This window comes from Vanellus vanellus (assembly GCF_965231255.1).
Source record: "Vanellus vanellus genome assembly, chromosome: 2".
NCBI classification, from domain to species: domain Eukaryota; kingdom Metazoa; phylum Chordata; class Aves; order Charadriiformes; family Charadriidae; genus Vanellus; species Vanellus vanellus.
Window position 1 is genome coordinate 142,328,832 of NC_138906.1, and position 72,089 is coordinate 142,400,920.

At 40.5% G+C, this 72,089-nt stretch overlaps 2 protein-coding genes across 2 annotated transcripts; one reads left to right on the plus strand and one right to left on the minus strand.

The window, feature by feature from the left end:
- The first annotated feature begins 4,575 nt into the window (after nucleotides 1-4,575).
- DECR1 (2,4-dienoyl-CoA reductase 1) lies at nucleotides 4,576-20,827 on the plus strand. Its single transcript, XM_082480042.1, has 10 exons — nucleotides 4,576-4,653; nucleotides 7,867-8,069; nucleotides 8,999-9,056; nucleotides 9,203-9,289; nucleotides 13,909-14,056; nucleotides 16,489-16,588; nucleotides 17,875-17,947; nucleotides 20,026-20,172; nucleotides 20,476-20,538; nucleotides 20,635-20,827. The coding sequence occupies exons 1-10, from the start codon at nucleotides 4,579-4,581 to the stop codon at nucleotides 20,692-20,694; spliced, it is 1,014 nt and encodes a 337-aa protein (XP_082336168.1). The 5' UTR covers nucleotides 4,576-4,578; the 3' UTR covers nucleotides 20,695-20,827.
- Nucleotides 20,828-29,223: 8,396 nt separating this feature from the next.
- CALB1 (calbindin 1) lies at nucleotides 29,224-45,734 on the minus strand (the record flags this gene model as incomplete). The annotated part of the gene is made up of 11 exons (XM_082479148.1): nucleotides 29,224-29,337; nucleotides 29,762-29,833; nucleotides 29,966-30,019; nucleotides 30,112-30,151; nucleotides 30,250-30,305; nucleotides 32,812-32,889; nucleotides 35,506-35,562; nucleotides 35,651-35,734; nucleotides 40,605-40,679; nucleotides 45,283-45,359; nucleotides 45,653-45,734. The coding sequence occupies 11 exons, from the start codon at nucleotides 45,732-45,734 to the stop codon at nucleotides 29,224-29,226; spliced, it is 789 nt and encodes a 262-aa protein (XP_082335274.1).
- Nucleotides 45,735-72,089: the final 26,355 nt, after the last annotated feature.

Genomic DNA, 72,089 nt, shown 5'->3' on the forward strand with positions numbered 1-72,089 from the left:
AACCAAAGAAGAAATAAGCTTACTAGGATTTTAAAAGATGTGTAGGCGTGGCGCCTAAGGACCGGGTTCAGTCGTGGTCTTGGCAGTGTTGGGTTTGCGGTTGGGCTTGATGATCTTTAAGGTCTTTTCCAACCTAAATGATTCTGTGATCCTGGGAGTTTGAAGGCCATTCCACAGGTTACCAAAGACTTGCTACTCTTATTACACTGAATTTTGTGGAAAGGAACAGCAGAGGACAGGTATGGAGAAGCTATATGTGAGTGACCCTGGTCACACACATTGGAGGTATGGCTCAAAATACCCATTTCTCCTTGTGCTACGCAGCTCATGAGGAGCAGGGTGTCAAATTCCTCATTTCATAGACTCATATAATGGTTTAGGTTGGAAGGGACCTTGAAGATCATCGAGTTCCAACCCCCCTGCCACGGGCAGGCACACCTTACAATAGACCAGGTTGGTAAAAGCCCCATCCTGCCTGGCCTTGAACGCTCCCAGGGATGGGCCATCCACAACTTCTCTGGGCAACCTGTTGCAGTGCCTCATCACCCTCAGAGTGAAAAATTTCGTCCTAATATCTAATCTAAATCTCCCCTCTTCCAGTTTGAAGCCATTCCCCCTTGTTCTATGGGGGGAGGATTATGGACAATTTACATAATCGTATCGGCCAGCAGATGGAGAGCAAATTTCTTCCTACTTGGGCAATTGGCTTGCTTCTCAGGTCATGAATATTGGTAATTGTTTGCCATTTATCTTTGCAAAACAGCGAAAGCTTTTGGAGGTATGTCCACAATTAAGAAGTTTAAGCATCAGAAAACCCATGGAGTTGAAATGGAGTGAGAAAACCCAGGATAACACTTTTCTAATCGGAAAAGATTCATTTAAAACATACAGAAATGTAAATACGAGCTGTCAGTCAAGAAATGTTATTTCTGTAGAATCACAATCTGTTTAATCTTCATGTGTTATAACTTTAAGTATCCTTTGTCCTTAAATGTTCACTTAGATACCTTTTTATATTTTCCTTTCTACACTTCTTCTAAGATAAATGATCTCAGTCTCTTTAATCTCTTTTCTTGTGAATTTTCTTCATTTTCATTGCTTGTTTTTTATTCCCTCATAATTTTGCAATTTCAGTCAGTTTTGAGCTAGGATGACCAGAAATATAGAGCGTATCCTAAATAAACTATTGCTCAACTTTATATAACTGTACTTAAATATTCTCTGTAGTCATTATTGTGTGTCTTATTTATCCTATTGGCTTGACTTTTGTGATCACAACCTCATATGACAAATCATCATCATAAGAAACTGTATGAATCCTCTAAACCCCATTATAATAACTTCCAATTTCCTTGCATTTATCCAATTTTATTTTATTTTCTGGTACTGTGTTTTCTCATTCATTTACCTTCTAGACTTCTTGAGTTCTTGCCGTCTCTCTGACCCCGATTCACCTGTCTCTTCTCTAATATTTGTTGGTTTTCTACTTGTTCCTTTTTTCAGTTCATAAGTAAATGATTCAGCAAAGTCTGAAGCTTGGGAGACTAACAGAGCAGAAAGAGGCATTTCAGATATTCATATGGACTGCAGGCTTAACTTGCATATAACTGGTGAAATACTACCACAGGTGCTATAAGTTTCTTTGGACAAGGTGGTCTGAGTGGCAGAAACAGCTTAGGCACTCGAGTTTACAATGAGGACTCCGGTTTCTGCTGAGCTTTACGTTATGCCACTTGGCCAAACCCTTGAAAGTCTAAATTATGCCTGCCAGCATATATTTATTACGTTTTAGACATTTCTGTAAGAGATTATTGAGATACAATTATCTTCACAGAAGACTAGCGCTAGTTAGACACTTTCAGATCGTGCTTTTCTCGGTGTTATGGTTTTTAATTACTTTTTCCCCCACAGGTATTAGATTTACAGCCTTACAATTTCTCATGTTACCCTACAAGATTTTTGAAAAATCGGGTATTTTCTACACTGTAAACTGACTTACTTTAAACCAGAGATTGGATGTTTTAATATTTCAGTTAAGCTATTCTTAAACTCTTCCTAAACTTCTAAATAAGCATCACTCAAAACTGAAGTAGGATTTTATAAAGTGGAGTAATAGCACCTATTAGGCCAATTTATTTTCCTTGTAAAATGCACGCAGTCTGCCTTCAATAATATTTTTAGATCGTGAGACACGAAAGTGTTATTGTAGTTTAAATTTGTCTGCTTCCTAGTCTTGGAGACCACTTTCTTCTTATTACCAAAGAATAACAGGCGTGCTATAGGCCTGTTATTAGGTTATTTTTATTTACTTGTTATGAAAGCTGCTGAAAAACATTTTCTGAAATTTAGTTTGGTCCTATCTTTTTGCTCACTTTTATTATGACAATACAGTGATTCTTCCAGAAGCAGCTGTGTGGCTCATTTGTATCTTCTAATGCATAAAAGGTTTGCTTTTGTAGTTTGTTGCCTCTTACTTGTTAGCTTCATTCCAGTGAAGCTTTCTAAATTCTATAGTATTTGTTCACTTTAAAACATCTCTTGAACTAAATTCAAGAGATACTCCCTTTCTCCAACTTCCTTTTTTTTTTGTTCAGTGATTACCTATCTCTTGAGATTCAGTGTGTTTTGAATTCAACTGATTTGAATGAAATATTACTTACAGTGACTCTTTAACACATTCCAGATATTTGACATATGGCTTCCATGATACTGTGGGAACTTCTGCTTGGTGATGCGGCACTATTGCTTCAGTGACTGCTGGACAGTGTCACACCCCACTCAGAACAGCGGGGGGAAGTGACTCAGATTCACAAATCCACAGTGGTGTGGACTAAGGTGAGACAACTCTCAAGGTCCGTATACAAACATTTATTAGATTCCCACAGTGATTAATACATGTTTTAACTAGGTCCATGATAACTGGTTAGGTATATAACAAATTATGGCAAGCAGTAAGGTATGTCTTGTGTTACTTAACAAGTCTAAGAGAAAAAGGAAGCAGAGGGATAGAGAGAGAGAAAGAGAGAGAGATAAAAAGAGATCACCGGTCCCGGTTCCTGCGTTGGTCCAGCCAACAAGGGGTCTCTGGTTTGTAGGAGCGCTCCTCTGTGGATCCCCCCCAGTGGCACTTATTTTCCCCTTTTATATTCACTGTATCAGTACAACCTGCCCTATGGCTACGGTGGCAGTTTCATCTCAAGCTTCACAAGTTGAGCAGGAAGTCCTGTCTCCACAAGACTTCCCAACCCCAAGCACATCCTGTGCTATTCAGACGAGTTTTCTTCTTCCCTGAGTCATGCAAGAGGTAAGCTAGTGTTAGCCTTAACAGTCCTTTGAGCACAAGGCCTGCATTATCCAGACTCCACATTATCCATCCTGCCACTACAGCTACATTTCAAGGTACTTGCGAGTGTTTGAGACATTCCTCGGAGAGACTCAGAGGGCCTCCGCCCCCTCCCCTTATCTCTCCTCAGGCTGCTTCTCTCAGTCTTTGTTTTAGGGAGTTATAAGTCATCTCTCACAGACAGCATGCAGGACCAATAATTATGTTATTGTTGTTGGCACAGAACTTACTGTGCCAACAAACAAGAGCATCAATATTTTTCTCTAAAATTTGAACATTGAGCTGTTTGACTATTTTTATACAGGATGCTGATGACTAAGCCTAAGGATTTTAGTTTTGATGCCTCTGAACTCCCATAGCAGTGTGTATTCAGTTTTCCCTGAATTCTTAATTCAAAACTACAGACCCACTGATAGGTTTGTTGTCTTTCATGCCGAGTATTGTAACTGTGTAGATTCGTTGGTGTGGTCTCTTCTCCTCAGAATTTGCAGGTTTCTTGAATCCGTAGGTTCTTACAGCTACCGTGCTACCCCCTTTTCTGAACTCAGTGCTGAATTCGAAAAGAGGAATCTCAGGTTTTGTGGTAAGCCTTGTTGGGCAGCGGCGGGCACGGCGCAGGGTGTTGGTGGTGCGGTGGAGCCAGTGTGGAGCCCCTGGGATGTTGTGTCCGAGCCTGGTCTGTACAACCTCACCCCGAACCAGGCTGTGTGTTAACGCACCCCATTTGAGAATCCCAATTAACAGACCGCCCTGCCAGCGCTTTTCTTGTATTTCTTAAACAACCCCTTTCCCCTGAAAATGCTCGCCAAGAACTGGCAAGACCGCTTGAGAGGAGCCATGCTAAGGGCACAGAGGGCAGCTCAATTCCTGGGTTTAGATCCCACACGGCAAAAAAAGATATATTGATATTTATTGTCCTTCAAATAGCACTGAGTAGATGATTTGCGAGGGCCATTTGTCCCTCAGCAGCTGGAAGTTGAAGCCCCGGGGCGGTGGCAAGGGCCGAGCCCCTGAGGCCAGCGGGGTCCCCCCGGTTGTGTGCTGCAGCGACGGCCTGGCTGGTTTCCCGACCTCAGCAGCTCAGGCGGGACTAACAGCGGCCCCCCTCCTACCCGGCGACCGGCGGGACGGCCCGCCGGCCCCACCGCCTCCCGCCCCGGGGCGGACGCTGGCCCCGGCCACGGAGCAGGCGCACAGGTCGGCGTCCGCCCCCACCGGCCCCTCTGCGGGGAAAGATGGCGGCGGCGGTGCGGCTGGGGCGGCGCGGTGTCCGTTGCGGTGCCGCGGCCTGCTTCTCCTGCAGCGGGCGGGTAAGGCGCTCCCTGCTCTGGTGGGGCCGAGGGCGGTCGGTCGGCGCCTCGGTGTTGCTCCGCCACCTGCTCCCTCGCTCCCCCGGGGCTGCCCGGGCGCCCTTGTCCCGTCAGAGGGCACGGCGGCTCTGTGCGGAGGGTGCTGCCCCCCGGACTGACGCCGCTCTTGACACGGGCTCTTCACCCCCCCCCAGCCGCGGGGAAAGCCCTCGCGGTGTCGAGGAGCGGCCCAGGCTTCAGCGGAGCTCCGGCTGCGGGGGCTCGGGGAAACAGCCGAGAAATCCCCACGGGGGTTGGGAGACCACCCCGGTTCTCCTCAGCGCCCGGCGCCACCCGCCCCGGCCCTTACCGACACGGAGCCCTCTCAGAGGTGCGGCCGGTGCTCCCGGGGACGCGGCCCCTGCCCCACCGCAGGGCTGTTCCCGTTTCTCCCCCGTTGCGGCACAGGCAGCGCAGGCGTTGCTGTCGCCTCTTGGGCCCGAATAGCGAAGTTACGCAGTGCGATTTAAGTGGGGTGCTGTGAATGTTGCCGTCCCAGCAGTGCCATGGCTCGTTGGTGTGGGTGTTGCTGGAGGCCATTCCCAGTGGGTTCTGCCCAGGCACAGCGCGTCTGACTGCCTGTGTGCTTCCGAGAGGGCCTTCTGCAGTAATTCCATTACTCGCTTCCACCCACCCGGGTGACAGTTGTTTTTTGGTTGGTTCACCTTTTTTTTTTTTTTTTTTTAAAGTTGTTTCCTGACTTCTTTATATCTCTGGTTACACCTGAGGTTTAATTTAAAACCTCCACCTTAAATAGTGGGATGATTAAATTGAGTGAATCCTGTCACAGAAGCACCTTGTGCAAGCTAGGAAATGAAGCCATAGCGGTCTCATGAAAAGATTGCTGAATTATACTAACTTTACTTAGGTTGCTTGACACCATTACAGTAATTTATTAATTATGGTGCAGTCTTCCTGCCTCCTGTTCCTGCTGTGGTCTGCTTCCTCATATTCCTCCCCCGAGCAGGAGGGAACCTGCTTACATGGTTTCTGTAGTGGTGAGCAAGAGCAGTCGGCTGTGTCCGTCACTAACAGAGCACCTGATCAGGGAGACTCAGTACTGCCTCGGCATTATCTCCGGTTATCTCCTTATACTGGAGGAAGAGGGAGTCCAAGGGCCTTCCTCTCTGCTATGAAGTTCTCCAGAGGGAGCCCTTCTCTGCCTGCATACCTGAAGAGAGATAAGATGAGCAGGGGGACTACTCAGAAAGACCAGAAAGAGAATCTTCACGCTAGTATTCTGGTAGTCTGTGAAAATAAGAAAATTCTGGTTTTGTTGGGAGAATTAAAAAAAAAAAAAAAAACAAAACAAACCATGAGTATTTTAGAGACATTTGGTGGCAGATCTGATCTGTAAAATTTTGTAATTTCAGAAAAATGTGACATTCTTTGAATTTTCCATTTGGTCCATTTTCCATTTGTGAGAAGCTGTTGCACATAGCTGAAGGGTCCATGTTCAGGAAAGAATCCCTAAAGTACACATTTAGTATAAATGCTGTAGGACTCGCTGCACTGTTTTACGATAATTCTAGCTTTAGTTTGAGCTTTTTTAAATTTTTGTTCTACATAATGCCCACAGCTCTTCTTCACTCTTAGTTTTTGTTTCATCATTTCTTTGGAACATGAGTTATATTGAATTGGTAGTGTAATTCCATGATTGTTCTCTCTGTTTTCACCTTTGTTACTCATGGAAATGTATTATCACACAGAAGGATTCACACGCATACTTTCTCAGGGCAGCTTTAAGCTCTGAAACCCCCTATCCCTATGTATTATAGCTAAGGCATGTATAGATTATTCAGCTACCACTAAAAATGTTGTCTCTTGATTTTAGCGTTGAAAATGTGAATTAGTAAATAGAACAATAAGTTGTAACATTTTCACTATTTTAAAATAACCTTTCTTCTTCCTGTCAACCTACTGAACAATTCCATGTTTTTATCAATGCCTCCATACACAAGTAACCACTCAAACCATTCAGTCTTCTTTCCTAAAACTATACTAGACATTTTTGTATTCAAATGAACATTTTAAAGGCTCAAGTACAAATTATTATTAGAGAAAATAAATATAGCTCATATTCTTCTAATTTTTTGCACATCAAAAAAAAAAATATTCCAGTTTTGTCATGCTTGGAAGTTTTTGCAGCTTCAGGTTAAGGTTACTTTTGTATTCTAAATAATTTAGGAATTTCTGAATTATTACTGTAATGCTGCTGTCCCAAAGCATTTAATTCAGTGTTTAGTTAAGGGCTTGAGTTAGTTCAGTGGTTTAGAATGCTAGAAATATCCTCTTGGTTATTTTTGCTGTGTCTTTTTTGGTGACATCACAAATTTCTCATTGCATTAATGGAATGTTTTCTTACTAATGTGGATCACTAGATGTAATATTGAATTTTCTTCTCTTTTCATGCATGTTTTTAAACACATACCAACCATATGTCTTTTTGCAAGGACCAGTTCATCAAGGGCTAATTTGCTGTAAATGGTATTTCAGATGGGACAGAGTGTAATGCTGATAACCTAACTTTGCACACTTTTGTCTGGGAGACGGCATAGGTTTGCTTAACAGCTCCAGTAATGACTGGGACAGGTCTCATGGAGTTTGATTCTGCCCCATTCTCCAGTAATGAAGAACGTTTCATTGACTACAATAGTAAAGGATGAAAGCCTTGAAGTGACTACTGAAGCTTTTGAGTTTCTAAATACATACATATGTTATCTCAAAATCCCATGGGTTTGTTAGGGCTAAACTCCTTATGCATAAAGTACAGCATGTATGTGAATCTGAAACACAAATCCCTCTGGGAGTCTGTAATTAGTTAGTAATGGTTTTCTACGCACTTTAGTAAAAGTGACAGACATTAGAATAACTAACTTTCAAAATACCAAAAATCATGATTGAATTTTTTTTTTTTTTTCAATAGCTCTCTAGTTGGAGTGGAACATCTAAAAATAGCTCTGGTGCTTTCGTAGTCTACTATTAGCATTTATATGAAGGTCTGTGTGTTTCAGTATAATACAACGTAATCATTCTTACATTCAGTTTATAATAAGGCAATTATGGTTCTTACCTCCACTGTTGTAAAAAAATCTAATCTTGCATAACAGTCCTGTATACAGATAGGAGAGAAAAATAACTTTCCTCTTTTCTTTTTTTTTTTTTTTCTTTCAGTTTTTCAGCCGTGGGCCAAATGTGCTGCATCAAGACAGCACTGCACCTCAAGCTGCATTCTTTTCACCTCTTCAAAAAGTGATGTTGCCACCAAATATGTTTCAAGGGAAAGTGGCCTTTATAACTGGTGGAGGTACTGGGATTGGCAAAGGGATGACAACAACTTTGTCCAGTTTAGGTGCCAACTGTGTTATAGCAAGCCGGTAAATATTAATGAAGATGGTTTGGAGCTTTTGTTTAGTGCTGAATGAGTCTGTTGTCTTCTTCATAGTGGATCTTGCTTACTTCTTCATAAACTGAATATATTTCTTCTATATACTAGTATTTCAGTACACTTTTAAATTATAATGGCATATTGTAAATACCAGAAATTTGCAGATAAAGCTACAAATGTCTAACAGTATAACCAGCAGTAGGAAGAAATAAACTAAATTAATTTCCATGAAATGCAGCAGCAAAATAAACAACCCAGAATATTAGACATAAATTTCAGCTAAAACCTAAAAGAGAACAAAAATTTGAAATAACTGTTATTGAACATTTTGAATGTATTATTGCAGGTGTTCTTGATTTGAATTGTAATAAAGAATTAAAGCCATTCCTCTTAATTCTTATGACTTTAGAAACAATCTTGGTTTTCTGTTAATGAAGATGATCTTTCTACAGTTCTCTTAAGTAGCACTACAGTAAAGACTAGAAAAACAATCTAATTTTTAATCAAAATAAGTAAAAGCGTTGTGACATTTGTCCAAACAGTGGTTTAGATATTTAGTTTTAAGTCTGAATATGCATGTCCCCTCTAAAATACTAGTAGAGTAGTAGCTAAAACTAAGTTCGTTATAATTATGTACTCAGAATGAAAATACTTTTTCTTAGCTTAAGGTAGTCTCTTACTGTAGTCACTTCTGGGTTGCTCTGAAGTAGCACTAACCAGAAATTACTTTAAGATTTCTTTCAGAAAGTTAGTGACTAAACATAGTTTTTATCTTAAAGCTCAATTTTCATGAAAATCAGCTATCTGCCTGTGCGCACACACATATTTTAAGTGTAGCTCGTATTTGCTCTGAGAAAAATTATCATTTATTAACCTGAATTGTAATTGCATTTAATTGAAGTGTATACTTATTTCTAGGAAGCTCGATGTTTTGAAAGGAGCAGCAGAAGAAATTTCTTCTAAAACAGGGAATAAGGTAAATTTTTAAAGAATTGTGAATATGTTAGTTGTTATACTTTAAATGGTTATAGGATTTTTGTGCATTTATCTGCGTCTGTGGGCTTCTTTAATATGAGTGATATAGTTCTGAATTCTTACTGCTGCCTTTCCGTTATTATATAGGTTCATGCCATCCAGTGTGATGTGAGAGATCCAGTTTCAGTTAAGAATGCTGTTGCTGAAATAATCCAAGTGGCAGGACATCCTGATGTAAGTGTTCTAGTAAAACAAAAAAATTTCAGTTTCTTCGTTACTGAAAATAATCTGCATAGTAGGTATGAACAAAATTAGTATGATAGAAAGTGAATAGAATCCAAAGAAACACTAGACAAAAAGTGGCAGTACTTCAAGATAAAGCTAACATTCGCAGTTAGACTAGTTACCATATCCTGTGGTTCTTAAAATACTTAGTGGCCAAATAGACAACGTTGTGGTCCTTACTCTAAGGACTAACATTTTCTTTGTAAACCGTGGGGCAATTATGATGGGATTTTTTGAATTAATTAAGTGAACAGAATATTGTCTTTAAATCCTCCTGAAAAGGTGACTTAACCTCTGCTGATACTGAATTAGACCTGTTGATTATTAACAGAATGTCTCACAAATTGGAAATTGAAGTAATAATAAGCATCGTCTTTGGTTATTGCTTAGCTTATTAAACTACACAAAGAAGGTTCCAATTTGAAGACTAAGTTCTCATAAAATCAAGAAAAAAAAATTCATTCAAGCTAAGCTTCTGGTTTTTAATAGTTTGGTGCAAAACATAGCTCTTTACATCAGACTTGCTTTGAGAAGGGTGATCTGGTGGAGTCTGAACAATGATAGGCACCAAATTCTGATTTGATTGTGAGAGAAACAACTCGGATTGTGCTAGCTTATAGGAAGTGTAATGAGCTTGTTACCATTGATGTAAAGGGTAGCCAGTGAGATTTAAAATGGTTTGCTGTAGATTTAACTGTCACGTGTATTACAGACAGTTTGCATTCATTGGTTGCTTCCTATAGACATGGAAGAGAACCTACTGAATTGTAAATGTGGTAAGAAGTGGACAGGCTATTTCTCACAGCTGTATGCTGTAACAGTGCTATAAAATAAGGCAGCTCACTATTCTGATTTGTAGACAAGATACCCTGGATATTATTTTGACTACTAGTTACTGCAGTTTTTGGCCAAAGCACATAATGATCTCTGGGTTTTAAGTGTGTGCAGAGAGGGAGGAAACTTGGGGATGGAATGAACAAAACAAAGCTAGAAGGAATATGATACTGCCATTAACTTCTGTCTTTGAGATCTCACCCACATGCACAGTGGCAGTGATACACAGGCTTGCAGTATTCATAAACAGACGTGTCATGTCTGTCACCAAGAGAAAAACTAGACAAAAAGAACTGAATATTCCATTTACTCTGCAGACTCTTAAACACAGACTATATGAAATTAAAGAGAAAGGAAATGCTTATAAAGAACAGTCCTCTTGTGTCCAGTCAAAATCTCCCCAGGAGTAACGTGTACCCAGTACCTCTTGTCTTTTCCATGTGACTCCATCTTCTTTAACACATCAGTTTCTCTAGGAGGAGGTTGTGGGGGAACCATGTCGAAAGCCATGGAGAAATCCAGGTAAACAAAGTTCACCGCTGGCCCCTTGTCAGCCAAGCAGGTTACTTTGTTGTAGAAGGTGATCAGGTTTTTCAAGTGTGATTTGCCCTTGGTGAATCTGTGCTGGCTTTTCCCAATCACCTGCTTCATTTGTCTTGTGATAGCCCCCTGGAGGATTCATTCCATAACTTTCCCAGAGAATGACATAAGACTGATGGGCCTACAATTTCCTGGGTCCTCCTTTAAGCCCTTCTTGTAGATGGGGGTGACATTAGCCTACTTCCAGTCTTCTGGGATGATCTTCATGACTTCTCAAAGATTATGGAGAGCAGCCTTTCAATGACATCAGCCAGTTCTCTTAACACCCTTGAGTGGATAACATCAGGGCCCATTGATTTGTAGCGGTCAAACTCCTGTAGTAGTTTGCATACCAACTCTTTCTTAACTGGTGGTGGGTCTGTGTTTGCATCAACCTGGATTGTTCTTGGGGCCCAACAGTGCTAGTAGAGACAGAGGTGAAGAAAGTGTTGAGAACCTCTGCCTTTTCAGTGGTGTTCGTGACAAATTCACCTCTCCTGTTTAACAGTGGGCCAGTATTTTCCTCCTGTTTCTGCTTGTTTACGTACCTGAAGAACTCTTTCTCATAGTTTTTGACATCTCTGACCAATTTCAATTTCAATTCAAGCTGAGCTTTTGCTTTTCTAAATGTATCTCTGTACGCCCTGGCAATGCCCTTGTAGTTCTCAGCGGGTATTTGTCTGCTTTTCCATCTCTGGTATGCTTCTCTCTTGGTTTTGAGCAGACTCAGAAGCTCACAGTTAAGCCAAGGGGGTCTCTTGCTCTGCCTGCTTCCCTTACCTTTAAAGGGGATGAACTGGTTTTGTGCTTCCAGGGGAACGTTCTTGAAAAACTCCCAGCACTCTCTAGCTCCTTTATCCTCCATGGAAGCTTCCACAGAATGCCTCTCAGCTGAGCTCTGAGCAAGCTGAAGTTTGCTCTTCTAAAATCTAAACCCTTTGTCTGAGGACTAATCTTCAGCGTGCTCAGCAGAATCCCAAACTCTACAATATTGTGATCACTGCAGCCAAGGCTATGACTAACCGAGATATTACAAAGCAGGTTTTCTTGGTTTGTGAGTAGCAAGTCCAGCAGTGCCTCATTCCTGGTTGGCACATCCAACATTTGTATGAGGAAGCAGTCCTCTACGCATTGCAGGAACTTGATGAATGACATGTGGGCTGCTGTCTTGTTCTTCCAACAAATGTCTGGGTAGTTAAAGTCATGCATAAGAACCAGGTTCTGTTTACCCGAAGCCTGCTTCAGTGACCCAAATATTGCTGCATTGGCCTTTTCATCTTGGTTTGGAGGTCGGTAGCAGATGCATACTGTAAGATTCCCCTTGGAGAGGACCTCTCTGATCTTGACCCAGAGGCATTCAATAGGGCTTCCACAGTCACCATAGTTGACTTCTATATATTCAGGGTTCTTCTATACATTCAAGGTTCTCCTTAACTTAAAGTGTGACTCCTCCTCCTCTTCTTCCCTGCCTGTCTTTGCGAAACAGCTGATAGCTATCCATCACAATACTCCAGTCGTGTGACTTGTCCCGCCATGTTTCAGTTATTCCTGTGATATCATAACTTTCTGACTGGGCACGGAGGTCCGGTTCCTCCTATTTGTTTTCCAGGCTGCATGCATTGTTTTACATACACTTGAGGTGGTTGGTCTTCTGGTTCTCATCTTGAGAGGCAGCTAATGGACATTTGTCACTGCTCTGGCTGGCCTGGCTTACTCTCCAGTTGGTTGTAGTGGTGTGAGCATTGCCACTTTGGACCCTGCCCCCTGAGTCCTTCAGTTTAAAGTGCACCTCACCAAGTTGACCAGCCTGCTGCCGAAGATTCTAGATAGGTGGATCCCATCCCTCCCTAGCAGGCTATAGTCATTGAAGAATGTCCCATTGTCATAAAAGCCAAAACCCTCATGACGGCACCAGCCACGAAGCCAGAGGTTGATTTGCATTATATGTCTATTTCTGGCTGCACCCTTTCCTATAACTGATAAAATGGAAGAAAAGATAACTTGGGCACCAGTACTTTTTGCTTACACCCCCAGGGCTTGTAGTCTTCTTTGATTCTGCCCAGGTTCCGGCTTTCAGTGTCATTCATGCATTCAGGCATTCAAGCAGTCTGTGCTTTTGGCAAGTTCTGTGATTCAGTGATTCAAGTAATCTCCTCAGTATCTTGAGGTGTTTGGATATTTTTTTTTTCCAAACTGTAGGGAGGCCTTAAATTGTATTTTCCATCTGTATGTATCGTTTATGGCTGTTGTATTTTATTTATTTTATATTCATGCAGTATGGGCTGTGCTCTGTTTTGTTACTGACAATTCTAATGTCTTAATTTGACCCAGAAGTTCTTCAGAACAAAGACTTTGTTTTATGTGCAAACCTACATTAATTTGGGTGCCATTCCATAAGTAATACACCATTTTATTGCTTCAACACATTATATTATTGTTAAATACACAAGATGTGGCCACATAATTCTGGGTTAGAAACTGCTTATGTGATACTTAGTCCCCTTAAAAAATATATCTAACTTGCTAGCTTGAAGGGCTAAGCAAATGATATATCAAAAGTATCCTCAGCCTGATTATTGTTTGTAGAAAGGCAACAAGTGATGATTATACATCTATTTGAAAAAAGTTTTGTAGTAGTTGCCTGCAGTTCACTAAATGATAATATTCTCTTTGTCACGACTGACAAAACTTCCTGTTATGCAGCAGTCAGCTAATCCAGACTTTAGTTATCAGATTACCTGAACTTCTTTTGCTTTTATTCCCATGCATCCATTACCTTAAATATGGTGCGTCACCTTGGAATTTGATGGGGACGAACTTTTCTGTTCGGATGCGCTTGAGACACTGTGGAAAGTAGCAACTTAAGTCACCCTCTACATTTACAGTTCCTCAGTACTAGATGAGTTACTACAGCAGTTTAGAAATACAGCTCATTTTCTGTTACTGATATGTATCTGTGCTGCAGATGTTAAAATTTCTGATGGATTGTTTTCCCTCTCTCCTTCTCTTTCTCCCTCCCTGCCCTGCACCTCATTTGATGAGGTTTTTTTACTTGTCTACCTGGAAACACTAAGATGCTCCTTGTAAATTCTTTGCTTTTCTCTCAGGAAAAATTATTTTCAGTTAATTCTCAGGTTTTTCTTCATGTGTTACAGGTTGTGATAAACAATGCAGCTGGGAACTTTATTTCCCCTTCTGAACGACTTTCTGCTAATGCATGGAAAACAATAACTGATATTGTGCTTAATGGTACTGCTTTTGTAACTCTGGAAATCGGAAAGGAGCTCATTAAAGTACAAAAAGGTATCTTAAGTTTAAGATAAATGGTAACTAAGCATGGTGACATAATATTATTACTTGCTTTCATTGCCTTACTATTATTATAGCCAATTTTGAGAGTTTGAAAAGAAATACAATTTTTCAACACTCTACATCTTTTCTAGAAAGAAACTTCATTTTGAGTAAAGCCATACTTATATATCACACAGGAGAACTGGCTAGCAATTACTTCGTTGTAGAATCTGCCCTTAAAATTGGACCCAGAGGCTGTGAAGTTGAATATAAAAATCTGACTGCAGAGTACTAGTTGTAAAACATTCTTAAAATTTAAAAAATAAGGCTTTGTTTAAAACATGTGCTATTATTTTTTTTGACTCTTCTATATCTATGTTGGTTTCATCAAGCAACTGAACATGTGGCATTTATTTAAATGAACAGCAGGTCAGCATATCACTTTGAATTTTTCTTCTACACTTAAATAAGCAAAATTCACAGCTGTAGTATTTGACTACTAGCACTAGACAATATTGCCTTTGAGATAATTTGAAAAAGAAATTCAAAACTGAAATCAGTATTAGGTTTTATTTTCCCAAGTATAATTCTTAATTCTAGACTACCTAGGAGTTTAATCCAATATTTTGGCTTTACCTTAAAAATATGATAGTTCTTTGATGTACTGTTTAGCCAAAGACTTACTTAACCAGATTGTTGTCTTTAAGGGAAAGATAATGTATGCCCTTCTGTGTTATATCATAGATCATGTACAAAGAATTACTTTCATTTTACATTATCTTCTAGTTATGAATTGAAAAAATTGAGCTTATTTTTTGATCAGTATGATGTCATCTCAAATGACGTTTAAAAGCCGTGAGGTATATTATGGGTTTCCATGTGCCCTCACTTCTGAATCCTTCTTTCTAGGTACAGCCACTATGTTGAAATAATCCTTTTGTGTTTGCACTGTATTTCTCTAACTCCTGAATTAGTTGAGTTTCTTCAAAACTCCTGTCCAAAAAGTATTCAGTGGGTTTATACTATTTAATGATAACAACATAAAGTTAATATTGTTTCAGTGAGTCTCTAATAGTTTTGGTCAGTTGACAAGGTATTTCCCACATATTTTAGCAGCACATGATAAAGTCATTTCCACCGTTCTAGTGCTAATATTCCCACATTAAAAACACATCCCCCACTCTGACTTACTATATCATTATAGGAAACTATTGTAATGGTTTGCTTTATGGTCTTCCAGACCTTACCTCTATTTATCCTGTATTTTAAAAATTCTATGATTTAGTTCTGAAAAATGTATAATTAACAATCAACTCTAGATGACTTCAAAGTTGTTCCGTGTTTTTTTGCCTGTGTTGATTTTTTCTTTTCAAAGTCTCTCACTTTTTTATAAAAATAGGGTCCATGGTTTATGGATATCTGCTGGCATTTCTGACAGTGCTTGTTTAGGGTTCTCTTTAGTTTCTCTTGTGTAACATTACTGTAATTTTTTTATTTGAGTCTCTACTTCATCGTCACATACATTCTATCAGTAACATATATTGTTTTAGAAATATCCCTTGGGTACCTATTCTAATCAAATTATTTTTAAAATACAGTAAGTAGAACAGTTATTTTAGTTACTGTGGCGTAAGTAGTGAACTTTCATCTTGTCCTCCAGTTACAGTAAGTTCATGCTACTCACTGATCAGACGATTAGAATTTTCAGGCTTCTATAAATGAAAGATTAAATAAACAGTTGCAGCTTCCAGTATTTTCCATAATGTTTTTCCTAAATCTGGTATAAAATACAACCTATAAAAGAAAGTGGTCTTTTTATAATACACTTTGCTGTGATGATAATGGGAAAAAATGCAGGTTAACTTTGTCATAAACTCTACTTCAGAAAAAGCTTCTGAAAACTTCTTTTAACACTTTTTTATTTCTGCATGAACTTTAACTCAAACACTAAATTGTGTCATTTTCAGATTATGCCAAATCTAATGGTTAATGCTGATTTTTTTTTTTTCCAGTCAGGAATTGATGAAATTAGGGCAAATTACCTGGCTAGTGACTACTATAGTAGGGCAGCTTCTAAAAAGACACTGTGAGATCTTAGACTTTCACTCCAGTTAGACTGATTTGCACATTATCGGTAGAAGCCTGAGGGTTTAGACCTTTGGAGCCTAATCAATGCCTATGTACACTTACAGAACAACTCTTAACCTTCATCAAGAAGAGGGAACTGAAATAAAAAAGCTTGAAAGCAAACCTTCCAAGACTACATTTTTAAAATACCTTTTTGCAATCCAGAGTGAAATGGTATTCCTAACACTTGAGCTGCAAACTTGTGTAGCACTGAAGTTGCTTTTTACCTTAAGTTCAGAGTTTGATCTTCATGCATTTCATGTTTGTTCGATGTGGTTTGTTGTTTTTTATTTTTTTAATGTTTTTGCAACTTCCAGGAGCAGCATTCCTGGCTATTACAACAATTTATGCAGAGAGCGGTTCAGGATTTGTGTTGCCGAGTGCCTCTGCTAAAGCTGGTGTAGAAGCAATGAGCAAGTGAGTAATACAGCAAAACGTGTGTTCTGCTTTTCACATCCTTGAGATAGGGTAATTGTTGGAGCTAGTTGGTATAGTCCTCCTATTCCATTGTAGCATAAGAGAACATTCTAGCCTCCAGCATTCTAGCAAGAAAATAGTATGCTCACAGCTTTTTACAGAAGTTAAGTATTAACTGCTATTATTACAGTGATTTTTATCACAAGGACAAGTGGATGATTTTTATCACAAGGACAAGATAGGGACAAATGGAACTACTTTTTTTGGTGATAGCAAGTTCTAAAGCTTCAGTTACAAATTTTTGATAATAGGATTCTCTTGCACTCTCATTGGCAAATCAGCACTTAAAGACAGTTATTAGGGGAACTGTTAGAGGTCTATAGTGCCTTCTGCTTTCTTTTGTCCCAGGAAAAGATGTGCTTGTATTTGGGTGGAGTATACTGTTGCCTAGTTTCATAAAGAAATGTGTTTCCTGTCACTATTTTAAATTAAGGTCTGCAGTTATACTTAATTCCGAACAGTATCACATGACGCATCCAAGTTACTCAACAAACAAAAGGATTTCTATCATTATTAACTATGGGACAGTCCTTCATAGCAAATAGATCCTTCTCTGCACTTCATCAGAAGGAATTGAATAGTTTGGCAACGTTTTAGTAGCTGGAATTCTTTATCCACAAAAAAATGAGGGCATGAGTGGTGGTCTTGATTTCTGTTCTGTAGAGCTGTAGCTGAAGCGTGTGCTTTTCAGAGACTTTATGACCGGGCTAATTCATTCACGGTAGTAGATGATCCATCTGAAGTACTGCTTATGCAGAGAAAATGTCGCCATAAAGCAAAATTATTTGACTGCTCCCAGTCTAGAATGTAACCTCTGTTATGTGTTATTTCAAAACATCTAATGCGAGAGCTATGTTGAAGATGTTAGAAATGTATACTTGCGGGATACCAGAGAAAGATGGTGGCGTAACAGGTGTTTGTCAAAGAGTTTAGGTGTCAAAATCATCTGTATGATTTGCGAGGGAGAAAGAATTGCTCCTTAATGTTGCTTTATCTATGATGCATCTATTAAAACAATATTTCACTGTTTGTGAATGTGATTTTTTTCTTCTCTGAAATGTTTTTGTTAAGAACAAAACAAGCCCTTAAGTAGAAATGCCTGTTTCAGGAAAATTCTGGTATTTATACATTTGATTCAGTTTAAAATAATTTTGGGGTTTTTGCTGAATAGCATTATTAAAATATTGTGTTTAAAATATTGATGCATTTTGTTAATGAATTTTTAGGTCTCTTGCGGCCGAATGGGGTAAATATGGCATGAGATTCAATGTGATTCAACCAGGTCCAATAAAAACAAAGGTACATAGCATGAAGTAAAACACAGCCTTGAATATGCATTGTAGTGCAGACTTAACTTTAAGATAGTCTAACCTTTTCTATAACTGTTAAATTTAAATATGATTTCCTTGGTAGTCAAAGACTGTGATGGATTATTGAACACACTACCTCTCAATTCTTTTGTAAAATAGAATTTGTTGAACTTCTGAAACCTGCCACTACCCCTTCTACTACACTAACATAAATGAAACATTTTTCTAGTGTTTCAAAGAAATGATATATGAAAATATTTAATGTTGATTCTTATCAACTATACGTACCTAGTTTGTTGAGTGAAGTGAATTGTTACACTTGGTAAAGTAAAAGTGCCTATTTCTGCCTGAACTCTTAATTTTTAAACAAAACATCTCATCAATTCCAAAATTTCAGAATCTCTTTTAGGTATATGAGAACAGAATCTCGCTAGCTTTGTTGAAAATCATAAAACTAGAAAGAGAAAAACTAAGTCAGCAAGGAAATGTGAAGCTTTGATATGAGTGAAAAGGAGGACTGGAGGGTTTGAAGGAAGTAATCCAGACCAGCTGGAACAGGAAGAAAAAAGAAAGCAGTCCTGCAAGAGGAGAGAGGAGGAGGCGTTTCACATTGAATCAAAATATTACATTTATGAGCAGTAACAGCTAATAATGGTATTACTACTCCCTGTAAAATGTTTCACAGTTGGTTTTGCTGCTGTTTTCGGGGTAGGGGTGCAGGGTTGTTTCTTTTTTCTTTTTTCTTTTTTTTTTTTTTTGTTCCTTTTTTCCTCTTATCAGTTTAGATGCTACACTGGACAACTCAGTTTTGCCTTTTTTGACTGTAAAGAAAGGTAAGTGGCAGTATCAGCAGGGTTATAAGAATGTTGAAACAATATTACAGGATCAGACCAAAAGTCCTCCAGGCTTTGCATATGGTGGATTTTTAGGCAAGGGTAGAAGAAAAACCTTTAATGACATTTCTTCTTTATGTCTCCAGCCTCTAGCAGTCTATGGCTCAGGGAGTTTGATACAGCTGATATATCTTCATATTGTAATCATCTGGATGGATTTTTTTCTTCCATTAGTTCATTCTGTTCCTTTTTGAATCCGTATAAACTTTTGGCATCGACTATATTGCGTGGCAAGATCACTTTGATTTATAAATTCTCATAATTTTTGGCAAGTTAACTGCTTTAAATGTCAATATTGCTACCTCCTGTTAATGTTTCTGATTTAAACTAATAGCATATATCCCAGTTGAGATACTGTGTGGTCTTTATTATAAAGTACTACATTTGTCAGACTGATTTCAAGTTAAAATTTCCCTGAAAGCATAAAAAGGCAGACTGGCTTTACCTAAAACAGTATATTGCAGAATTGAGTCTTTCTGCCTTAGGGGCTACATCCATGTCTTTAAAAACACTGTTGTAAGTCAATATAGGAAAAGAAAAAAGCATACAAGTGCAATACCATTAAGCTTATAAACTGACATTTAAAAACATGGCAATAGAAGACATAAATGGTGTGCGTACAGCCATGATTACATAAATTACGGTGTGCTTTAACTCTCATAACTTCAGTAACTTAAGACAAATGTTATTAATACATTTCTGATTTTGCCTGAGGAGGTTGTTTCTTTGTGGAGGAGCCAGGGAGAAGTTTTACTTACTCTGTCATGTATAATTTATTTCTGTCACTTTCCTGCTCCTCTTCTCCCCTTCTTCCTCTCCCCTGTCCACACAGCAATTTTGAGTCTTGCTTATTTCCTCAAATCTTTAATAAAGGTGTTTGGGAAACAAAGATTATATTAACCCCTTTTTGTTTTTCATAGCTAGATGGTGGGTGACTATCCCAAACGTGTTCAGTTCCAGTTTGTCATCCTCAGTAGATGCATATCACTGCAACAGGGATGAGTTGTTTTCTGTTTCCTACTTTCTTCTTCATCCTACTGACAAAGAGAGTGTGGACAGTTTACTCAGAAATGTTAATTTCCATATTGTTAATGTGGAGTCAAATCTGTGTTAGATTTTAATTTCTGATTTAGTTATAACTTTTTTTTTTGTTAATATTTCTCTTAATTCTCAGGGTGCTTTTAGCCGCCTTGACCCAACAGGCTCATTTGAGAAGAAAATTATTGAGAGGATTCCCTGTGGTCGTCTGGGAACTGTAGAAGAAATTGCAAATCTTGCTGCCTATTTGTGCAGTGACTATGCAAGCTGGGTTAATGGAGCAGTGAGTTTTGGTTGATCTTGTTCATACAATTAATCTGATGATGGTCTTGGTTTTGCTGATAGTTTTTAAAGCCCTGGTTTCAAACATGAAACAAGAACTTTTACTTTGAAGTTCTTTACAAGTATTATTAACCTTTTAATCGTAATGTGTGGTAGTTAGTACCTTTAAAAAGAACTTTTCAAAGTGATTGAATTACATTATTTTGAGCATGCCAAATCAATAAAAATTGCTTTCGCAGTTCATCACAGGAGAATGCTGCAGAAAACCCACAACTATTAAATACACTGCTTATGCTTTTTCTAGGTTATTAGAATGGATGGTGGAGAATATGTTTCTATGGCAGGAGAATTCAATGATTTGAAGAAGGTATTAAATTCCTTGCTTGCTATTTACATTCAAACAAATACTTAGATATGTCGTTATTATATGGAATTCTAATAAAACATTCTTTTCTTTTATTAGGTTACTAAAGAGCAGTGGGATATGATGGAAGCAATGATTAGAAAAACAAAAGGCTCTTAAAGTACGTAACTATGATGGAAATTTTTGGAAATAAACCACTACTTTTCATGAATGTTTAGAAATAACTAATTGAGAAGTAACCTTCAAAATCTTTTGTATGCTGATTTCAATAAAATGTTTTGAAATTGTTGTATTTTGAATATAGCATGTATATTTTTTTCCATTTACAATCTAGTCTGTTGCCAATAGTGAACAACAGTTGTTCACTGAAATTTTATTGTTCTTTAGATTATGTTTTATATAGCCATGCTTGGTCTACAATTAGCTTTTTTTTATTTTTTAATATTTCAGAGGATATTTTTCTTTCTCGGATATATGGAAGGGTCTCTTAATATTGTAATTCCGATAGCATTTCAGGACTGCCATAACTGAATATAACTGTCAATCTGAGGAAAAACTAAGAAATTTAGGTCTTAATCTTCACACAAGTCCTAAACTTGCAAATAACAATGTTTCAATTTACCAGCAGGACTACATACACTGAGATAGGATGTAATTCCTGTGGTTACTTAGAAAACCTTGAAATACATAACTGTCTTGGTCTCATCTTTTGCTGACATTTTCAGTCTGTTAATTATCTTATGCTGAACTTTAAAAATCGTATTTAAGGACTGGAAGTGCGTTTCTAAGGAGCTTGCTCTTTGTCATGATTAGGTTAATGTTCTTGAAAATGAGAAACTAAAAATCATTTGCTATTAACATGTATGTGACTAGGGGAGTCTCTCCACAAAAAAATGGTTTACGTAAGACTAGCAAAGGTCATCAATAAATGGGGACTGAAAGCAGTGAAACCTCATTTGTTGAGATTTACAGAAATCTCTAGGTTTCATTTGCATTCACAGACTGGTACTAAAGAAGCTTTAAGATGGCATTACCTGTGAATCTAGTCAGTTTATCCATCCCAAATAAGCAAGTTATTGAAAAACAAACAAACAAAACCAACCAGTGTTTATTGCTGTCCCTCTTTTAAAATTAGGTTTTCCAGGTTAGGGAGTTGCCAGTCGTTTGTGTCCCCCGCTTCAAATAATGGATGGATTTCTTCAAAGAAATTAACAGACACTGTCTTTTACAGCCTGAAATCCATGCCTTTTTTTTTTTTTTTGATTGTTTAACCCCAGCTCCAGACCATCCACTCATACAAGCATGGCCATAGCTGTGTGCTTTGACACTGATACAGTGATTTAAGAGTCAGGAATATAGAAGCAATTGCAGGATGTCTTCCTTCAAGTGCTGACAGCGGTTTAGCCACTTTACCTACACTTCAGGCCATACTTATGCCAGCATCTGGCTTTGAAATCATTTGATCGCCTTAATGCAAAGCTGAAGCAAGCTAATATATGTTCTACTGAAAGGGTGGACAATATTAGTGCAGGCTTGCACGTGCCATCTTTCTCCTGAGAGTGATGATGAGGGGGGCTGAATAGCTTTTGTGCCACTGATAATAAAACAAAGCAAATATGTTTATCATAGCAGCCTTCAGGATGTCTCTTAAACATAATGTAAAGCTTTTTTATAGCATCTTGGGTTTTGGTAGGTCTACTGTCAAGGTCAAATTCTGACATGTTACCCGTGTCTTTTCCTCAAAAAGTGATTTAATTGAAAAGTTTGGCCCATATATATGTTCTTTGCTTGTTGTCCTTTGCATATACTTGCATTTTCATTTCATATGGGACACAGTTGCATGTAAGGCTTTGAGACTTGGAAAAAAAGTGTTTCAGGAAAAAAATTTCGAAGGTATGTTTGTGAACTGTGGTATAAACATGTATTTTTCTGTAGTATTTAGTAGGGTATCCTCTGGAGATAAAAATAAGTTCCCGTTGGTGTCTCGCATCCACAGGTGTGTACGACTTGTGCTATAGGAAAGTTTGTCATGTGGTTGAAGTACTGGACTGAGATTGAAGATAACCATGTTCAGTCTCCAACATTGGCACAGACTTTGTGTGACCTTAAGTTATTTCTCTTACATCTGAACAGCAGGGCAGCTACACTTTGTAGCATTCCCTCAGGAACTGATCATCTGAAGCAGAGAGACTGGCACATTCCTTTTAGCTCACAAAACACAGGGGCTGCGTGGGGCACAGGTGGAAGAGATCAAGAAAAGAGGCCCATTCCCAGTCTCATCATCAAGTTAGGATCAAGTCTATGCTTGGCTTTGGGGCTAGGAAGCAGTGCTGGCTGCCACATATTCTTAATCCATCTCTCTTCCCGGCATATAAAATAATAGTAATAATACTTTTTTGTTATAATTCTATATACTATTTAATGTATTTAGGTATTGAAAGCAGAGGTATTTTTTTGGTGGGGGCAGGGTGAGATGGAAAAGGAAGGGCAGCGGAGAAAAGGGGGATAAGCCAAGCCCAGCTACAATTATTTTTTCCGAAACATTTCAGCAACAGGTACACAGTGCTTAGATGTAATGCCTGCTGGCATAGTAAATGCCAGAAATCCATTATGTGGCTTAAAACACAGACCCACTATTCTTTGGCTCAACCACCATTATAGTATTACTTCGCCTGCGTATGTCCTTTGTTTAGAAAGTAAACTTTTTGGACCTCAGTTCAGAAATGTTTCCCTTCCACAGCAAAAGACAGTGGGTTCCTCTGCAAAAGTACTTAAAGAATTTCAAGTGCTTTTGCAGCTTAAAATTAATACTGCTTCTTGACCTAAAATTAAAGAATGAAAAGATCTTTGTCTTTCCTTCATTGCTTTACTCATCAGAGAGATTCAGCCCAACTTTGCGTCCAGGAGAAACTGGCTGTAATTCATAGCGAACCTTTCAGGGACTGAAGCTCTTTTCTAAACCATCAGAATTACTGGAACATGTCCTTTAAGGGTGGGGTTTTTTTGCTTTATTTGATAAGGTCAGAATATTGAAGGGAGCCTGTCCTGTAAATAGATACTGGGTGTTTATTCACAAACAGAACATTTATTACTTGCAGAAGCAGGTATTGCTTCCAAAGTATCTTCTTCTACCTGTTTACTGTCCATAGCTAAATGAATTATTAATTGTAAAGTGACAACAAAGCAGTGGTAGAACCAGAAAGCACATTTTAAATTGTAATGAACATCGATAAGAATAGAGTCTATTTTATCTTACCTTTACTAATGATGTCCATTGCAAACTGTGCAGGTTAGTTGCTTTTAGATTCTGAGCATTCTGCCTTGACAAGATATATACAATGTGGTGATGCAGGTTTTAGAAATGGCATATAATGTTTTAAAGAGTTATGTGTTACTGGATAGTTTATAAAATATTTCCTAATATTTAGACTTAGTTAAGTGAAAAAACTTAACTCTGATCTAGCTGTCCACTTCTGCAGGAGAATGGAATAGTCTGGCTTGGATTCATTTCCTTCATTAAAAGAGTTGTTAGTCGTGTTAGGGAGAGGGACATTACTATGAAGAGGTGAATCTTGAACATCTTGAGTTTATATTTTACCTAAATACAGTTTAATTATTTGTTACTGAAGTGGCAGCACATGACAGCTGAACTTGGGAAATGGAGAAGAGGAAGTAGCTTTACAGTGACTACGTAACCCAGGTGGTGTCTGGCTGGGCTTGGAAATTCCAAAAAGAACCTGTTCCTAAATGCCCACAAGGATGAGACTATCCTGAAAGCGGCATAAAATATCCCTAAATCCCTAGAGGTGCCCAATCCATAAGCATGCTCCGCAGTTGTGTATTGCAGACACTTACTGCAGGCCAACATAAAGCATAGGCATCACAGATGCTTTATTCCAAACATAGCAGAGATGGTGGGAGACAGTATCCACGTTAAACATGCTGCCCTGGGTCTTTGGCGTTCCTGACCCTACCTCAGATTGCCGGTGAGCCACAATGTAAAGGGGAGTATGAAAAAGGTACTGCTTTGAGGCTTAATAATTTTATGGAGATGAAGTTGGAGGGACAAGAAAGTGGAGGAATGAGTCAAAAAAGGTGATGGTATACATTGGAGATCGCAAAAGGAGTCAGTAGGGTGGCAGAGGCAGTTTAATTTTCATGGATCGCAAGGAAAACTTTCCTGGAATCCAAGTACCTTTTTAAAAATGACTTTTGCATGACCTGTCAGTCAAAAGTGTTAGCGCTTCCAGGAACTCAGCTCAGAGACACTGGCAAAGGAGGATTCATCGTCTGTTTTCAACTAAAAAGTAAATCTTGTCTGCTTGAGGCAATCTTGAAATTACCCTTTTTATTTCAGTTGATGATTTACTGTCTTTGAACCTGTCTGTTACAATTTCTTAGATCAATTCTGTGCTGTAAAAGTGGTATTGTATTATAGTGGAGGCTTATAAACAAGTTACGAAAATCATTTGAGGTTGCAAATGAAAGAGATTAGTTGCATTACCTCTTCGCTATACCAGAACTGCTATCAATCTTTGGTTCTCCTATTTCTGGGAATTCCCTCCATTTGTATATTTCAGCTGCTGTTGAGAATATTGCTATTATTTATCAATTTGAGAATCTGCTTTGCAGGCAGAAGACGACACTATGTGAGGGAACTATGGGTTCCTACCTGGCCGTACTGGCTTCCAAGTTCATTGGCACATGAACTGCTCGTTTATCTTCCCTTTTTTTCACATGCTGAGAAACACATAAGTAAAGACACTGAATTGCAAGGAAATGTGTATCTTTATCTAACTCCGGGGAGCATCTTGTGTTGTAGCTGGTAAACATATAACCCCACTTTAACCAAGGTAAACCCCCCAATCTTTAATGTGACAATTTATTACGCAGTAAAATAAAATGATCTTTGGGATTTTGGTGCATTGCCCTGCTTTTAATTGGTGCAGAACAACTTCAGTTGATTTCAGAGGGAATTGGAGGTGCTCAACACTTCAGAAAATCAGGCCACGTATATTTGGGTGCCTAAATATGGATTCTGAGCCTCCTCATAGACACAGCGAGTAGGTGCGGATTCCGCTGTGCCTCCATCGCCAGCGACTGTGACCATGATTATGATGAGGGCTTAGTATAAATGCACGAGATGTCAAATGGAAGTTATTCAGAAAAAGCTACCGTTGTCTAATGAAACAAAGACTTAATCCTAGTTTAAGCGGAGTTTAGCAGCAACATGTGCGTGTTTTTGTCAGACGAGGTTCTTCTTACATAAAAGCGCTGCCAGGTCTCAGCATCCTGATCTGTATTTGACATTTGCACATGGAATACGCTGCTTAGAAATTCCGTAAGCTTGTGTGGATAATCTTTTTAAAGATGCATAACTAAGTTGTGAACAGAGGGGGATTAGACCTGTGCTGTGATACCAGTGCATGAACTGGTCAGGACAGAACAGCGCAGCAGGGAACGAAAGCCAAATCGCTCGCTTCAAGGCCTGTGTTCGATCCCGATTAAGTCGTCGGTGAAAATTGGCATGATATTCTCCATAATGGGCAGTGGTTTGTACCACGGCTGCCAGCTGGGTGGCATTGGTGACTTCGGATTAGGTGTGGCCCCCGCGGTGGGCTGATGGACTGTGTGGTGGGCAAAGCTGGAAGCAGGCACTCGCCCTGCCTGGCTCCATACTGTTAAGCTTTACATCTGTCAGCATATACTGCATTTTTGAAGGGTCTAATAGTTACTGGACTTTTTTTTTTTTTTTCTTTTTGAGCATTAGTAAAAATGTGCTGCTTTGTGCTTTAAAACGAATGGAAAATCGCCCTACTTGATTTGAATAGGAAACATTTTGTTAAGTTTTCAACTGTATACGTTTATACTAGAATGGGGTAAAATTTTGCACAGCTTGCTTGTTTGCAGTTTGTAGAACTGTGTTTGAGTATTTATTAGCTTTAGTGCTTATTAATTTGAGTATTTATTTAAATAAAATACGTATTTTTAGACCGTAAAATTGTTAACAACTTCAGTAAAGTAGATTCCCACGGAGCTACCTGTCAGCCAGTTTCTCTGTTTAGCAGGAATATGGCATACCTGCACTACCTCATGTAATTAATTTTGAGTATGCTACTATTTTACTTTCAACCTTTTTTTTTTTTTTTTTTTTTGGTCACCATCTACCAGAAGAAAGAAGCTTGCGCTCCTCCCTATCGTCACTGCTGTCGTTATTCCAAGACTTGCTTGCCCCAACCCTGACATTTTTAAGAGCTCTGCCCAGGGGTGTTTTAGACATTTAAAAACCTGGAGTTTTTACAGCAGTTTTGAATTACCCATATTCGCTACGCTTTGCTTTGCACTGACATAGTAGACACCTTTGCTAGAACTGGGGTTTTAAATTGCTGTCTTTTAATCCAAGTGTTATTTATGAGAAATTATTGCAGGAAACATCTGCCTGGGGAGGGGGAGTGAGACCCTCTCGCTGTGTCGTGCTCCGCAGCAGAGCCAGCTGGTGGGCAGCAGCAGTAGGAGGAGGTTGGCTTCGGAGCGCATCTGTGACAGGTGACTTTACTCACGTTCAGGAAGACAGACTGCAGTTTCTGTGATGACTTTTTGTCAAAACACTTTAAACACTTCAGCTTTCACTGTAATGATTTTGGCAAACAGCCACATCATGTTTTTACATACAGGTTTTGTTTTTTTTTTTTTTTTTCTTTACCTTTACATTTTTAAAGTGTTAAAATAAGGCAAAATCCAGGGGTTTAAGTGCACAGTATGAACAATATCAATCATTTATTGTACTGGTATGCAGATTCACTGTTTCTTCACTTAACACACACAACTGCATTTCACATTGCATAGAGAAAAGAGGAGAACGAGAACAAGCCGGTGAGCAGTTAAATTATTAGATTAAAAATTAAATTAAAGATTAGAGATTAAAGCGGTGAGAATGAGCTAGCTTAACCTCACTTTACTTTTTTTGCGGCTTTTTTCAGCAAGGCCCCGTCCTGCACCACCTACTCCGTAACTTTCCAAGGCTCAGACTGGAGAGAGCCCAGGGCCGTTAGACCGTTCCTGAAAGGGTATTTAGTTGCCTGAGTTCACCTGAGGAGTTCAAAGGTTCATTTCAGTGGGAGTTCAGGGACTGTAATCTTGAAGGGTGTGGGCCTCGTTGTTTGAGACACATTTCAAATAAAATGCGTGTTTGCTTCTGCTTGTTAAGTAAGACACAGGGATGCATTTGAGAAGTTGTATATAACTAATCTGCTAACGTGGAATTGCTTCTGAAACGGTTCTACACGGAGGCAACACGGGTTTATTGGCTTTAAGACACAGCGCAGTCTCCTTCCTGCACCAGTACATACTGGGAGCAATGGCCTGGACATTCGTGGAGTTATCTGGCGTAAAATTGGTGTAAAGTAAAAAGGGAGCCAGGCCAAAAAAAACCAAAGGTGCAAGAAGACAGGGCTGTTTCTATATTATAGTTCTCGTTTAAAAAATACCTCTCTAGCATAGTAACAAGCAGAGCTCACCACGTGAACTAAATTAATAAACTGGTATAAAATCTGTACTACACCTTTTGTTTCGTTTAGTGTTAAATTTTAATAATATTATTATAGATTAGTAATTCAGTGTAAGATCCAAGGAGGCACATTTTTTTACATAGTTATTTCAACCTTTACATGGTACAGAAAAAAGAATCCAGGAGACAGACAAACTAGACACCAACAATCTTAGGATATTAAATTTAATTATAGATTACACAGAATATGATGTAAAAACAGCAATTTACTAGAATAATTATAACCTGCAAAATGTGAAAATAGTTTAGAAAATGGATTGTCATATTCTCTGACACAGCAATAGTCATGAAAGGTACACTTATAATATCATATGTTAATCTGTGTATTAACTATACTACCTGTCATTTAGCCAGGATTCCGAGACAGATTAAAGGCATTTATTTCTGAAGTGCCTGTGTTTAGATTCAGTAAAGCTAAATAAACAGCTAGAGTGAAAACACTGTATCTCTTTCAACTACTGCATGGAGATCTATGCTGGATAAAGGCTTTGTGGATATGCTGTGAGTTCGTAATGTAATTATGAGTAATTGAAAAACCGCAGAGAGCACAGACCTGCAAGTGGGTGGTTTGACAACTGAAAATATTTCTTAGTGCCTTGTTAAATTTTGGAAATCAGACATGCCAACGTCTCTTTCCTATTTCAGACCTAGATCATATTTAATCCAAATTCACGTTTTGCATTTTAAAAAAAAACGTTTAGTTGTAATGGGGAAAGATAATCTGTAGAACTTTTTGTTACATAGTTCAACAGGAAACGTTGCAGGTGTCAAAGGATATGATGACCACAGCAATGTCAGCAGGTTTCATTTTTTTCCGGCCGTGTTTATGAAAGCAAAAAAAAAAAAAAACAACCAAAAAACCAAAACCAAAATCAACCCCGACATATTTTAGTTTCTTTTTGAATATACAGACTGGCCCAAACATAGACATTCTCTTTATCAATCTTATTGTTACAAAAACTGTACATTACAAACAGTATAGAAACAAACTGAAAGGAATGTGCCACACATCCTGGCTAATTTTCTATATGCAGTTTAAAAATACAGCCTACTCCCTTATAGTGCACAGTTATTGTGTAGATAGAGTACATCACTAGTTAAGTGGACATGATAGAAGAGTTCTAGTTTTCCTCAGCACAGAGAATAAGAGCCAGTTCTGCTCGGTAAAGCTTTCCTCCATCAGACAAGGCCATGATGCTTTTCTTGTACGTCGCAAGGTTGTTAATGTCTAATTCCTATTTAAAGAACAGATAACGCTTTACAATCCTGTTCAGTTTACCAGCATGAACAAATTTGCTTCCAATGGCAGAAAATGAGGGAAGAAAAAAAAAAAAAAAGAGGGTATTCTCAGCCTGTCCAACAGTAACACATTGCAAATGTTGTTTATGTATTTGTATGTTATCCATATTATAGCCATATGTTCAATTGGTGATAGCTGATGTCTCAGAAGCGATCTTTTCACAGTGTCGCTTTATAATCACAACTCCCCTGGTTTGGGATTTACACTGCCATGACTTCTGCCGACTTTTTTAGTTGTACTTTGGCTTCAGGAATTATGACTTGGAAGCTCTATATTTATCTTAATTGGGTGGATTAAAGTGTCCTTAAAATCCAAATTAAATCTAATCTCTAAGGGGGGAAAAAGCCCTCTAGGATTACCTTTTTGTTCTTTTCACAGAGATCCTTCAGTAGTGCGTCAAGTTCATGTTCATCTATGTAGCCGTTGCCATCCTGAAAAAGAGCATTAAAGATACCTTTAAACATTTATTTTTCATTTTAGAGGATATAGCTAGTTTTCCACAAATTCACAAAATAAGTGCCATCAAATGACACAATGGATAAAAAGTTTTTTTGAAGACTTACTTGATCATACATCTCAAAGGCTTTATTGAATTCTTTTGCACACATTTTGACACCCTAAATGCCAAAATGAAAAAAAAAAAAATCCATTAGTGACACCAGCTATGTGTGATGGTAACAGATTACCTTAAGAACATGAATTTTCATACCTGAAATTTAATAAGAAAATTTTCCTGTACAGGGAGTAGTCTTCGGAGAGAAAAAAAAACCAAGCTCAATATATTTAACTGTTTCAGTAGTAGCAATTTGTACATAATATTTGTTATGAAAAGAGACAGAAGACATACCTGGCCAGTTCAGTAAGCTCCAACTTTCCATCGTTGTTTGCATCAAACATCCTGAGCTGAAAGAATATAGAATTTTACGTTACTAATCAAAATTAGCCAACATAATGAAGAAAACACTTCTTTGGAAAACTTAAATTCAATGAAGTTTAGCCTTTATTTCATGCTGAAATGACGGCCCCGAGTTTTAATGTCACATTTGATGCATTATGTGTTTATTTAAAGTACTGAAGAAGTAATTTATAGTAATTAACTCTACTGCAAAAGCCTGATAAGAAACCAGATGAACAATTCCGGTAAACCTACTGCCAGGTACGTCTTAACCTGCCGACAGTGATGAATGTCCCATATGTAATTTTTTAAAAATGAGAGGAGTGTTGACATGATAACATTTTACTTTTGACTTCATGTCATGATCTGATAGTAGCATCGTTATTCTCTGTTCATAAAGGTGAAACAACAGTCAGCTAAAATTCAATAGAATCCAAGGCGTTCAGTGCCTTAGACAGAAAATAGACATTTCATTCAATTGGCTGTGAGGTCTAAATATTTAAGTAAAGATCAGGTTCTGCTTCTGTGATCTGTTTCAAGAAAAGAGTGAACAGATGCTGTAGACGATCATATTTTGTTGATGGTGTGGAAATGGGAAATTAAATGCCTCCGAATAGTTATAATTAAATTACAGAAATAAATATATTAATGTAATTTGACAAAATATGTGAATGCTATTTCTAATCGTGTTTAATCATCCACTTGTATTAAAGTGTTTTCCTTTGAGCCCTTGAAAGCACGAGCTCCTGCTGCCTGAGTGGCACAAACAGCTTAGATTTGCTATTAGAAGTAGATGGAGATATTACACCTGCGTGGAGCTTCCTCTCCCTGTTTTAGGTCTCTATAGTTCCCTTTTTCTACTTTCAATTTATTGAAAGTTTTTATTGTATTATCTATTATCTGTAGATAGTGTTATCTATTATTTTGCCTTTGCTGTATAAAAAGAGTCACAAAAGCAGCAAACCGTACAAAAAATTGTTAGACGTTGTACCGAAAACACCACCACCCACACTCCATCCCATCACTTTCAATCACAGTAATTTTAGGTGTAATTTTTAGATAAGAGGGAAAGCGGCATCCTGTACTGAGATAACCGTATATCCTTCTAAAGACGGAATTAATGCCACGAAAAAAGAACCAATTTCGCTTGGTTAATACACAATAAATGGCAAAGGAGACCAGAAAAAGAGACCGATTCTATAAACATTAGTTTCTACGTAACACGCTGGTGGCTTTTAACCCTTCCTTTCCTTGTATAAAAGCATCTGCCTTGCACGCATTTCCTATGCGAGGAGATTTGCCTTTGGGGGAGGGGAGCAGTGGCAGCGGGGAAGTCAACGTATTTTGCATTTTGATGGGTCGTTAGTGGCTGGCCGTGCCTGCCGGCAGCTGCTCGGGACCCCGTGTTTTCTATTAGTCGTCTTTTCTAGTTTCTGAGGAGATTATGGGAGAGCTGGCCTTACAATTTCTTTCTTCCTGCTGTTAATTCTTTGTCACTGTGTCCCTCTGCAGAGGCCAGAACTCAGAGCACACTTTAACATGAAGGCTAAAAAGGTCCCTGAATGAAAAGGGTATTTTTTATCTTCACCGGTGAGTAAACAGTGACAATTCCAGATAAACGGTTTATACTGGTACAACAAACCAGAAGACGTTTTCCGGGAGAAGCACAAGTTTTGATCAGCCATTCTCAGGCCGATCTGAGGGCTAGTGCGTTTACCTCGCACGTTTTTGATTGCTAAAAATATTTTATGATGAAACCGAGTTAGTAAAACAAAAAATGGAGTGTTACACATTTCCTAAAGACAAGAATTCTGAGTCTTTTTTTTTTTTTTTTTTCTTTTCTTGAAACATCCACTCAGAAGCCAATACGGATCCCTGCCACGGAGCACCACAGCTGGGGGATGGAAGGAGTGCCCCAAGGACGGGCTGATTTAAGGCCGGGGAGGTGACAGTTTTGTTCTAGTGTTTATCTAAAACATCAGTTTCTCCTTCTCGAAGGGGGGAAGAAGGAAAAAGTGAGATGTTTGTAAATCTGATAAGAAGCCACCGTGCAGTGATGGCTTTTAAAACAAGAGACAGACGCTACAGCACTGAAAGAAGGCAAAACATAGAAAGTAACCCCAAAATAATTTGATCTAAACCTAATAGTATAATTATGATGGGTACAATTTTTCTCCCATGAACTGTGGAGGCTTCAGTTTTACAACTAATGCACAGGGAAGCATAACAGGGGAAAATAGTACGGTATGGTCTGGTGTTATACAAATACCAAGAAGATTCTAAATTCCTGAGCTTTTTTTTTTTAAGCAGCACTGAAAACTGCCCGTCAAAGCTCTGTAGCTGCAGAAGTACTTGCGGTGCTGGATGCCACAGTCGCCTCTCTGTTGCAATGACATATTTCGCCTAATTAGGACCTGGTGGGGCTCCAAGTCATTTGGAGCCTTCCAGTGGCTAAAGATAAACAGAGTTGGGATTCATCTACTCTTGATGAAATATGCCCGTAAATAATCTTACCATTATTTCTGTGTATTCCGTTAGCTTTGAGTCTTCAATCTGCTTATTTGCTTTCTGTAATAAATCTTTCAAGAAGCTCTGTTAAAATAAATAAAAGAGAAATAGGTGAATTTTTATCTACAGTATAAAATGCTTGACTTGCTAACTTCAGATGAAAGTAATGGGAAATACTATTTTACTCCCACTTTAGTATTTACTGCTGAAGTTCCAAATAAGTATGAAAAGAAGTAGTAATTAACAGCTAAGTATATAACAGTTTCTTTTGATCGATTCAAGTATACTGCACAGTTTTATTTGGAAAAAGTGACTCATAAAACTTTCTGCATTGTATGCCATTTGTATTGTGAATTTGGAAAAAATAGTTTGGCTTTCAAGTATACTTCTTCCTAATCAGCTCTATCAGTAAACTAAACTAATTAACCTTGAGTCTCCTTGAAAACTGGGATGCCTAATCACTTCTTGCAACGTAGGAACAATTTTACAGAAACGATCAATGATTAATCGAGTTTTCTCCTTGCCTATGGCAGTACCCGGCGCTAGAAGTGAATGTTAACCTATGTTGCTCCTTCCTACCTTGTATTTTCAATGTGTGCAGCCAGTTTCATTGGATCTTTTTTGAATCAGCATTTGATATAGAATCACATGACTTTGAATGAGAATTTGATACAGTATCACAGGACTTTAAACACCAGCCATTCTTACTTTAAAAAGTAAGATTTTTTCCACACGTTCAGGGGTTTAAGTTTCTGTACTAGATCTGAGATGTCCGTATGCCTGTCAACGCTCAATGAAGTGCCTAATTACTGTCATCAGTTGGGGTGTCATTATCTTTCTGGAATTTTGGGCCACATTTCAAGGCAGAAAACGGGGTGGCTCTTAAGAAAATCTGTGTGTACGTAGATGACTTTCTTGAACTTGAATGCAGCCATGTCAATAGTCATATGATTAATACCCCCTATAGTTCTTCCAGTCTGGCCCCCTCCATGCTGGGAGGCCTTCCTAGTAGTTTGTATGTGAAGAACAAGACTGAAATGTTGTAAATGGGTGTTATGGATCTATGTCTAATCTTGTGTGCTTTGATGGAAAATAGAACTGGAAAGGGCATAAAAAGGCTGTCCAGTCCATCTCCATGTCTCAGGACAGGATCATCTATATCTAAACTTCCTGAGTTACTGTCTGATCTGAGCTGCTGCCAAACCTTTCCTAAATACAGGCAGTGATGGAGAGTCTGCCTCCCCCTTAGGCAACGTATTCCACTGCTGTTACTATTGTTAGAAAGTTTTCCTGATTTCCAGCTTAAATTTCTCTTACAAAGTTGTAAGTGGGTGTACTCCTCACATAGCAAATACTTAAAATGTTTGAGCTTATCAAGAAATACTGATCTAAAAACAAAACTGGACATTTATGCCTTATTTTCAACACATTAAAAGGACCTGTTTCTCTGAGGCGGACAAAATCTTGAAGCACAAGAGAGATGGGATCATTAGGGGTCCTGTTAAAATGTCTTCATTCTTCAGCTGGTCCTCTATCAGCCCTGCCTTTTTAAAGGCTATTTTAAATTATAGCAGCTGGCAACACTCCTTAAGGCACTGTCTAACAGCTGGAGAGTTCTCAGGTGCTACCTGCATGGCCTCCTCCCGATCCTACCAACTTTAGATACACCAACCTGCGACCAGCATCTCTCCTATGAGGAAGGGCTGAGAGAACTGGGACTGTTCAGCCTGGAGAAGGCTTGAGGGGACCTCATCAATGTAGATAAATACTTCAAGGGAAGGTGCAAAGAGGACGGAGCCAGGCTGTGTCCCAGTGAGAGGACAAGAGGCAGTGGGCACAAACTGAAACGTGGGAGGTTCCCTCTGAACATCAGGAAACACTTTTTCACTGCAAGAATGACCGAGCACAGGCACAGTTTGCCTAGAAGGGTTGTGAAGTCTTCATCCTTGGAGATATTCAGAAGCCATCTGGACATAGTCCTGGGCAACTGGCTCCACGTGGTCCTGCTTGAGCAGGGGGGTTGGACCAGGTGACCTCCAGAGATCCCTTCCAACCACTCTGTGATTCTGTAACACTGTGATTCAGCATCTACAAATCTCTGCTTTATGACTCTGGTTTTAAGGTTTGTTAACTGTGCAAAGCTGAAATGGCTAATGGAATAATCTCAATTCTGCTCGTATTTGTGTATATTAAAGCTGATTCCAAAATGCCACCAAGGTGACCAAGCAGGGGCAACACAATTCCAGCTGTGTTAGCCTAGGAAACCGTAGGGTGATGCAATACTTGCGAGAGCATGATCTGTCCGGCAGCATAGTGATCAATGGTAGTGATGCCCTTAGGAATAAAAAAGAACAAAACAGCCCTCCTCCCTAATATACCAAAAAAAGAACAACCTAGCTTTCAGAGGCCTATCTTGCTTTCTTAATCTTTCTTACTTCTAAGCTAGAGTACCCGCTACCTTGAGCCACTGGAGACAAACATTGATCTGAATTAAAGCACACTTTAAAAAACGTTGATCCGATTAGAGTTTCACTTTAAATAATTTACTGGCGATAAAAACATCAGCTAATCATAGTGCGTTCCCGTCATGTTTGGAATGCAAAAACATGCATGGGCGAGTATCTGAAGAAACAGATAGCAGCGCAGGCTGTAATCCAACGCCTGTTCTCGTGTCGTGCGTAACCATAGGTGTTGGTTTACCTTAAGTTCCTCAGAATCAATGAAGCCACTGTGGTCGCTGTCATACTTTCTCCATGTCTGCAATCAGAACGTGACTGCTTTAGTGACGTATTTATGGCAAGCGGGTCTCGGATGATTTTACCAAAGGCAGCTTTTCATACTGTACCTGCATAAAGTCTTCGCTTGACTTTAGCTGCTGGCACCTGAAGAACAACAGGAAATTCTCTTCCGTCGGTAATATCTGAGCAAGCTGTAACAGAATTTAAGAAAGATTAAATTTTGATTCTTCATTAGGCCAGCTGAGCCTGTAAAAGAGTGTGAAACTTTTAAAAAGAGTATGAAATTCTTTGTGCTTATACTGCCCTATTTTGGCCCCACAGGAAGCTTCATCCTCTTAGCTGAAATGTTTGGAAGATGCCTCCGAAAGGCTTCTGGCTTGCAGCTTTGCCATATTCATCCAGGTCAAACAGAACTGAGATCCGAGAAAAGGGAGTGAAACGGCACTTTACTGAAGGGGGAGCTGGAGAAAGAGGGGGGAAAAAATTCACCCCTGCAGGGTTAGGATCTGCGGTGAAAACCTTGGAATCAGCCTGAAGGGAAAGCGTAACACAAGGAGGTTTAGAGGGTAAGCGTGAAGGACCATGAATTAAGAAAGTGAGGAAAATGGACTACTCACAGATACTGAGAAAGAGGAGAAAGAAACACTGACATGAAGAACACGTGCGTAAGGTAAACAGAAAAATATGTGGAAATGCCAGGAGGAAAAAAGAAAGCGGGGAGGGCAAGGGGATGGCAATTGGGGAGCATGTCAAGCAGAGAGATGTGTTCAAGAAGAGCTATAAATACCAGAAAGACATCAAAAGGGCTTCTAGCCCTGCAAAATCAGGGATGGTTCTTCAAGTGCCTCTGCTCTACAAAAGCCTTTTTTAAAATCAGACATTATTGTACTGATTATTGAAAATGTTCATTTACTATAACTCAATTTTGGCAAGTGACAAATGTAGAAGATGGAGAGTATGCTGTATAATTTAATGTAAAATCATGATTTGTTTTTAACAAAAGCCCAATATTTTTTTCTGTCCTCAAAATGTATGAAATGTGTTTTGATTAAAGAAAACTTTTTTACTTGAAGAATAGACCAGCTGTGCTTACTAGGAAAAGAAAGTGGAGAAAGACAGACTTCTTAGCTGCATTCTTTTATGAAAAATGACATCTGCAGGCTTCCTGGAGCCCCATCTTAAAATTTTGATTCAAATTTTTGGTTTTCTGCATTCATTTTCCACCCTCAAATCTCTCATTCTGTCTGTTTCAGTGCTATAGCCTAATTGCTCAGGCTTTTTTATTGGGTTCCAGCGGTGCCGTAGGTGGCTTCAGCTCTCCCTCTCACCCTACAGGCACAACAAGAGGATGGCGACAGATCTCTTGTTTCTCTGAAATTGTCTGTGCAAGGAATCAGTTATATTCTTCAAGTGTAGGTACAACTGAAAAGACACATCAGAACACTCTCCTTACAGAAACGGAGCAGCTGGTGACAGACCGTCAGGGCCGTCAGAGCCTTCTGAGGGCTTTTGCTAAACGGCTGAAAACCAAACCCAATCAACTTAAACAATGTGTGTTTGTCAGCAGCTTTCGAAACCTACTCCATTATAAATAGCATATACGTGTGTGGGTAAGTACATGTTCATACGTATGTAATCGCTAACTGTGTGCAACTTAGTACTGATTTATGGAAAAAATCCTTTATTTCTCCCATGACAGGGGAGCTTTGATTTTTAGATTAAATCAACATTCCCACTCAATAACAAATGATGAATGGAAGAAGAGATTATAAGAAGAAGAAGCAGAGTTTGGGGGAAGGGACTGATTATGGCAGTGGGGAAGGGTCTACATGTGTGGGAATTATAAATAAGACCTAGTTTCTGGGACCTGTGTAGCTAAGTTTGGTGAATTTTGCAAGGCTACTGTGAAATAGTACAAGGTGCAAGGGTAAATGTAAAATAGTAACATTCCAAAGAATCATTAACAGCTTACTAGCAGTACCAAACAGTATTTGAGGTACAGAATATATTACTGGAAGAAAATTACCTTATTTTAAGCTTTGCAAGTCTCAGAGGAAAGCATAGGCTTTTGCGTTACAAAGATTAATAGCCCAATATCCAATATTAGCTCAGGCTTCTGCCAAAAAATGCCTTTTGTGTTTTCTTTCTTTTGTACCCTTTAGTGTAACAGAAACAATATAGCTAAAGGCAAGTCCAGTTCTCCAAGCTCATGCATCAAATAGCATTAAATTGCTTTTTTGTGGAAAACTCTGCATTATTGAAGGAGGAGGAGATTGTGTGGAAACTGGCTCAACCTCCCAGTCCCAGTTATACCACTAAGAGAGGAAAGATGGAAACCCGGTGCTATTTCTAATGGTGACTTCTTTGTGAGGACAACCATAGGGGGACTCTGTGAGCACGTTTGAATAAGAGCGCAAACAGCTCCGAGTGCGTGTATGGCAGCAGTAGCGGTTTAGTGAGCATTTCTGGGAGCTCCGCTGCTTTTGTGGAGAATGTCGGCTATTTCTGCGTCCTGAGTAATAGAGGACAACCACAAAGCCTGAAGACTGGCTTGGTTCCTCTCTGCTCAGTGCAGGCTGAGGTACATCTTTATAGGTTACCTAGCAGAAAAAATACGCTCAGTACTTAAAACAATATCAGAACTATTTTCTATAAATCATTCTCTAAGCAAATTCTGTTGATATCTAATCCTATTTAAAATTCTTTTCTCCTAATACAGTGAATTTGCGCTTTAAAATCCTACAAGAGAGAATAGGAGTACAAAGAACATTTTAGGTTAATAAGTAGTTATTTTTACAGCGTGAGTAAGCTTCAAATAATTCGAATGTGGAATTACCGCAGTCCTGAGTTTCAAAACCTTGGCTTTAGCATCCGCATTTTAGTGAAAGCGTTGGTCTGAATGAGTACAAAAGGTGAAAGAAAGGTCCCTTACGCAATGACAAGCAAGTGGACAGGTCAGTCTCTGCCTTTAGCTGGAGGGCACTGGATAAAAGCTCGTGAACTAACTGCAGCGTGATTGCAAAGACAGAATTGACACTTAATCTGAGCTGAAAATCCACTCCTTCCTCTGTGAAGCCACCCAGGCCTCCTCTTTATCTCACTCAACAGACCTTTCCTGAAAACTCATTATTCACCAGGACCTTTTCCATCAGATGCTGGGGTATACATGGTGATGGGTGGGAGTCTCAATGGCGTTATATAATTTCTTTTTAAAGAACATTCATACACTTCTTCAGAAAAACTATTTCCTGTACTATGTAAACGGGAGCAATCTGGAATTACTGGACATTTTATTTATAAGGAAGGAGAATCAACTCCAAATACCAACTTTAATATCATCCTGCTCTGCACGTACAGCACATTTCATCTGAGTCCCATCAGCACTTTCCAAATCAAGCTTCATGCTGATGTCGGTGAAATAAAATATAGCTATTGGGTTAGAAAACGGCTATATTAAGGGAGAAAGTCCCTTCAGCCGCTGAACGGCGTACTGTCACTATTCGGCGGCTTCTGTGGATGCTGAGCATGCTTGGCACTTCACTGGGGGTGGTGAGCACTGCACCATGTCAGGCCCTATCGGATTTGCTCACCTTTACCCACTAAGTCAAGAGCAGAATCAGAAATAGAATTTGAAAGGTAAAACTTGCAGTTATCTTTCCTAAGCAAAGAAAGATAGTCTTTTTCAGGCACTGTTTACACATTCTTCTTGCATCCAATGCTTGCTATCACACGTATTCAAAAATATGAAATTAAATAGGGTTCTTTAATACCAAATGAATAAGCATTTGTCAGTCCAAACCCAAACAATTCGTTAGTCCAACTAAACACTAGTTCTTTTTAGATGCAGAACTATTTGTTCAATGCTAAGTATTGTCAAAAGATGCGTTTTTTAAAATCAATTATAGCTGCAAGAGAAACAAACTGTTCGCATTTCCATGGTAGAGTCATAATTACATACGCATTTAAATGAGTATAAGCAATTCAGACACATGACAGAGGAGAAAAGATAACCTGAAATCATCTATTATATCAGCAGTGATACTTCCTATTGACTTTTACAGATTCTATTCAGTCCTCTATTTTAAAATTAGCTACTGACCCAAAGTTGGTCACTGTAGAAATTTTGCAGACCTGGCTTGTTTCCAGCTGTTTCTTAATTAGCTCTCTAGGTCAGATTTCTTATTATCAGAAAAAAAATAAGTATATAATAGCATTTCATAATAAAACCGCAGTCTCGCTGCACTCAGAGTGACATAAATGAGTCATAGATTTAGGCTTGAAAAAGTGACTTCTCAAGCCGTAACCCAGCGAACTCTCCTTTTTGACTTGCAGCACTGAACAGTGAAAGCAAGAAAAAACACAACATTTCCCCCCCGTCCTAGCAAGCTGTCTCAATTATACAATTGTTGAGCTGCTGTATGTGTAGAAGGGGTTGGTTATCTTTGCCCTCTTTAGAAATTAGGTATAAGGAATAGGGAAATTTTCTGCCTGAAGTTCTGTTACAGTTCAAGAAAGGAATTCGTAAGAAATCGTGATCTTTCACAGGCTGGATCACAACTACTGTTAATTTTTTTTTTTAATTTTAACGTGATTAACCCGCTCTCTTACCATATATGTACTTTTTAGAATAGACTGCTTACAGTGCCTGCCCACTTGCATTCACTTATGTGTTATCCTAAGAGTGGTGACAGAGCATTAGTTCAAAATCGTAAGTGGAAATAAATCAGATTTACCTTTCACAATTTAAATTTCTAAAATAAAGTTCTTATCTGCTTTGCAGGAAAATGAAGTTGCTGTTGCTGCTTATTTGTACAGAATAAACCGTGCAAAGTTAAATAAAGTATAGTGAAATGTCTGTAGAGGGGTAAGGAACACCTTACTTTTTGTTAATGAAAAAATTTCATTAGTGAAAAAAATACCAAAGGTCTTAAGACAGAGGGAGAAATTTCCTGTGTAACTGAAGAACCGAAATATTTGCATATTATGCTCACATTGTTCTGCTCTAAATGTGTTGTCTACAAGGAAACATGTCAGTCTTTTGTTATAAAGTAACCATCTTACCTCCACTATTCCTATCTTTCCATCAGTAGTCTTCCCATATTGGTCCACAAAAGCTTTCATTTCAGGTGTTAAATCCTATAAGGTTACAATCAGAGAACCATTACTTTAAGATACAGAGAAACATATATAAACTTACTTGAATATTCTATTAGTTGTCAAATAATATATTAATTTTCATGAATTACACTTACTGCAGGTAGATTCCTCAAGTTTAAATGAAATTGAGTATTTTTTTATCATGAATAATGTCATTCTGATTTTACTTCCTAAGGAATTATATTATAGTCAGTGTGAATGATTGGCATCTAAATACTTAGAACTATTTTAGTTTACAGGATGAAAAATTATAAAGACAGATGTGTTGGAAGATGCGTGTAACAGCTCCTTTGTTTAAGAGGGTGACGGTGAAGTTCATAGGCAATTATTACTCAATTTTCTCAGTTTTCTTTTTTAAATTAGCAACTTGAAGGCAGTGCAAAATCTTTCAAAATAATGAACATCTCAGTATAATACATCTGAACACCAAAATAGCCTTTCCACGTCTTTGAGTTGATTTTTCCCGAACAATGGATGCTATTTTAGCCTTAAAAGAACTCATCACGATATCGTATTTTTCACTGTTTAGTATTTGGTTATCATAGAAACAGAGTCAAAATGTCACTGCTGAAATGCAGAGAGGCAGATTTAGCAGGGAGAATACTTTGAGCAGTACGTCAAATCTGACAGAGTAAAGCCTGCATAATTGTTCTTCATATAAATTATGGTCCCTGCTACACCTCTGTTCTCTAAAGGCTGTTTTCACTCTAGGCTATGGCAAAGGTGCCAGGCTTGGAGTGAATATCTAAATATTTGATTTCACACTTCAACTTGACTTGCCTTGCTTTAATATGAGCTGCCATGAACCTTCAATACTGATAAAACTTTTAACTTTCTTTGTATTTCTTCTAGGTGTGAGCTAGTAAAACCATGCAGCAAGAATCAGGACTACAGTGATATTAAAATAATGGGCAATTCTATGGTTATAGGTGAAGGCACAGCAGACTGTGGAAATTAAAGGTTTAGCTGCTATAACAGATATAATTATATAGGACCTAAGTGATTCTCTCACTGGAGACACAGGGAATCTCAGCTGTACGAAGTCTGTTGTAATTTGTCCCAAATTTCAACTACCAAAGCTAACTGAAATGTCAGTTCCTTGTAGCTGATACAATCATGGCCTAATATCCTATTTCTGTCAAAGTCATCCATGGCAGGTTAGTAATTTGCCGTGGCTTTAATTAGAGATGTGGTTTATTAATACAATGCAATTCAATGTCACCTTTCATCTGATGATCCCAAAGTGGGGACAAGTTTGCTTAGCAGATAGAATGGAGAATTTAGACACCTGGATTTTAATTAGTCCTGGTTAAATATTTTACTAATCTTTCTAGCAGGAGCTCCGCAGTGGCAGACAGTGTCCAGCCGTTGAAGAAGACACAGCCGGTTACAGGTTAGAACAGGATGCTCATCCTCTAGTATGTTATTCATAAAGCGGGTTGGTTTTTTTTTTTTGGTGTTTTCTTCACCTGCTCTTGAGCTGCTTGATGAGATATTTGAGTTATATTATTCAAATAAATGTTTTCAGTCAAAAAAAAAACTTGCCTAAATTTAACTAAGTCTAGTCCTAAACTTGATAAAGATGCAGTGCTCAATGTTTGAAATTAAGAAACTTGTGCTTCGCGCCTCAGTCTCCCCTTTTAAAACATGAGACACTTATCCAACCAAGTGGAGCTGTAGAAAAAAACCAGCTTTCTTTGATAGGATTTGAAAATGTAAGGATAGATGGCACTACAGAAACACTTACGTGACTGTATTCATAAACATCTATTAAATCACATATTTCTGGGCAGAAATATTATCATTGTCTACATATGCAGAGAAAGTGAGAAACAGATGTGGAATAGCTCGGGCAAGACCCTTTATCAACCTCTGTGTTAGTCACTTTTACCCCACAGTTTCTTTTGGCAATTGGCATACTCTTCTCTAAATAGAGAAGGTACTGCATGAACATGAGGCACAATAAATGGAAGCTATTCTTATATACTTATACAGCTTTTATCTTTAGAAAAGAGGCAGTTCTTTGAACATGTCTGAAAGTGTATCGTATCGATTCATTATCTACCACAGTGCACGGAATGAAAAGACAAATTGTTATCAAAGAAAAGCCCAAGCCCTAAAACCTCCCAGTACACATCCACCCTTTGGGGCTGGCGGGAATCAAGCTGCATACTCCATCTGAGAGAAAAAGCAACTGTGAAAGTACAAGCTTACCGAGTGGATTAATAAAAGCATAAGAATTAGAATATAATTAGAACAGTTCTGTAGTTGGGAAGAATACCGGGAAATGTTAAGCCACCCTATTCAATGAGAGAATCAATGTGATTCTGTAATGCATATGGCATGACTGATGTAAAATCCAGCTATGAAGAATGCATAATTGAATATTTCAAAAATAGTGAGCAGGAGAGTGACCTGAAATGCAGAAGTTAATGATGACAAAGAAGCTTTGGGGTGTTAAAAGAAGGACAGCCGAGGAAATGACATATAACCTACACTAGTTTCTCAATGTGTCCCTTCTGGCAAAAGAATAGAAATTCAAAGTTACTGAATTAGTATCCCATGAGACAAGACATGAACTAATGAGATGCTTGTTTGGCAAATGAGCCTTCAAATCCAAGAATCAGCTTAGATTTGAAACCTAAGATGACATAAATCCATACCCCAGAAAAAGACTTGAGGGATGAAGGTAACGTCTACCAAAGGCAGAGCCAATGGAACAAGTAGCGAATTTGACGTTGCTACTGTACGTTGCTACTGTACGTTGCTCTTTTCAGCAGAATGCTCCAAAATTAGGTTTGAATCAGAGAAATGGGAAAGGGAAACCTGATTAAACACCTGAGCATTTTTAAAATATAGTGTGAGATGCAAGCAGAGGTTATTTTTTTTCTTTTAAAAAAGGCATAAATTATGAAATTTGTAGCAGATAATAATAAGGCTTTTCTGTGTTACATTGAGCAGGCTCTGTTTTTAAGAAGAGATGCACACTTACTTTGAGGGAGAAAAGAATCTGATCTTAAAATGAGATACTTTTTTCCTTGAGCTTCTAGTTATTTTTTTAAACTACTGAGTAATAAATCAGCACTTCAACTAAGAATGCTATTCGTACTAAATATACACAGACTTTAATATCTTCTTTCTAATGGACATCCTTAAGTTTCCTGCACTTCAATACAAAAGAGAGATTTGTTCTGTTACTTGAAAGGTATTGAAGTTGTGTTTGATCTTTTCTGTGGAGGAAAAAGAACCCCTCTAAAAAACACACTCCTTTCCCAATTTTCTGTTTCTTTTTGAGTTGGTTTGTTCGATAAATTTAGTTTAAACTTACTTACACTCATGAAAATGAGTGGCCACACCAACAGCTGTAAGAAGAATTAACCGGCACCAAGACTGCAGTAACATTAGAGGCATTGCTGGGAGACAGATTTTCAGATGCACGAAGTTTACACCCATAAAATTAATAAAGTACCACTTTCCACAAAATGAATAAATATGCATATTTTTTTCATTTACTCCTAAAATATACAGCAACTTTTAAAGCAAAGTTAATTATTGAAAAGCCATTGCTTGATTTGGAGGTATTCTTATACGAAGCAGCAATTGATTTCCCCCATGCACACATGCCATCGAGTTAAATTAGAATTTTATTTTCTGTTACTTCAGAAGTCTTTTAGCATAGATTGATTTAAATTGATTTCATTAGGTTATATATTTGAGTTTGATGCTAAGTGGCCTGTTTTAGAAACCAATTATTTTAAAAGCAATTTATTTCTTTAAAAGGTTCACTTTGGTTTTAATTCAAATCTTTACATGGAATCTTTCATTTCTTTCACTTCTTTTTTTTTTTTTCCTTTCTTTCTCTGTTTTTGGTTTGGTTTGTTGTCTTTTTTCCCCATGTGGGTTTAGTTTGGAGGAAATTTATAACTACTATGCAGAATTGTTTTGGCAGCATTGTCAAAAACTTTTGTGTCCCTCTGAACAGTTTAAACTACCAGGGTTAGGTACTCATACTCCTGGTGTATAAAACCTGTGAAGGGCAAAAAGTGGTTAGCAATCATCTGCAGATCCATTTGCTGACCACCAAGGGGCAGAAATGCATTTCAGCCCGTACTGCCCATTAGGTACGAAACTAAAACAGAGCCCAACTAACTTGGAGTGTTGTTTTGTCTTTTTTTTTTTTTTTTTTATTCTTTCTTTCTTTTTACTATCGGTACATATCTGTCTCAGGTAAGATTAATTGCAATGGGATAAGGTTCCATGCAAGACAAAAAGATCACGTCCATGCATTTCTTGACTTTTCTTTTTAAGCACCGTAAGAAGCATCAGCTCGTAGCCTGGCAAGATGTGAATGGGACCTGCTCTGCGGGAAGGTGGACTCTGCCCTCGCCTTTCCAAAGCAGACGGTTTATTTCATTTGCAACCTGCTGATTTCTAACCGAGCTACTTCCCTTTGCCTGGTGAGGCAAGTGCATGAACCGTGTGACGGCAACAGAGAACAGAAGGAACCGGGGCACTGGAGTTTGCGCAAGAAAACTCTTCTTTCCCAGAGAAGATGGAAAAGTGGGGCGAAACGTTAACCTACCAAGCCTGCCTTCTTCCGCGCCTGCTGCAGCTCCTGGATGAAGTTTTGTAGCTCCTTCCCATCCATGTACCCATTGCCTACAACAGAAAGAGTTACGGTTGCGATCACCGCTCCCTCCAAACTCTCTCCGCTCTTCAGCGCTGGCAGGGACGTCTCCGACCCTTCTGCTCCCTCCCGGCGGAGCGGCTCCCTGCGCTCCTCGCCCGGCACCGACCCCAGCCCCTGACGGCTCCGGGGCGGCGGGCGCGGAGCGGGACCGGGACCGGGGCTGCTTTCGGGAGGGGAGCGGTGGGGTCCCCCCCACAGCCTCCCGCGGGCCTGCCCCCCTCCGCCCCCCGCGCCCCCGCCGCCCCGGGGGGAAAGGAGTCACCGTCGGAGTCGTAGTGGTGCCAGATCTCGAAGAACTGGGCGGCCGAGATCTCCACGCCCTGCAGGTGGGTCTCCGCCGTCATGGTGGGGGCGCGGAGGGGCGCGGAGGGGCGCGGCGGGGCGCGGCGGGGCGCTGTCCGCGGTGCTGACTCTGTCCGCGGCCGGCGCGGCGACAGCGGCGGCGGCGGCGGTGGCGGCAGCGGCGACGACGGCTCCGACGGCTCCTCCCGCCGCCGCCCCGCCGAGGGCTATTTATGGGGCCGTCCCGATCGGGCCACTCCCCCCGGCGCTGCCCTCCCTCTCCGCCGGGCCCGGCGCAGCCTCCCCGCCCGGAGCGGGGGGGGGCCGGGGTCTCCCGCCGGCGGCACCGCGGCTGGGACCAGCCCGGCGGCACCCTCCCCCGCCCCCGCGGCTGAGCGCTCCGGGGACAGTCGCCATCTAAACGTGGGTGCGAATGAGGGGTCTGCTGGTGCCGGGTGGAGGCCCCCGAGCAAAGGCCCCGGGGCAAATGAGCGGTGGGTGACACAGGAGTTATTGCGGGTCCCTCGCTGTAGGAGACTCTGTGCATGAGACGTGGGGGGCAGAGGGCAAGCGGTCTCCCGGTTTAGCCATCGGGTTTCCATCTGGAAAAGGGTCCTGGGTGTCAGAGCACGGGTAAAAGCACTGCAGGGTGTCCCGGTACCAAAAAAGCCATATGGGACCCCATGTGGGGTGCAAGGAATCCATTTTTCACTGCTCCGTTCCCAAACCAAACCTGCAGATAGCTCCACACAGGCTTAATCTTTGAAGTGCTGCAACACTTTAAACCAATATTCCCACTGAGATATCATGGGATATTGAGATATCCATATTGAGATAGCATGGGAACAGGCATGGTAGATTTGAATATACTGCCCTAGGAGGTAATTTCATCCCAACAGTTAAGTATGGAAGACTTTATTAGTAGGCTCATTCCTTCCCAGTATGGAGGTGTGAGGGACACTACCACAGTCATTTCTGACTGCAAGAATGTTTTTTGGTAGACCAGCTCTGGAGACTTGTCCTCCTATAGCAGTGGGTTGGTGAGAGGGGACAGAGCAGCTTACTAAAGATCTTCCTTTTGTCACAGGATAACATGGTATTGTACTAGTAATAATGATTAAGTCCCTTTTGGGATGACTCATTTTAGTCATTAGGGTTACCTGGGTACCCTGAAGCACTGAAACTGCCTTTCTCCTTCCAGCAATATCTCTCAGATGCTACACGGAGTTAGCACGGTTTGATGGCCAAGATGATTGGCTGACAGGACATTGCCAAATACAGTAGGTAGTATAGTAAGGATGGTGCATGAGAACAGCTGGAAAACCCAGGAATCTCCATGTATCAAGTGACTGAGATGAGCGACAAACAGTGGGACAATAGTGTGTTAAGACTCACATATAGCACAAGGATATAAAAAAGATGGAATAATGCAGAACAGAAGACTGCAAAATGCCAAGGGGGATGGATAACCCAGCAGGATGAGAGGTGGATGCTTAGTTAAATGCTGACGTGTCCTGAGAGGGATTCCAGTAGATTGGGTGGCTGAAATCTTGTATGCATTATGGAACAAGATGTGGGCATAGTGATTAAGTAATCATGAGACCTTATACTTGATTCCCTCCATCTTTCCATTCTCCTGTTTCTCCACCTGTTATGTGCAGCTTTCTCTCATTCTGTTTCTGCTGTTTGGCTGTGAGTTCCTCAAGAGATACATCATGTTGGTCTGTGTTTTGCAAGCTGCTGAACAAAGCAGCTAAGATGAAAGACACAAAAATCTGATCATTAATCCCTTCAGTTAAAAACGTTTGTATTAGTGAAAAATGTTCAGAATAGTTTTACAGCCACAAATACCATCATACACTTGCAAAAGGACTGAAGAAGTTTTAAATATTTCCTTCGAATCAGGCTTTGTGTTTCTCCGTGTGAAAAAGAAATAAAATTCATGGCTGGGTCAGTTTCCCATTAGGAATTGTTTTTTGGGCATGGCTTTCTCAGAGTAGTAAACTTCAGTGGGAGGCAGATCCTGAAACTTCTGCAGTCTGCCTGCCTCTTGTCTTGAAAGCAAAAATCTGAAACTAATGTGTTTCCATAAAGTAGCAACGATGACAAAGAAAAGGAGAGAGGAGTCATGAGGCTTTTTTTACCAGGAACAAGTACATGGCAGGGTCCTGGCCTCAGCGAGCGGTAGCACAGTGACTCGAGCCCGGGATTATCCTTTGTACCTGGAAAAGACAACGAGGTGCCAGTGACGCAAGGACACTGGAAGGAGACAAAGGTGGAACTGGCAATCCCATCATTTTTAGATAGAAGAGGTCTGTGCCAGTGAGGCAACTTCTTACATTTGCCAAGCGCATTGAATTACTCCGTTCAGTGCAGAATTTCAGCTTCCAGCAGCATGCATGAATGGAAACTGAGCACTGAACCTGTTTTGACAGTCCTCTGACTTGCATCTTGTGTTGATTTGCTCCTTGCTGCGTACCGTTTTCCAACGGCACATCAAATCTTGTGCTTGTTACTTTTCCCTGACCCAGAAGCCTGTATCTGAATGGGAGAGAAGAAGCCAGCATTGTTTGGGGCCAGCCCAACCTTGCTCATCTGACTGCTCAGACTTTTAAATGAACAGGAGCTGTAGTGTTTACATTTCCAGAAGTTCTCAGAATAAAATATTTTACATAGGTCATATGTGGCCAGGAGGGTTTGAAGAAAGTCTCTCAGGAACTTTCAAGATATGCTGCTTCTCCTCACCAGGAATATGTAAAATTGCGTGCGGGTAGGATACTTGGACACACTGACCACTCATTATGCAAATATCTACAGAATCAGGGCTGTCGACAGAGCATTTATGCATCGTTGTGCATTCTTTGTAGAACAGTATATTGAGGTGAATGGGTTTGTGTGTTCTCGCTGCTGCACTTGAAATGATCCTGCACAGGCATAAATGTAGCAGACGCTTCCATGCAAAAATAATTACTTATATAACTAACCGCACACCATATTTTCATGATTAATGAATTACCAAGCCGCCATTCATATTTAATCCCACTGGACTCTGCTTCTTATGCAAAACTAAATCGGAAACTGGTCACTTCAATTCCAAGAAGCTATTCATTTCCACTGAAAGAGGAAACACTGGAAAAGATTTAAAAATGCAGATATATACAGAATGTGATCCATAACCCAATGAAGTCCATGCAAATTTTTCCAGTGACTCAAGAGGGCTTTATACAAGACAAAGTTCTTCATATTTTCAGAAATTATATGTATGGTGATATGCATATATACACATTGATTAATGAATTACTTCTCTGAGAAGCCTAAGCCTTGTCATTTATTTTAGCTAGAGCTACTTGAAGTTCTCCTTACAAAAATGAGCCAGATCCATATCTGGCAGAAGTCAGAAATGCTACTCTGATGCCAGCTGGGAACTTGACCCAGAATCTAAGTGGCTATGATTTTCTTTGGAAACATTTGTTGTTCATAGCTGTTCTTCAGATGCTTTCCATTAATAATTTTTTGTATGCGGGTTTTCTGAGACTTCCTAGTTCTGACTGCTAGACTTCTATCTTCCCTCTCTGAAGAGTGTCTAGCTGTAATATTCCAAGGGTTTCTCAAGATGTGTGGAAATCAAACGTGTCAATTATAATAGCAATACAAGCTAAAATATCCCCGAAATAAAAGCAAGAAATAACAGGATAAGTAATTCTCATCCGGAAAGCACCAATATTTCAGCATCACAAACTTGGATTTTGTTGAGCAGAGACCAAAAGAAACCCAAATGTAAGAACTTTCACATGAGAAACATGAACAACACAAATGCTCTGCAAGGGCAACAGGATTTATTACTCAGTTATTCTCAGCCCACCATCAGAAGATACATCAAAGGCACGGATCATTGTGTCACCTCTCTTCTGAGAGCCCAAATTCATGTGTGGTCTTGAGGTGTGGCTGAATTTCCTTTATCAACTTCTTCTTTCCCATTTGATGCTTGGTGATAATTAGCAAGACATTAATTCTTGAAAGATGTAGAAGGAAATTCTGATCCATGGCTGTTATTCCTGTAGAAAGTCATCACGGTGAGAAGCATTTTGAAAGAAGTGATTCTCTAGATTTCAATTATAGCCTTTTCATGATTATATGATATGGACAAAGTCTCTCTTACACTTTTATACACTCCCACATTAAAACGTTTCTGAGAAACATCATAACTGGAAGGGTGGATAAGGTTTTAACCAAATGTTTAGAATTCGGGATCTCTTAAGCAAATACAAAAAGCAGTCTCACCCTTCATCTTGAGCCAAACCATGTGAATATTAAATACTTTAAAGCCAATAGTTGCAGTCTTTCATAAGAGAAAAAGGATGTAGATGATGTTAATTCTGAACAAGGGCAAACACCTGTATCTGTACAGAGTCCTGCTAATGACCATCTTAATAGTGACAGATGCACAGACCAGATGATAGGTAAGGGCTGGTGCTTTATAAAGTAATCCTGGGGAACAAAAACCTTGGGAAGACTTTTTTTTTTTTTTTTTCAGATAAATCTTTGGTCCAGGTACTCAGATAAGATCCCCAAGCTTACTCCTGATGTGTAAACCAGGCAGAAAAACCAGAACACTGCTGGTAACTGGTTTGGGCTGCGGCAGAATTTGCAGAGGTAACGCTGGGCTCTAGAAGGCAGCTTCAAGTTGTGTGCGATTGCCAGCAGGTATGGCTGGCTGCAGGTGGAGACACGTGGAGAAACGTGTCTTTTCAAAATATTGGGACAATACTATAGAATAATTTATTGCTTACTTTTTCTTTATCTACATTTCAATCAGTATTTGCATTCTTTGAAAATTAAAAAGAAAATGCAGCATTGAAGTGCACATTCTGTCTTAAGCCGGCCTAGGCTTATAGAGCCGTTATGGTGAACCACTATTTGCGCAGGAAATACGTTATGTAAATAGTGATTTACATGACCCTTCACTGTTATCCAAAGACAGCATTATATAGAAATATATTTTTCATGCCCCAGACAGAATTGTCCAAAATCGTTTTAAGGGCATGAAATGTATTTTAATGTAAACTGCAAATTGGTGAGCCACTTGTAAATTCAGATTACAGCACATCCCAAGCCTTAACCTTCTGACAGGTGAAGCCAGGGCCCAATTCATCCCTTTTTAACCTACTTTATGCCCTTACAGGCTCATCCGTAGCTTTCCAAGGAGCAGCGTGCTGATGACAAGGCAGTGCTCAAAAACAGATTCCTCGGTATTAGAAGGCCCAAAGTCCATGCAACCATGCTTTGCTATGTCTTCCCACCCTGTATGTTCCTTGGAGCCGTCAGAGCATTTCATTCTTCACAGTGCCGCTCTCTTCCTTCAAGGACCATGTGGATGCCCAGCACAGGTCTCGTGGGCAGCACTGGCCTGGCAACCTCCCTCCAGTCCAGCAGTTCCCAGGGGCAAGGAGCGTGACAGCCTGTGGCTCCAGGCGTGGGGGAATGGCTTTTCTGTTTGAAGGAATGCAACAACATGTTAGTGCTACGGATACATGAAAGGCTGTACGGGGTGTCGATGTATCGGTGCCACCAGGAAAAGCACCTGAGGTGGATGGAAACAGTTTGATGCTCTACAATACTATAGATGAACGAGGAAACCAAGAAGAAAGAAAGTGAAACCATGCAGCGTTCTTGTATTTAGCTCCAGCTTTTCCAAGATCATGCTTAACTCTTTTCTCTTGTATTTTGCAAGCAAATACCTGCCTAACTATGAGATTTAGAAAAGCCCCAGGGATGACCTAGCTCATTCCAGAAGGCGGCAGCTTGGGGATGACCTAAGTCATGCCAGGAAAAGCAGCTCCTCTCGCCCACCTGCCACTGTCCCGTAATACCTTCACATTGGTGGGGTGTGAGGCGCTGTGAAGTTACCGCTACCGCCGAAGCTACCCCTGGCATGAGGAAATCTTCTGCTGTTGCCTCGAGCTCTCTGCCTGACATGGACACAGTGGGATGGGCAGCAGCTGGCTGGACCCAGTGCTTTCTCTGAGAGTCTGATCCAATCTTTATGATGATTTTCAGTGAGTTTCAGTGGGATTTTTGGTGGCTTATGTTGCTGTACACCAGACCAGGATTTCGTTATCTTTCTACAGTTTGGATAATGTGTATTTGCATGCAATTCCAAGCAAATTCAGCACAGTTTAGTAGTCTAGCAAGTCGTTAACTGGAACATTAGTACTACTGCTGCTGGTGGTGGTTGGTTACCACAGCTTTCAGAGACCCATTGTGTGAGACGTCTTACTGGGAGACTGCTGGAAATTTAGGATGCTTTCCTAGAAGGATTGTTGGTGTCTTTGGAGGATTTTAGAGCTCCTTTTGAGTATTTAGGACACTTTTGCTTTACCCTACCCACTCAGACTCTGTCTAACCTACAGGGCAGCACACATGCTTTGGCTGAGCATTAGCGCCGCAACGGGAGGAGAGCTGGGTGTGTGTCAGTGGTCCCCGTTCCCAGAATCCTCACTTCCTGAGCACTGGCTTTTTTTTTTTTTTTTTGGAAAGAAACTTGAGCTGACAGCTGAAAGGAAACTGCAGAGTACGCCCACAGGTACCGCAGCCCGGGTGAGTGGTGGACCAGGGCAGCGGGCGGGATGCACCCTGGGGCACACCTGCTCTGCAGCCCTGCAACATCCATCGGGCATTACCCTACTGGGAGGAAAAGCTGACTGCGTGACCAAAACTTGGCGGTGCAGTTTAGGGGTATGTTAGAGGTGATGGGATCCAAGCGAAATGGTGTTGTGTGTCCATCCCCTGTGGACAGAATGGGAGAAAAATGCTCCCCTCTGTTCTCCGTACATCCTCTCGACTGCACTTAATGCTCTATAAGAAGAGCATGAATGACGAGAAACACAACCTGTGTCCTAGGGTAGTTATGCAGGATAAAAACATACTGTTAATTTGTAACTAGGAAATGCATTGTTCTTCAGAAAGGTTGAATTAAAAGTTTAAACTGGAGGTTTTTCTTGTTTGAGCTCGCAGCACAGCCCTATCCCGTCTGATCTGTGTGCTGCAACATAACATATCGCATAACATATGCGACAAGGTAACAGTTGCTTGAAAAAGTATTCATTTTTTGCAAAGTTATGGAATATGAAGGTGTTTAATAAGTAGCCTCAACCTTTTGTAAATGATGGAAAAACTTGTGTTACCTCATTCCGAATTCTTTTATTACAGTTATAGGTCAACCCACACAACTTCAAAGCCATAAAATTACATGGTGAGAGTCTCAAAGTGTAATATGGAAAAAACAATAAATAAAGCAAACAGTATTATAAGGTGAACAGGTTCATCTATAAAGCAAACAGTATTATAAGGTGAACAGGTTCATCTTTCGACTCTCCTGAACTCCAAACTAGCTCAGCAAAAATGACGTAAGCGCCGTTGTAATAAAGTTCTCAGTCCCTGCATGCTGCTGCAAAGCAATGTGAGTTCCTGGTATGGACAGAAATCTGTGTGATCAACGATCACTGCGACTGGAAGTCTACACAAGCAGGCATGTAACTCTCTTTGCTCTTTCCCTGCAAAACACCAACAACTGTAGTTCAGCTGTAAGGTCCATTCTTATTCATGGCTCTCACTGAAGATCAATGGCTGGTAATCTTGCATATCTAAGGGAGAATAACTCTTCCATGTGCTATTTATCTCCCAAATTATATGAGCTCTTTTTACATAGACTGCTGCATTCTTCTATTTGTTGTTTTCTGGTTTTGTTTTTTTTTTTTTTTACTTTTCATATTTCTGCTGGCCTATCTCCTTTCTTACTCACAGATTGAAAAATATGTGTGATTTTATCAAGAAAATAGAAGATTTCATTGGGAAGGCAGACTTGCTAACAGTATTTTCCATCCCTCTGACCTATTTAAAAAAAAAAGTTTAACATTCTTAAAAAAAAAATTTACTTTGTAAATGAGTCCGAGATCAGAAAAGAGAAATTTAGTAAGGGTTCTCTTTATTAATTCTCCAAGGCATATCACTTCTGAAGAGAATTGACAGCTACTTCGAAGTAGCTCCTGGAAATGATTTCAGCGTCTGATAAGCATAGTGACTTCTTGGAAGCTTGTAAATGATACATTAAAAAGCATTTATTTTGTTTTATTGCAAAATTCGATCCATTCTACCTGTTTGCGGTAGTGTTCAAGATTAGAAGCTTTCCTTCCAACAATTCATAACATAACCACTTATCAAAATTGTCCAAGGTTTGCAATAAAATTATGATGAGCAGGTTAGATATAAGAGCTGGAGCCTTTTCTGAGCAAAGATCAGGGCCTGGCCTCATGATCGTGGAAAGAAGTGACATTTACAACAGCCAGAGAATGGAAAATGTTAGCAAGTTAAAGCAAACAGACGCTAAACGTTACGCTTTCACAACACAACAGTGCAGTGTGTCCAACTTGTTATCAGTTTACAACTTTAGCCTCACAGCCCTCTTTCCAAACTCACAAAGTTCTTTGTTCCTTCTTGATCGAGATCGACCTGGATCGCAAGGCTATTCCCACCGTGCCTCGTGCGATACCGGCGGTGTGGGAGCCAGCAGAAGTGTCGGGGCTGTGCAGTGCGACCTGCTGCGTTATTTCTCATCAGTGAGAGAGAGTATTTAGCACCTGCCATGAAAAGATTCTGGGGAGGGCTTGCTTTCTGTCCTCAGCTAACTCCTCCTCAACTGGAAGTGGCTACCAGCAGCACTGCCAGTTTGACCAGGTGGAAGCAAGGTAAATCAGGAAAAGTTCATCCTATATTTAAATAGCTATGAACAAAGCAAAGAAATGAAATGAGAAAGTACATGTTGCAGGCATATTGGCTGATTAGGTCTTGCACTCAACCATACAGGAAAAATGTGTCGTGAATACCTAAAATGACCCCCGCCCTGTCAGGGCAGAAACTTACTTGCCCAGGTGTTTTTCTCTCAGTCTCACCTCATTGCGACACAAGACTGACCTCAGCTCCAGGTTTCTAGTCCCCCGTCTGTTTGTGAGAGAAGCACGGGGACACTCCCAGAAAGCCTCTTGTCTTCCACAGTCCCACCAGCAGGATTTCTGCACAGGTTTTCCTAGTGATCCACCGTTAGCTGCGGTTGGGCTCTTCACCTGGAGCATGGAAATCCCACATGTTCAGGTGACTGGGATGGCTCCCGGGTGCCAGTTTGTCTGCAGTGAACCTATCCCAGATTCACTGGGAATAAGAATAATAGCCAGAGGTTTCCCACAACTTTTCAGCAACGTCTCGGTGGCTGTATCCTGTCGCTCAGTTTCAGAATGACTGTTTTGAAATGTCTCTCCCTCTGCTTCTCATCATGTCCCTACTCTTCCCACAAGGAGGAGAGTAAGGAAGAGCTTGGCTCTGTGCCATGGAAAAGCATGGAAGGCAAAAGTGGCACATAAAAACTCTCCCCACAAAATGAGGTCCTCTGCAGCCTGAAAAAATATGTGACTCTGTGGCCAGAATGTGCAGAGGAAAATCTCCCAGAAAGTCACAAAGAACTGAATAATCCAATTGGGAAACAGTAAAACATGTGAGCTGAACACCAGCAGCACTGCAGTCTGACAGAGCCTGTGTTAGACCTGAAGGAGGGCCCAGGAACAGGTAACCTTCTCCTTTGACCTGTATGGGGGTGAATTTCTCCAGCTATATATACCAAGACAAACAACTCATATTTTGGTGCAGACAGAGCTCCAGTAAGTGCTTTTAAAGTCATTTTGCAGACTGAAGGACAGACATGCCAGAAAGTAAACATCTGTGCTGGCACTGAGCTCCATTCAAGTCCGGCAGTTGCCCAGTGGAGCTTATGCTTGACTAACCAAAGGCTTGCTCTGTGGGGACCCCACATACTTTAGAGCAGTCTCATTCTGTTTTTCCATTCAAAATTGTGCTGTTCTCTTTATTTCAGGAATGTCCTACATGCCTTTTGGGCTGACTCTTCCCCTCTTCTCTGTGATGTTATCTAGGGTACAGATAAGTGGAGGAATTAGGAGTGTTTTGCATGGCTGCTCTTAAGATTTTGAAGCACTTAGTCTTTACCTGTGAGAAAAGTTTGCTAACTTCAGCAAGCCGTTCCAGCTCTTTTCTAAAGACTTACCACAATCTTTTTTTACTGTATATTTTCCATTGACAAGCCAAGTTCATAGAGCAGGATTAATCTTTAATCTGTATAATTAACGTTTCAAGTAACCTGAAGACGTATTATTAAATATTGCAAGCCACGTTTCTTCCCTGGATGCCAGGGCGTGGCTTCTTTTAACTCAGAGTGACAGTGAACATACGTACGTCTGGCTTGTTGATGCTTTCCATGTTGGTATAAAAGCCGTAGTACAAAGGCCTTCTCTCGTTTCTTACACAGGACTCAGGTTCTTCCCTTTTGCTACCCATAAATCTCCAAGGTCATCTGTTCCTAAAACTAATGTACAAAGCAGATCCAATTCAAGAAAGTGGGAGGAGGCTTTGATTTCACAGGATGGCATAGTGGGCAGGCTGGATTCTTTAGGCGACAAAGTCGGCGGAAGCTTTCTTAATGGTGACTTCTTCAAGGGGAGATCACCAGTAATGAAGATTCCTGATTCTCTGTGTATTTAAAAGACAGTAAGGCACAAGCACGCAGAAACAGCATGCTCCTAAAACGCTGACGAGCAGAAAGTATCTGGGACTTGTATGTGGAAGACGTGGCCCAGGAAATCCCACCAGAGTGACCCCCTTGGGGGAGCAGGTAGCTGAAGTTTAAGCAGGATTTTTGCACTTATTCTTAGTGCGGAGCACAGGAAAGAGCTGCTTCAGTCTGGGAGGAGTCTGCAGACAGTCTTGAATGTTGTATGAAGGTCTTTAAATCTTGAGAAAGAGCCTTTTTCATTAACTAATATGGTTGTAATGTACATATGCCAGTAGCTCTTGGGGCCTTATTCATTCTTCCCCTGTCAAATGGTCCCTTTCCACTATGCAGAAAAGGAAAAACATGCTTTTGGGAGGCAGAATGATGGATTCATTTGATCAAATGTTTCTGCTTGATGGTTTTATATGCACAGGCAGCTCATACCACCTGGTGTGTGCAGCAACCTATAAACATGGCCATTTGTGTCCCGCACCAGGGAGGAGCAGGTTGGGCCACTGGTGACAGAAGCTGAAAGGACCAGGGAATGTTCACTTCTTCCCATCCCAGCCAGGAGGGATGCTGCTGAGTATCTTATATCATGAGAAAACTGAAGAGTGTGGAACTTAACCTATGAAAGTTAATTTAAAGAAGAAAGGGCCCCAAACATGTTTATATAATAAGGAAATATCTTAAGACTTCTTCTGGACAAGGTACATTTTCCGCCTGAATTCCAACCAATTAAAAACCTTATTTCTTCAGTGTTCAAAACTTCTGAGGGGGCAAAAGTTTTGGGCTTCTGAGTCCCGATGTTGTGATACAGAAATCTTGAGTTTGAGTAAGTTTATTAATAATGTAAGATAAATGAATGCCGAATGTGATTTTCTGTGCTTTGAACCAAAGTTGTTAACAAATGCTAGAAAACAAGTAAATATCTAACACTTTGCAGCTTAGTTTTTGAAATAGGTCTTTCTTTCACCTAAGAGTAGGAAAGCCTGGCAAAAGAATAATATGTATTGTTTTATCAGATTGCCTGATACACTCCAATTTAGAGATTTATATCAGGCTCCGAAGTCTATATCTAGGCACCTATGAACACACTGTATGACTTTCCAAAACTCAAGTGCACACAAATCCTATTAAAGCAATGGAAGCTGCAGATATATTCACTATCACTTCATGAAGGCATTTTTCTGCTGTCAGAAAAGTTTATCATCATCATCATCATCAGTTTTAGGGTCTTTTATAGTGTGGACTGTAACTCAAGCTAGGAGAAGGTGAACTTTTTCCTAAACCTCCTAAGTGTAATAAAACAATTTTTTGATTGGGGCTATAGCTAATTTATGATTTCAACTGCAAGGACCACCAAAGCATGCACATAACTGGGCCCAAAGAGTCTCCAAATTTAGATGTCTGATTTTTCATTTAACTCCACTGAGCTCAAGCGATGAGTTTTGAGAGTCTAAAAATTCCCTATCTCTACAATTCAGTGCAGGCTATATAATCCTCAAGGCGTTAAATCAAATTAGGGCCAAATCTTCCCAGCACCAAAAGAGAGTCGACTAAATGAAGCGAGCAGTCTAAGATAAAACTAGTCGGATCAGACATAGTTAACTTGAATTACTGGAGAAGATCTATTTTAAACTTAAGATTAACAAGTTCATATTGCTGCGGGCATCACACTATCAGACTGGTTAACACCAGTTGCTCTCCCGGACGTGCTCTCCAGATTAACCAGGCATGAAGTAACAGAACCTAAATATAGGTTTCTATTTTTATTAGCAGGTGTTATCCTTAACAGGTAAAATTCTCATTCCTTCTCTTGGTAGCATATAAGGTTTTTATACAGTCAATTGCTTTAAAGCAGAGACAAAGCAGTTAGGGAGTGGTTACTTAAGTATTTTAAATTAGCAAATAAAAGTGTTTGGAACTGTGAGAGGGACTTTGGTGCAATCGTTTTAGTAGCTCTCCTTGACGATGCCGAAGTCTTTCTAATGCCTGTAAGTACGTGGCATTTATAAAAATGAGTTAAATCATTGCTTATGCAATGCTCTCAGCTGTCAGGGAGTGCTACTAGGGGAGATGTACCTCTGCTTCAGTCTCCGTTATCAGCTTTTCCATTTTTTTTTATCCCTCTTTGGACCCAGATCCTTTTCTAAGCAAATATCTGTGTATGATTCAGAATATTCTGGTTTTGGAAGGAGATCCCAATTTTTTTTATTTTATGAAAGCAAAAAGCCAACAAAAAACTTAAAACATGTCAGTTTCTGTGGTTGCTAGAAAAGAAGAAAATTAATTACTCCTGTTGTTTTTTTTCCTCAGTGTTTTAATCAGGAAATGGGTAAGGAAAGGCTTCCTTCAAGATTTTAGCAATATCCTGGTCTGACCAGCTCCGGCAGCCTTGCCTCAGTAAGGCGCCTTGTTGCCAGTGCCAGGTCGCCATGCCCGAGGAATCTCACACCATTGGAAGGAGTCCCAAATCCCGCTGCTCTAACACTCCCCAGCTTGGCTCTGTATCATCCACGCAAAGCTGCCCTAACACCGGCTTAACTGGCCCCAGCTGGGCAGATCCACTGGCTGAGCAAAATCAGTTTGACAACTGCCATGACACCTCTGTGGACCAAGGTGGCTGGGTTAGGTGAGCGAATGAGTCTCAGTAATTAGAGAAACCCTTCAGCAGCTCTCATGCCTGCTAAGAGAAGTAGGGGAGGCTGGGAAAATGGTGAACCCCCAGGTCAGGGGGGCACAAAAGCCACCTTAGCACCCCCTCGTTATAGTGACGAGCAGTGCCAGGAGGTCTCTGACTTAAAGCTATATATTTGTATTAATGGCTTGAAACCTAAATCTGTTTATTGCACGGTAGTCTGCATTTGCTGTTGGATTAGTGACAGACCTCCTTGTAAACGGGTCGGCCAGTTTCTTATCCCCACTTGCACTAAAAAGTGTGGATTTGGGAGGGAAGAACTGCTTCTGCAGAGCAAAGATAATAATCTAATGAAGGAAGGGGATTCAGAAGTAGCAATAAGTGGGAATCACTTCTATGTCAGCTGCTATTGTTTGTAATTCCCTGGCATTTACAGATTCAAGACCTGTAGGATCAATATTGAAGATTTTGGCATCTGTGGTAAATTATGCCTACAAAGTGGGTGCGTGTACCTCGTTTCCCACAAACCCCGTGTTTCCTCATTTGTATGCAGACAGAGCTTAGAAAGCCACAAATTTGTTTTATATCTGTCAGTACAGATGTTGCCTGCAGAGCAAGAGTCTGACCTGGCAGGAAGGAATCCTGTTTTCTCAAGAGGGTTTTGAGTAAGGCCTGAAAAGCATTTTTTTGGAGGGTGGTGGTGTGCAGATTTGTCCCATTGTTTCCAAAGGTATCTCTCAAAGCCATCCAAGACACTATTTCGTGCTTAGTACACTTGGATAATTTGAAATGCAGGAACGGATTAATCAGCCTTCTATGATACATGACATAAAGTTCATTATTTACATAGTAGACAGAAATAGTTCCAGTATATTTGCTTAATACAGGGTTGAATTAAATCGTCCTTTTATAAGTGAGCTTCTCGCTGGTGCTCTGCATCTGGTGAAGGACACTAGAGCTCTTGCCATGCTGGTTCTGCCTGCTCATAACCCTGCTGCCAGAGCTTATGGGGTGACAGCCAGGTATGCCTTTGATGTGACAAATTCTCATTATCCACCAGAATCTCTCGTCTTTCATTTCTTCTGCATAACCAATGAATCTAGAAGTCACTTGGGTCTATGACTCACGTTTGAAAATAAGATTACAAAGAGCACAGGTAAATTTTTCAAGGATTATTTTCAGATTTTCATGGGTGATTCAGGGCTAAATACTCGACGAAGAAAAGCAATGTTTTTCTTGGTGTCCAGGGTGGACCATAAGTCAACTATCAAGCTGGGGCACATGGGTCCTCTGCCCCGAGTCCTCTGCTCCAGAGGCTGTCAGGCCTCCTGCTGCTTGCCACATCTCAGACCCCAATACTGCTTGTCTCAGGCTCAGGAAACCTGCTAGCGGAGCCCCAGATGCCACTCTTCCCTATTTTTGTCTCCCTCAAATCCCTCTTTCTTTAGTGAGGGGCACGTCAAGCCGGGGAGAGGAGAACAATTCCCAGAAGAACTCCAGTTGCTCTGAACTCCAGTGAACTCCAAATGTTGTGGACCCTGGTGGAGCAGCTGTCTTACTTCAGGATTTATACCTCTCTCTGTGCTCTTTCGGCATCACCAAAAGCGGTAAGAGCAGGTTCTCCCTCTCCTTTCTGCCCCTGTACTCAGTCGCAGGGGGAGTGCTCTCACAGCAGGCGGTGGGGTGCCGCAGGCTGGGGCTCTCCTCCATCCTCCCCTTGCAGCTGGTTGACACTGCATAGTGTACCCGCGTGCTCCTTCATCCAGAGTGAAGGAGCATCATCCCAGTGGCTGGACACTCACCTGAGTGAGAGGAGAGAGCAGGAGAAGAGGGACCTGCTTTCCTGTCCCTGCTCCACTGCTGTTCAGGTAATGGCAGGAGGCAGGACCGAAGCACAGGTGTCCCATTGCCCACAGGAGCATCTAGAGAGTAATGCTTATCTTCTGGACAATTAATATTTAATCATCCTATATAAAATGAGCAGCTCCAACAAGAACAATTGCGAGTGGGCTTTCTTCTCCCTCCCCCACCCCCAAGAATATGTGGTAACCTGAAAGTGAGAGCTTTCCTCCCCTGACAAGCGCGAAGCACCATGGATTCAAATCCTCATGGGCAGAGCAGGAGGGTATAATCTCAGCTCCCACACCCCAGTAAATGCTTCACACACGCTGATGGGTAAAGACCAGGGTGTGGGAGCTTCCCTTTTTTCTGGAATCAGATGCCTGCCTGGCCTTGTGTTACAATAACCCTTGACAAATTTTGCAGGGTTATTTGAAAAACTCAGTTCTGTGCCTGCCTTATTCTTAAGTCTTCTTTATACCGTAAAAGGAGCCGTACGTATTCCAAGGGGAAATGCTTTAAAGTGCTTTGCCACCGTACCGTACAGCCAGCCTTTAGGGGCTGTCTTGTCAAGCCCTTGGGAGCGGGGTTGTCCCCATCAGACCAAGCACTTTGAAAATTTCCACTTGGGTTGTAAGAACCTCGTGTCCCTGCCTATCGGCCAGGTCCTAATTCTGGAAGCAAAGGTCAGAATACGTAGCCAGAATATTTACTGATGCAATGGCTGGGTTTTACGAGGTGTGCAGCGAGGACTCTTTTTAAGGAAAGTACTAACCCGTTAAAAATTGTACATTTTTAGACTGGAAAACTTAGACATTTACCATCTCAAAGTATTTTGCTGCCCAATTAGTAGAATGATAAGATACATTCTTTACTTTTATGGTCAATGAAGTAAAGCCTGTTCTCAGGTGCTGTGCTCTTAAGTGGCTGCCAATCGCTAACATGAGACTTTAGACTGATTTTATCCTTCTGACGTTCAATGGAACAAATATCCCATAGTTGGCAGATAAGGATCACTCCGGGATCAGTTTCAGTTTGACACAGTTGTTTCAAAATGCACCTTGGGTATATTTTTTCCTTTAGACTTTATCTAAAAAACTAATCTGTCTGGCTAATGAATTAAAGGGGTCAAAGGAATCAATGGTCCTTATTTGCATTCATTCAAATGAATACATACCTGTTTCACTGAATAAGGAGTTACAGCTCTGGTATTCATAAATACCTGATACAGAATGAACATCATTCAGTAAAAATATTCTGGTTTTCTTGTTATGAATTAACATACACTGAATATAAGTATTTTTACGATTAAAAAGATTTATCGTGTGAAAGTGATCTCCGGACAGGTAAAATGGTGCTATTGAAAGGAAGGATGATTGAATAGCTGAGGTCCTGCTGTTAGACATAGGAGGTCTGTGCTCGGTGCTCCCTGAACTGACGCCCTGAATGGCTCTGGGAGCTCTTCGGAGCTCTGGTGCTTCAGTTTCCCGCTCATGAATTTTCTTTCTTAGAGCAGTTTGGTGAAAATGAATACCTGAGAAGTTAAGGATGTCAGATCTTTCAGTTGTGCAATATAGTAAGAATAGAAGACCACTACAAAAGAAGAAAGGTCAGTCTCTTTTAAATGGAATAAAGGAATGTAGTGGGAAAACAGGAAGGGCTGACAAGGCTTTTTTTGTTAAAGTCCATCTTGTTTTTCCATGACGTGCTAAGCTAGGTCTGGCTGTCACGTGGAAGGCTACAAGAAACCTGATTTGAAAGCGCATCAGGCTGTTTTCAAAACTGTGCAGTACCTAATCATTCTTGAGACCACTGGAAAACTGGGCTACATTCTACTGGAAATTATTTTATGTATTTAAGGTAATGGAGTTACTTGTCTGACTGCAGGCTGCAGGGTCAAAAGGCTCCTGACTATTCCTGTAATATTTGCTCGGAAGAAAAAGACTCCGCATTTAGGTCCCATTCCTGCTGAAGCACACCTGCTTTTAATTGTAAGGGCATGGGATGTCAGCTGGCAGGACTTTATTAGTGTCAGCGAGACGGCTTGGGTGGGAAACAAAACTCTTCAGAGCAAATCTCCTTTATGCAGAAATAATGGATGTGTCAGGACCACACAGTTCAGTGCCGTATAGAGAACCCTGAACTGTTTCTGCTCTTTTGCCTGGGACCACAGGAGCCAGGTAAGCTGCGTCAGCCAGTGTGGAGAGCTGCACTGGCATGGCCCTGCTGAGACAAAAGGGTTCCATTTGCAGTAGCGACCAAATGTGAAACCCTTTCGGCAACCCATTTTAATTCTGAGACAGTTACAAAAATGTACTCCTCAGACTATCTGTGGTAGTCTTTTATTGAAAATTACTTGATATAAACCACATAGTCAGTAGCACTCGGGTGTCTTCTCTCTCAGAGGAGCACCCTCAACCGTTAGCCAGAGAAAGTGTTTGTCCCCCTCTTCCGTGCAGAAATGAATGGCTTTTACAGCAGGAAGGACATGCCTTTTTTTGCAGCCCACAAAGCTGCATAGACAGGGCCCTCTCATGCTCAGAGCTCAACCCAGTCAGGACAAAATCAGGAGCTAAATGCGGATCTCTGCATCCCAGATATCTGCAGACACCAACAGGGGAAGCAGATCCCCATCAGAGCTTTGAATGAAAGGGCTGTTTCATGATCAGTTCAGGAAAGGAACAAACTCGGAGCAAGATTCAGGAATATTGTGGCACTAGCTCAGCGTTAATTAACACCCAGTGTAACACCTGGAGTCAGAAGAAGATTGCCTGGTACAACCCGATGACTGAAAGGCCACCTCCGCTTCCCTAAGGACCTCAGTGCTTACCTGTATGGGAAAAGATTTTAAGCTAAAAGTCACAAATGGGGAGAATCCTAAGACACTTTTCTGGGGGCTTTTCTGCTTTGCTGGCTTAGGTGGCCTTCCCCTGGACTACCAGTTTTTGCAAATCTCTTTCAGAAATGCTGCACTATTTCCAGCCTGTGTAAACCAGGCAGGCTCCTTCCCCGGGGGCCTTAGATCAGAGGGCTGGGGGGCAGCCGTCTGCGATCCCTTGTCTGCCTAACCCCCTGCTAGGATTAATAACAATAGTTCAAAACTGAAGGCATTCAAATCCTGTCTGTGTATAGAGAAAGAACTGAAACAAATATTTAATTCGATTTAACAGCAGGGCAGGAAGAAATGTTTTACAGAGCTCCAAGAGTTTTCTGTTGGCTTTCTCCATGCATCATGCCTTTAAATTTCTTCCTTCCAAATTGGTGAAGATTTAAGGATGAGACTCCTCAAGCTCTTTTTATCTCTGTAACAAGTTGTGGTTTTAACAGGGGCCGTTTTGGGGATACTGGAGAAAGAAGAGGGAACATTGGACTCTGGGGACACATTTCCATAGGGTAATGCTATTGAGCTGCTAGATTTGTGCGCATCACTGCGCCTCGGGATGAAAGGCAGGGAGGTGTTTGGAAAGCTACCTACTCACTCAAGTTATTTGATTGAAGTTTGCTATTACCTGCATGTGCACACAAAGTACTCATTTGTGTTTATAACTGCTCTGTGCAGGTTTTTGGCAGATGTTGTGCTGTTACCCTGAAATATGGCTCTTTGTTCTCCTTAATGAGCCAGAGCTGTTAATACCATGCTGTGTTTCAGATGTCTTTTTGCTGGTCAGTACTCACTGCCCTCCTTGCTCCAGCAGAAGCAGGCACAGAAGCGATAGCAGACCACTGCGCCTCCCACTTATCTGATGTTACAGACTGGCAAAGTGAGGAGATGTCTGGGAGGAAGAGCCATTTTCTTTTAATCAATTATTAACTGGTAAGTCACCCGGGTCAATCTTTGCTCAGCAGTTGAACGAAACTTGCGAGCAGGTTTTTGAGCAGACCGAGCTTAGCTGAAACCAAGTGAAAGGAAAATCATATTCTGCGCAAACCTACTGAAAAATTAAGCAGATGGCAAACTGCAGAGAAAATAAAAATGTTCCCACTTATATTCATAGAAGCGCTCCTGTCCTAAGTATCAAAAAGCTCTTTAGAAACCTAGAAATACGTACAGCGCACAGAGACTCTTTCATTTTTCCCTTAGAGACAATAAGAGAACAAAAGAGGCCTTCTTATGACAATACCTGGCAGCACTGCAGTGAAGACTACTCTATCTAGTAGCAAGTTATGTTGGCCAAATATAACTAGCTAGTTATGCTTGGCACAGTGTTGTTACTAGTGCAGCTGCTTTTACTGTGAGTGATACAGCACCTGTAGCTAGTACATGTAGTCAAAACACTGATGATCTTCATCAACACAATACCCCCTAAAACAGAGTGCACAGATGCAGTACAGAAAGAAATCCCTCATTTAAACTCTTTTCTCCTTGGGAAAAAAACGCGAAGCTACTCAGTTGCTGCTTCTTTCCTTGCAATAAACCCCACCTGTTAATCTGATAGAAAGAAAGATGTCTCCAGTTTAGTAGTCAGAGTAGCTAGGTACTCTGACAGAGGTCACCAAAAGATGTGTGTCATTAAAGGAAATAGGGCCAAAGTTTTGGATTTGCCGTGACATTGGGTGCTAAGCAAGCATGATCCAGATTAAGGTTCATCATAGTAAGTATCCCAGTTGACCTGCTGGAAAAAGTAATTCCCGTAAGTTCTCTGTGGAAGAGCTGATATATGTTCTCTAGCTCTGAATTGTGGGTGAGACGACATACAACTCTGGCCACTCTTTAATAGCAGGCGGACTTTTATGGCTCCACAATGATAGCTTTCTCAGAAGAAGCCCTCTGGGACCTCAGATTGCCTGTCCTGCGTGTGCCGCAGAGTTTAAATGGGGACCTGATGTAAACAAGCACCGAACATTTGTTAGAGGTAATTAAATGTTCTCAGAACACTAGATTCTCAAAAAAAAAAAATACAGCTGTGCATAATTTTTATGGTTGTCTTCAAAAGAGAATTTACTATACAGTCAACAAGGTGTACAGTTAATGAACAGCAAATTAATCAAAACATCTTTCTGATAATGTGCTTGTCTTCAACTTACATAAGCATTACTTTCAGCAAAGAACTTGCTAATGAGTTTCCTGCCACACTAGGACTTATTCAACAGAGAAAAATGAGAGATGCACTGAGGGAACTGTGTGAGGGTGTGATGCTTCTAATTCATCAGAGCTATTCAAATGCAGTCCTTCTCTGAGCAGCTCCAGTGTGAAGCTGTCTCTTCTATACATTACAAATATGCTTTATGCAGTTTTATCTACTTTAGTGCTTTATTTTGGATCTGAAGTGTGTTTTGAAACAAATGTCCCTATTCACGATGACTGTGCTTTGGTTCCCATCATGGAACAGTTTTTGAAGACATGAACTGGATTCCTTTCACGTGAAACTAAAGGGAAAAATGGTCCCTAGTAGCATAGCTAATGCACTGCATCCACTAACAAGTCTTCAGTCCATGGGACCAGACTAGAGCTGTTCTGAAGAAAAAGGCAAACCAAAACCCTGGGATGGGTGCTGTGTGGATGCTGGGTTCTCAGACTCTTTTACTCTTTGGATCTGCTCCCACTGATCCACACCATTAAGTAATGGAGATGTAGGCTGCATCATCAGTACCATACCTACTAAAGGGAATGACAATGTGTTGCTTCGACCCTTGCTGAACCGAGCTAGCAAAGCTGCTGCTCATTCTTGTGTGTCACTTTACATGTTTTCTGCTAATCCAGTCATGTTCTGGACCTCTTCTGTGTTTAATCAGCAGACTTGCTTAATGAAATGCAAAGGATAACATCTGGCAATCCCCCTGAAGTCAAAAAGGTTGCAAAGGTGTCACTGCAGACTACTTGAAATGACATGGGGTTCTCACACAGCAACTTTGTTTGACCTTAACTACCTTATTAGTGCTGGTGACATTCAAGTAGGAATAATGGTTTTAGTCCTGACCTTGGCCGTGCTGAGTTCTCCAGACTGTGAAGTGTGTATCTTGCGTGTGCAGATGATCCAGAGGATACAAGTGGATCCCAGCAGTACTACTTCTAGATAGGAGAAATAGACTTCAGGTAAGGAAAAGGCTCAAGCTAAGAGACTGGAGATGGATATTACTGTGTAATTAATGCTCCAAGAGACTGAATTCAGGATTCATAACGATAAAAGAATAAGACTATTCTGTTACTAGAATTCTGTAATTATTCTGTGTTAGTCCCTAATGTGTGGGTCAAGCTTTTTGCCTACTGAAGTTCATAAAAATATTCTATCTGGCATCAGAAGGACACAGCCAGGGCCTGTTAGAAATGAAGAGCCCCTCTGCCATATGTGCATATGCTATCATGTGCATAAACTCTAATGCACTCACTACTTATTTTCTGGAAATAATATTTATCTCTATATTTCTGTATCTCTGTATATCTGTATATAATTGAAAGTGAAACCACGGTAGATTTCAGTGGCAGTAGTACCATGATCATTTAGTAGAAAAGTCCTAAGAGTGTGTGTGGCTTTGCAGGGAAAATCCTTCAGACTTTCTGTAGGATGGGCTCTGGCTAAGACCGCTCTGCAGTGCACTTATATGCCTTAGAACACAGACCGGGTTTTCAAACTGCAGATGGAACTGAAGCAAGTGTCTCTTTTCAAGTTCATTTCGCTTCCAAGCCATCTCGGTAATGCTACTAATGAATTTCTGTCTCTATGTATATGATATTTCTGAATGTCTATCACCAGGGTATCTAAATGTCATTATAAATTTAATGAACAGCTGCTGCCCATTAAAAGTAAGTGTAACTTCTATTGCTTAAATTAAACTAGTTTAAAGTAAAATGAGCATTTAGGTTAGGCAGGTGTTGCTGCTATTTATATCCAAAAGTCAAATTTCTCCTAGACCGAGGGCTGGTTTCAAAATTGCACTTTTCCTGCGACTGTTATTTTGCCACAAAAAGCTCCATAAATTGGTATCTAAAGTGCAGAGATTATAGAGGTGCCTACATCACAGTTCTGGTCATCTCTAAAATGTGGATATTCATGCCAGAAGATTGAATGGTCTTCTTACATTAGGAACTTACAGCATTTGCCTTCTTTATTTCCAATTGATGATACTACGCTGAGGTTAATTGGGCCATTCAATCGTGTTCTGCCACCCTGTCTTTCCTTAAAGGACTTAGTCAGATTGCCTGCTAAAATTCTTATTGCCTCTGTAACAAATCTTAGTTTTACTACTGCTGGTCTAGGAGCAGAGGAAAAGGATTGGAGCAGCTCCACAAAAGAATCAATTAGCGTCTTCGATGCTTTTTTGAATACTCAAATACCAGAGCTCACAAGGGTGTCCAGAAACAAACTTGGTTAGGGTAAATATGCCAGGACAATTGTAACCTCTCTGCTGGGTAATTAATAGCAGCAAACAGGGCCAGGTTCAGTATATGTAGGATTGCTCTTCACAAGTGACTGAGCAAGGTCCAGCCCCAAATCTCAGAGTGGTCCCCTGTGCAGGCAGATCGTGCCCCCGCTGGCTCTCTCTAATTGTGGGAAGTCTGTTTATTAAGGCAGAGAAAATGGCCACAATTGGAGGCAACTAGAGGAGCCTGTCACACATGCACAAATATTGATAGCATCTGCGAGTCAAGAGGAAATGGTGTTGTGAATAACTCATTTAGCATCCTTCCTCTTCACCGCTGAGTATCTTGCATCACTCTGCTTCAGACATCCACCCCACCCTCTCCTCAGCTTAGCTCTGCAAAGAGAATCTCTGTGAAGGTCCCTTTGCCTGTCTCGGGTCCTCGGGGAGCTTTTCTGATCTGGCTGTGAGCTGCTGCTCCTTAGTGATTCAGCTGTATGAAGATGTTGAGAAAGCAGGAGTTGATAGTAGAGTCCATGAGCGATGCCCCAAAGCCCTAGCCCTGAGCACTCCCTGGCCTGCTGGAAGCTGTGTGAATGTCCCTGCTTTAACTGTGTGTCTGCGAACATTTCCAGGTTGTTTTCAGTGCGTAATTTTAATTATCAGAAGCCTCAGAAGGGTTTTGATGCATCTGGCCGAGCAGATCTGGAAACAAATTTCCCCTGAAATTTGAATGGAGAATCTAACTTTTCCATCATCTACCTGCAATGGTTGGAACCTACATGCATTTTCACTGCACACCTGGTATAGGATGCTTGGCAGAAGTCTGGTGGAAGAGCTCTTTTAGATCTGGACAAGCTGGGGCTATCCCAGATGACAGCAGATCCAGCAGAGCTGTCCTGTGCAGTTTCTCCAAAGAGCAGATGCCCATCGAATTCACCATCTTATTCAGATGGGGAAACGTAATCCTCCTCTTCAACAGTGCCACAGCCTCCCCTCGTTTTCTTCTGCTCTGGGTATCGGGCTATCACTGGCCTCATTAATGCACTTATTCCTTCCTGAAGATCCTCTTTACGTTTGACCTAATATTTGCCACTCTTATTTTGAGGACAAATAAATGCTCTGGGTTTCTTTATCAGCCTGGCGACTTGTTGCTTTTGAGTGGCTTATACGTCATGCTCGTGTAATTTCTCAGTCTACTGGGAAATTGTCCTTCTATCCTTATTAACTTTAAACTTGGCATTTACTGAATTGCAAGGGAGAGGCGGTGGCTCTGTGAGGAGGTGCCTGACGTCTGGCCACGGTATAAGAGAGCAGGTGCAGATCTCAGTAGGGCCAGTAAAGAGTTCATGTGGCAACATGCCTGAAATAGAAAAAGGAAGGACTCAGTGGCCAGGAGATCTTTTCCAGCCCTGTGTTATTTTTGCACTATTCTTTGCCGGATTAGGAGGTTCATCTCAAAGGATGAGATACAAAAGACAGGTAAGAAGACTTCAGTACACCGCAGCCTTTACATCAGTTGTTGTGCCAAGCAGTCTCTCACAGATTGCCTTTTTAATTGCAACTAATTCAGTAGCAGCTGGGTTTGGTTCACCCTTTCCATGTAACTTCAAGTGAACGAGGGAAATGATTCAATGATCAGTGACAGCAGTCACCAGCAGCGTATATCGTGTATTGTCACCCCGGGCCTTATCAGGCAACAGAGGACTACAAACAGAAGTTAATTTACCATGTCCAAACACCCTTCTGTGATGTGAGAAAAAAGCCTGATCTTTTACACATCCTGAAGCCATGAAAATGCATGACTGTCCTAGAGCAAAAAATTTGAGGCCTATTGCTGATGAATGAGACATACAAGACAAAGCCATGGTGAGGGAAGCCCTTGAGGTAATGTTGTTTGACCTGGAATGTGGAAGTTTGAGGTTTTGCCCAAATTGTTTGGGAAAACTGAGGGAGTTAGTCCAGGGTCTCTAACATGCTTAAAAAGGCTCTGAGAAATGCAAAACTCCTTTATTCAAATTTCCTCATTTAATGCTAACACTGTGTCAATGGGTCTTTTCAGCAGGTTTCAAGCGTGTCACCTTTCTGCTCTGGATGAAGAGCTATTTCTTCATCTGGCTGAGTTCTGAATGTGAAGACCCTGAGGTCTATTTCAGATGCCGTGTGCAGCAGGAGTGACTTTTTAAATCATTAGAGATATATATACAACGCATATATATACAATACACTACAGCTCATTAGTCTCACTGCAAACAGTTTTCCTTCAGTGGAAGTAGTCATGCAGATACATATCCTCTCCAGCCACTGAACTCATTGTCAGCGTGACCTTGGCAATATTAATGCAACATCAAAGTGGAAGATCTCAGTGCCAACTGCAAGACTACTGTATACGTTAAAAAAAAAAAAAAAAGAAAAAGATAAGCAGCTCTGCTCACTCCCTCCCCAACAGACATACTTTCTTGCTCCTCGCTACCGTCTGGGTTATTAATGGACTAAAGAGGGGCAAAGTGCTGTACAGAGTCACTTCTTCCATGAGGAACTGTTTGAAGGACTATTTATTGGAGACAACTAACATGATGGACAGAACAACCATATTTTTACCTTCCTCATAGCAATAAGATGTTTTCTTAATTACAGGGAACTGATTAGGAGCAAAATGCTAATCAAAGAATACTGGGCAGTGAGCTGAATCCTGTTTAGCGCCAACCTTGAGGTGTTACAAAAAAGTGTTAGGCAGTTCAGAACATTAAATACATTTTGCTGCCTCAGAATGTAATTGATTTTGTTTAGCTCCAGAAAGGTTTGAAAAATAAGGTGATTTTTTTCACATTGCAGCAGCTGCACTGGTGTGAAACGTTAATCAATTCTGCATGATTTTTAATTAATGGCCCCCAGTCCCTAAAAGTGTTGTACAATGGGAGTGGTTATCATTTGCACTGTACTACTGTATTTATCTTCCTTCAAGAAAACATAGACAGTGTAAGTCAGGAACATTGCTCAATATGAGAACTGGGCTCCTGAAATTTAAAAGCAAAATGACCACTGTGGTTATGTCAGTGGCTCTGCAAAACCCTTAGTCAGGGAAGTGGCATTCAGAAATTCATGTCTCAGGCTTGATCCATTGCGTATCCCATCTCAGAAAAGTTAAAAATTATAGGGAATTTAGCAAGCACAAGGTCCCCCCACGTCCCCCAACAAAGTAGAATTGGGAGACTAAAGACAACATCATCAAGAAGAACTGAAGCTGTAAAAACAGCAGCAATCTGCTTAAAAAGAAAAAGCAATACAGTAAAATTACGAGTGCACGTAAATTGCTTCTTACCAAGTACACAAGGCACTGGAAAATCCTCTGTAAGGGATATTATGCTTTATCTTGGACATGCGTATTGCTGCAATTAGGTAGTTTGCTCTTTAACTCGAAATCATGAAGTGTCTGGACAGTAGTATCAGAGCTGGTTGTATTCTCAATTCCCTGCTGCACACTCAGCAGGAATAATTTTACCGTTCTCCTTTATGAGCCTTTGAGCCATAAACACCTCCCCAGCTTTCCATGCAGAGCTCTGTAACTGGATAAGCAGTGAGTCCATTAGCAGTCCAGTTGCAGAGAAGGAGCTGGAGCAAGTGTACTCCTCTGGAAAACTATATGTCTGCCATGTACTAGCCGGTGCAGACCTCTCACAAGGTATGACAGCAATTTTCTGCTTCACCACCACCATGTGAGTAATTCAAGGGAGGCAAGAGAGGGGTGGAGATCAGATAAGCAGAATCAACCTACATTTTTCTTCCCCTTGAAACATATAGACATGTATATAATAAACTTTTAGTCCCTCAATAAGTGGTTCACACCCCGTTCTTATTAGAAATACTTAAAACTGGCACAAGGTGATGCTTGGATTTTGACTTCTGTGAAGTGTTCACTTCCATATGGATGGAGACTGACATCACAAACTCCACGACCATAGCTGGTCCCCAAATCTGACAGCCTCAGCTGGGACCCAGAGCTGTAACCAAACCTCTTAGCTCAGA

Excerpts from the sequence above, each read along its gene's own strand:
- DECR1 (XM_082480042.1), top strand. The coding sequence starts at position 4,579 with ATGGCGGCGGCGGTGCGGCTGGGGCGGCGCGGTGTCCGTTGCGGTGCC. Across the intron at positions 8,070-8,998 it reads AACTGTGTTATAGCAAGCCG|GAAGCTCGATGTTTTGAAAG; the intron begins GTAAATATTAAT and ends ACTTATTTCTAG. Across the intron at positions 16,589-17,874 it reads GGTGTAGAAGCAATGAGCAA|GTCTCTTGCGGCCGAATGGG; the intron begins GTGAGTAATACA and ends ATGAATTTTTAG.